Below are 71,020 nucleotides of genomic sequence, written 5' to 3'. Positions count from 1 at the left end.
GAAACAAGTTAAATAGGTTAAAGGGTTTAGCATTGCCACCCTAATATTCACTGAAAAATATCAAGAGTCTCTTTGCATGTTTGCCTTGTAAATTTATATACTTCTTCCAGCTTTTTAATTCCTTTTACTCTCATGTTTATCTAGGCGACCTTCAAAAAGGAAGTTTGGATTCCAGTGTCTTCTTCGGTTCATCATCCTAGGGGAAGAGATGTGGTCCTGACAACCACCATGTCGCCTTTTATCTTGCACGTCACCCTAAAATATTTTCTAAAAGCAAAATATTTGCACGTCAGCGCTAGCAATTGTCTCCTTTTATCTTGCGTGTAAATATGCATGCCATCTTTCTTTGTTTCTATCTTTTGATGAAAACATGCATGATATCTTTTTGTTATTAGGATTGCACAGAATAGTTTTTTTTTTTTTTTAATGTAAAGGCAGGCAAAAGGAGCCACCCGGATTGCACAGAATAGTAATGCAATGACAGCCACCACAAAATCCTTATTTCTTCACGCCGGAAAAAAAAAAAACATAGTACTTTCTGCCTACAAGATGTGTAATAAAATTATCTTTCCAAGAGGATAAATTACTGGTCGGAGAGTGCTAAAACAATGAAAATTTCGCATAAAAATGCAGAAGAATCAAGGCTTAGCTCATAAGTAATTGCGATATGGTGAAGGGCCACATCTAAGGTGGCAGGCCTCCTCATATGTAAGTTTAGCAGACGCTAAACCCTAGTTCTTCGGCGCAGAACCCCTAATTCTATGGCAAACATAGAATTCTTATAATTCTATGGACAGCTACAATTGTTCCTTTATTCTCTTGCATGAATGAGTTTTGGAATCCATAGACTGAATTCTAGGTAATTCTTACAACCCAGATACAAGGAGCTCATATCAGACTCAATTATGGATGTCACTAATCAAGTCATCTTAAATTAGACTATCAAAAGTTGCCATGTAGCCGAGTTGCAAGAAATTTGATTGTAAGAATTCTTACAGCATAGCATAGACACATGGAGAGAGCTCTTTTGGAGGGTGTTATCTGTTTCAGTCATGGAAATCAGTAATGATATCACCTTGGATTAGACTACCAAAAGTTGTCATGCACTCAAGTTGCAAGAAATTCCTACGTCATGGATTAAAGAGCACTGCTGCCAACGTAGTCGCTCGCACTAGTTGCCCACTTGTATTTGGTGATTCCTACTTCCTCCAAGCACTCTATTAATGGCCAATTGCATGCAACTCTTCCCTCTCAGCAGGGCTGATGCCCTGCAAGTATTGGGGGAAGACAAAGCCATAAATTTAACCTTATTCCAATCATTTTATCCTTGGTGCATGACTGACCTGTTCCTAAACCATTATTATCCCATTTTGAAACTCTGTAGCTTTAGCTTTATAAGCTACCAGTCTCAGATCTATTACATGCTACCCCATCCACCAAAGGAAAAAAAGGTAAAAACAAAGAAGGCAAAGAAAATCCTCACAAGCCTTACACTTTAGCCAGTTCCACTGCTTTCTTTGACAAGGTGTCAATCAAAGAAAAGACCTTGTGTATGAGAGTGAAACCCTACTTATCGTCACATGCAATCGCCTTGACCTTTGCAAACTCCAAAATAGATTGCTTTATCTTCAAGTATTCAGCAAGTCCATGAACTCGCTAGGTACCATTTACACATGGTCCTCTCTCTCCCTCACACACACACACACACTAAAAAAAAAAAAAAGAAGCACAAACATCTCCTATCCACATGGAAGGGTATGTAGTGCCAAGTTACCAATAAAATAATGATACAACAACTAATCATGCACTCATATTAAGACAGTGGAATAATCCCATCTTTATGCACTTTAAACATGGCTGATGGTTGATACCCAATCTTTTCCCAAGTCCTACTAGAATAAATCCCGTCCCCCTGCTTTCATCTATTCATTCTCCTTGCATCTATCCCTGTAACATTGCTCAACTTCCATGTGGCTAACCTGGAGTTGGCCAGAATATAGACCGGCAGAAAAAGAGGTGACAAACAAAAGCAACTGCCTAAAGCAAAAGTTTCCTAACCACTAGAATTTTGGAGGTCAAATATAAAAAGAAGAGGCTCCTATAAAAGTTAGTGATTTCAGTCTACACCAAATCTTTTATGTTGATATCGTGCCATCCACTGTCCATAGAATCTTTTCTTATTTTGTGTTGTATTCTCTTTAGTTTTTTTTGGTGGGAATTGGACTCTCCTTGGTTAGAAGAGGGAGTTCTCTCTCTGAATTGCCCTGTCCATCTGTTTATTTAGGATAAGGATAGTAAGAATGCTTTCCAGAGGCTGCGCTCTCACAGTCCACCAAAATAGACCTTGTGGAATTTATGGGCACAAGATTTGGATGATTTGTCCCTTTGGTTTCCTTTTTGTGAGATATACTATATGGCTTTGCAGTTTGTCCACTTCCAAGTGCGAAGGTAACTGCTGCTTCAAGTTATCTCATGATAGTGTCTTTTATTCTGCCGGTCAGTGCTGATTGAGGTCTGATTTCACTTTTTGGTTGATTACGTGCACTTACTGTATCTTTTTCTTGCTCTATGATGTGCTTTGATGTTTATAGATATCTTACTTGGATTGTGACTTATATGAGTGAAAACAATTTGCTGGCATTTATACGTAAGACCTGACCGCTGAAGAACTGGTTATATGCAAATAATGATCAGATTGATGGCTCAGTCATTGGCGTTTGTGATAAGATGACGAGTACAGAATTGACATTAGTTGTTGCTGGACAAGAAGAAAGGTGTTCTGATGTTTGGCATTGTTGGAGTAAATTCTATGTTAACATGCCATACTGTTTTCTTCCTAATGTATTGATGGAGGACTCATAATTCCAGGCTTTCCAGCATTATTTTTATCAAAAATGATAATAACGATGACGATGACGACACTAACAACAAAGATGACAATGAGAGCTCATGCATATTCCATTGGAATTAATGCTAGGATTAAATATGAGAGGATCCATATTCTTTTTTGTGCAGGCCCATGTAGGCGTATATTTAATCTCACATCAGTTATTCGCTGGATAGAGGTTCTGGATCAAGAAACCTAAATAATACATTCTGATTAGCTTTTTTGGATGAGATCTTGGATTGTGATAAAATATCAGGACAAACAATATAGCTTGTAACATCAAGCCTTAATAAGTATCTCACATTGAATTTATTTCAAATCTTTCTGAGAAGAAATCTATATTATGCAACCTTAAGCTTAACAGAAGGCTGCTTGGGACAAATTGGTATTAGCAATTTGCTAGACTCAGCAGAGAGAAAGAGATAACATAATATTTTTTGCACAAAGAAAGATCACCTGATGCTTTTTTGGGTGAGGTCCAGGGTTATGACAAAATATCAGGGCAAACAATATACCTTGTAACATCAAGCCTTAATAAGTTTCTCGCATTGAATTTATTTCAAATCTTTCTGAGAAAAAATTTATATGCAACCTTAACACAAGGCTGCTCGAGACAAATTGGTAATACCAATTTGTGGGAGACAGCAGAGAGAAAGAGATAACATAATTTTTTTTTTTTGCGCAAAGAAAGATCAGTTGATGCTATGTTTATTACAGCTGCGCATCTGTACAAAGATTGGTGTTGATTGGCTTTGAGTATAGCTTTTGAGCTTGAATTTGTATATTTTTTTAGGAGAAATCAAATTCAAATTTGGCAAGGCTAGCTTTGAGGTTATAGACTAACCCTTGGCTTTTGAAACAATTACTGTCAACGAGCCTTTGGATAAAAAATTACTAAACCTATGCCCTACTTGCATTGGGGTTTTGCAACAGGTGACAAAGAAAACCTTATTTATTACCAAGAGCAAAACTTTAATCAACGTAAATGGATGGAGAAATTAGATAAGCATTTCTATATCATTTTTTTTCATAAAATAATTAGACATGAAACATAACTACATTAAAATCTGTAGTCATGGAATTGGTTAAACCTCACCATGTATACAATCTACATACATATATAGTATTTATCTATGTTTAAATATTAGTATACACCAAGCAAGTCTGGAATGTGGAACTTTTGCTCCTTACGCAGAGATATTTGACCACTAAGACAACACTCGGTCATGCAAATCATGAATTAAATTATTTTAAACTCAACCATTATTTTTTTAAAGGAAAAAAAAAACTCAATCATTAGTTAACTAAGCGCTTTCTTTCAGAACCAGAAATTTCTAATGCCTTTTTTATCATGAGCCTTGTCCTCTTGAAGCTATCTCCTTGACTAACAATTTACATGGCTAGAACAAAATGTGTTAGAAGCCACCAAAAATGCAGCAAACCAAGAGCTCTTGGGGAAACTCCCATGCATGTATTGAGAAGAAGACTACAAACCCAGCCAGGGGTAAAGGAATAGTTTCTCGTTTGTCACATGAAGAAGAGTGAAAGTATGGTTAACAAAAAAATAAAAGAATAAATTTAGTTGAAGTTTTTAAATAAAAAGAATGAAAAAAAATACTTTCCTATGAAAATAAATTTTTCATATTTTACGAATATGAAAAATTAATGTAGAATATGGAAAAGTCTTATTTTCACTGGCAGGGAATTTGCGTTTTTTTTTTTTTTATGGCTAAAAGCAACCTTAAGCTTTTAGATAAAATAAAAAATATTTTTTATTAAAAAATAATAAATATTTTAAATATTTTTTTCGAAAAAGTAGATGCTCAATCGAAAATATTTTGGAATTGCCGTTTTCATAGTCAATCAAAAATACAAAAATAACCTTTCAGGCATCATATATTTAGAAATTAAATTTTTTTTAAAAAAATATTTTAATAAAAAAATTCTGCAAATCAAATAAGTCCTAATTGATATCTAAATTGAGCACGCAAAGAATGTCGTCAAGATACTTGAAAGGACCACAAGCTCAAGTGACGTCCACCATCTAGTAGCTGCAGCAAGCAGTCCCTTTCCCTGGCGGGACCCACGCCTCCCGTCTCGGTGCGCGCCACGCGACCACGTGGGCGAACCAATCGGATCCACAGTCTCACACGTGCAACCAATCACAGCTCGACACGCATCCCTTCAGTTCCTCCCTCCGTTCCTTGGCGATTAAGCGAACTCCTCCGCCGGCTCCCTCCTCCAAATCTCTCGCATACAAACCTCCCAACCACATAAAATTCCCTTCATGAAAAATTGAAACACAATATCTGATGGTTATAGATGGAGAGGTAAGTAGCAGAGGCGGCTCAATACATTTGGAGGCCTAAGGCAAATCCAATGAATGAGGCCTCTTTTTTTTAATAATAATTTTTTTTAATAAATATAAAATATTTAAAAAAATGATATAGAAATAGATAGCTATCAAGTATACTATTTTAATAAAAATATATAAATTTAATAAAAATAGGTAAAAAACTTTTTTAATTTAATATAATTTTTAAATAAAAGTAAATAAAAATAATTGCTCGAAAAGAAGGGCCATGAAACTGATTAATTAACTAAGATAATGCTTGACAATAGTGTTTACCAATGTCAAACAAAAGCCAAATAGGAAATGGTTATCTCATGCCACTTCATTGTCAAGGTAATAAAAAGGTTGCACCTCTCTATAAGAGAAAGTAGGGGCATTATGGGAAATTCACTCCATCCAATAAATAAAAGTCCCATCCCACCGTCTCCCCTTCAAGTGAGTACCCAAGCAGCAACTGCAACATCACAGCACAGCAACCACTCAACTCCCTCTAGCTCCTTTTCTCTCTCTACCACCCAAGAGGAGAGAAGAAACCGAGAGGAGAAAATTAAAAGAATCTCCACCCTCCAAGAAGTCCATCTCCGATCCCCCTATCTTTCTTCCCGATGGCCCAGCTGGATCAGGAGTAATGTGAGGGAAGGAAAACCAAGACCAAAACCAAAAAAGAGAAGGGATGAAAGATAAGAGTGGAAGACGAAGGGGAAAGACGAGAATGGAAGGAATGAGTATTTGTATAGCTGCAGCATCTTCCGGTGGGGGCCTTCCCTGGGCCGGGGGCCTTAGGCGACCGCCTCAGTCGCCTAAGGCTCGAGCCGGCACTGGTAAGTAGATTAGTGAAGCTAAAACAAGCCGGAACTATCAATCTGTTCATTTTGTTACTAAGCAAAGTTTATTTAACACCAAAATTAAAATGTTCAAAAATGAATTAACACTATCCATCAAATTTAAAAATTTCATAACTATATAATTGAAATATAATTTTTAAGTACAATATTTTGTAATAAAAACTGTAGTTTGTTATAGTTTATTATATGATTCATTTATATGCAATAGTCACAAATTGAGCTAAGTTCTGGGGAGCCGAGTCTAAATCCATCTCAATTTATTTGCAGCTGGAATAAGCTCACTTCAAACACGAGGTATTCAGGATCATTTTGATCGATCAAAAGTTCTGATTAATAGTCCTCAAAATAGGCACACAGAAATTTACATGAGCGGGTTAGTCGCCGCCTAGTGCTTCTCGACGCACTTTACGGTGAAGGCGGCCGTATTCCTCTTTAGGCCGCCGAATGGATACGACCACGCCTTCTCCTGCCGCCACGTCACCACGACGTCCCTCCAGTGGGACCCACCGACCTCCTCCCCGCCGTCAATAAATACCCCTCCCCTCCTCCTCGCTTCTTCCCTTTTCTCCCGCTTCCCTCCTCCCCTCCCCTACCTTAATTCTTATTTACAAATAGGTCCTCCACGATGTCCTTGGATGAATTTTTTTCAATCCCTTTCCCGGCCCTCGAAGGCGAGTTCGGCTTCACCCCCTGGCCGGCCCCGGCCCCGGCCCCGACCCCGACTCCGACCGCCAGTCTAGAAGAACCACTTGATGTTCTCAACTGGACCTCTGAATCTCCTCTGGTTTCACCAATCAGTGAGCTTTGCGAGAACCAGGCCGCCCTTTCGCCGTCCGAGAAGCGCCGGCTGAAGCGCAGGATCTCGAACCGCTTGTCAGCCCGCCGCTCCCGCATGCGAAAGCAGCACGAACTCGAGGAGCTCCGGAGCCAGGTAGCCCGGCTCCGCTCCGAGAACCAAGACCTCGTCGACCGGCTCATCGACGTCTCCAACCTCTGCCTCCTCTTCCGCCACGACAACGACCGGCTCCGCGCCTATTCCGCCGCCCTCCACCGCCGTCTCTTCGAGCTCCGCCGCCACATCGTCCTCCAGTAGCTTCGCCTACTCCCTTCTCCCCCGCCGCCGGCGCCGGTCTGCGCCAGCAGCGGCTTTGCTTCCGCATACGAACAGACCCTCGCGTCGCTAATCGCTTAAAATATTTAAAACTTGGGAAATTTTTAAATTGGATAATGTGGAAAGAGATGGAAAAGAGTCAAAGAAAGCCAGCCACTGCTCTCTCTCTTCAACATAAATTTATGGCGGGAATTTGCCGGGCTTTGCTTTTGTTGGAAAAGCGGTTTGTGTAAATTATATAATTATTATTTTTTCCCACCTTTTATTTCCGTGTTTTTTTCTCAATAAATGGATAAAACGAAGACATCGAAACTGGCGATATATCGACGATATTTTCACGTTATATAGCGTGACGACGGAAGCGCTCTAAATCCAGTATAGAGTTCGGAGAAGACTCGTGAACTTTTTTTCTAATTTAATAAAATAATACAAGTGCAGCGAGGGCAGCTTAGATGTGCCCTTGACCGTTCTGATAGCGTTGAGATTCGCGTGCAACTGGATGGGCGGGGGAGATCATGACATGCCGAGGTGCCGTGGTTGTTACGTTGGAAACGGTGTGAGGAAATAGTTTGACATCTTATGGCATGATTGGGTTCCTTTTTTTTTTTGGATAATTTAATCAACATTTGGTAATATTTTATGGATTGCTTGTCAATCATATTAATTTTTCTGAACGGCTATCACGACTGCCACGTCAAAAAGGCCGGCGTGCCAATTTCCAGGTGGCGACTTTGGCGTTTTAAGTTTTTTTTTTTAGTGGATAGGGGTTGCATCTTTTGCTCTAAAGGAGGTCATCTTCCTTTTCCATGAATCTATCATTAGATTGCATGGTAATCACTTGGAGATCTATGCTGATAGTTACCGGATTACTTTGAGATTTGTATGGAATGCAATCCAAACAGATGATGTCATAAAAGAAAACTAATTATTTTTTTGCTCCAAAAATACAACCCAAACATCTATCTAGTGGGGATTGGAGTACTTGTAGCACCCAGCTCCAATGTAACCTTCTGAGCAGCCTGAAATTGGTAGCTCAATGCACGTAGTAGTTCCACTATCAACAGCTTCTCCATTTGGGATTCGAGCCTCATTGATCGTTTCCAAGTACTTTGAAAAATTAAAGTAAAGCAATCAGGTTGGGTTTTGCAAGGCCAGATTAAATTGGATTAATTTTGATCATGGATAAATGAAATTGATTTGGATTCAGTCATGTCACATTAGGTTGGGCTAAAGTTGGTCTCGGGCTCAGCTGATATTAGAAACTTGATCCAACCCTAGTCCAGCCCATACTCAGTGAACATTTGTGTCCCAAGCTCTACCTAATGAATTACTCCCTTGTATAATAGTAGAGTTGCTTCAATAATTTTACTATAACTTGTAAGTATATATCGTCCCTAAAATAACGAAAGATATGCTATATATGTGATATACAGTATCTAATATGTGTATAAATAATACAGATATAAGGTTGGACTGGATAAAACTATTCAGTTCACAAACCACTGGCCCAAGTCAGGCTAATTTTAGCTCGAGACAAAATTGAAATGCTATTTCAGATCAAGAATCATTGAGTCCTTGATTGGGCCTCAGTGATGAACACTTAAAGGTCATTCGATGCTAAATTCATCAACAAGAAGAAGGGATCTTTGAGATATGTAAACTTTTATTCTATCTTTTTCATTTATTTCTCTATTTTACATGTTGCTTTAAACCGTAAAAATGCGTTCCCCCTAGTTGAGCAAATCTTACTTCTGTTTTATTGGAAATAGTCTAACATTTGTAATTGTTTCTTTTCTAATGATCCCAACATGTCAATCAGATTGTTGTAGTTTCCAGTTAACTGCTGTTCAATAAATGTTTGCATCTGTCATAAAACTCGACCATCAATGATAAAAGAAAGTAGGAAAGAAGAAGTCAGAATGAGAGAAGAAAAGATAGTCGACCAGTGACCACTTTGAGGGAACATCTTAAGTGTATGACATGTAAGAAATTACAATATATGGACTCACTAGTTATTTGTTGTACAATAATTAGGAAAATAATGCAAAAAAAATGATCAGTAACTCTTAAATGTACTAGAAGAAACAGTTGCCTTGGAAATGCAACGCAGCGAATCCTCACTGCTTTGGAACCCTCCAAAATGTAAAGGGGACCATATTGAGAATCCAAGTCCAAAACAGCCTAATCAATCCTAACTCTAGTGTGAAGTTCTGTAATGGAATGGCTTTGTCCTCAATATTTGATTCCTGTTGAAGGTTTATGGAGATTATTTTTTACAAGCTCAAATGCCTCTTCTAGTGAAGTGTCAAGTTCTGCAGGCTCAATGACCATACTTCTTATTTATATATAACAATGTCCCTTGTGCCACTTTTCATCAGAATGCTATCAGATGCCTTTGGTGGTTCTTTCTTTAAGCTCGTCTTGCAAAAGCCAGGTATAAGCATGTTAGAGGCTGGGGTATGTGGTTGCTTCCTAAAACACTACAAATTGCTCACCATTTGCCTACGAACATCCACTATCTTCACATGGCCCACTGTCGACAACGTGAGATATTTATACATCTTCACCTTAAGACAAATATTTGAGCATTCTTCTTAGAAGAAGACATGTTTGAGAATTATCCTAGTAAAAATTTCCGTGAGTTGTCTCTCTGTCCAATAACAAGCTGCATTCAAAAGTTAGTAGAAATGGTTTTGATATACCCTAGATTGCCATCGACATTATCATATCTAAGGAGCCAAAACAAATGTTTTTTTCTGTTTGAAGGAAAAGCCAAAACAAATAACAAGTCCTCCAACTAAATTGTATGATTTAAACCAATCATGCCACTAAGTACCATTGTTTATGAAGTTGATACATACATTCTCAACCAAGGTATATCATACTGTACCTGTCACGCCCCCGCCTGCGTGGGGCACGTGAGGCACCCAGTGCCCACGTGGAGACCACACGAGGGGGGACCGCAGGGCTCCTCTGCCAGATATTGTCCGATTCCGGGGCTTCACGCAAGCATCCTTTACCCCTCTCCGATTTTGTTTTTCACCCAAAATGCGTCTGTAGGATTTGGAGACACCCACCTTATATGCCTAGGCTCTGAAACGAGTCTTTTCAATGTAGGACTATTGGGCCTTACATCCTTTCCACCATCGGACAAGAGTTGTCCTCGGCTCTGATATCAAATGTCACGCCCTCACCTGCGCGAGGCACATGAGACACCCAGTGCCCCTGCCAAATATTATCCGGTTCTGTGCCTTCACGCAAGCGTCCTTCACCCCTCTCCGATTTTGTTTTCCATCCAAAACGCATCTGCGGAATTTGGAGACACCCACCTCATATGCCCAGGCTCCGGAACGAGTCTTTCCGATGTGGGACTATTGGGCCTCACAGTACCGAACTAAACCATACGGAACGTACCGTACTGTACTGATTTGGTACTAGTATACGGTGTGGAGGGCATACCGACACTCAGTATTGCTGAATCAGACTTCTTATCGAGTATATCTACATAGTAATAGAATAGCACCAGTATGGAGCCTAGTACTGAGACAGCGTGCAAGGCCTCGCGCGGGCATGTGTTTAGTCCCATATTGGTTATTCGTTGGATAAATCTTGGGTACCTATACAAGATCGAGGAATCTAAATCATACTTTTCGGCTAGCCATTTTAAGTGAAGTCTTGAGTTGTTATAAATGGTATCAGAGCAGATCTAACCTATAATCTATGTGGGCTAAAGGACATTACAGCATGATTCTATTAGGGCTGACCATAAGCCGATGGTGGTATTTGTGATTGGATTTGAACTTTTAGTATAACGAAGACATCAGGGCTTAAACAAGGAGAGTATATGAGGACCCGCGTGGGCATATGTTTAGTTCCATATTGGTTATTCGTTGGGTAGATTTTGAGTACATATACAAAATCAAAAAAACTAAATCATACATTCTGGCTTGTCATTTTGTGTGAGATCCTCAATTGTTACACAGCGTACATTAGCCTCAATTTTTATACTACTAGAATATGACAAAAATGGAGTTCATTCTGTTTATGACATCCATTTTGATGTACCATGCCTGACTGTTGAGAGAAGCCTACCATCATGTGAAGGAGACTTAAATGTGAAGGGATATGAAGGAGGATAAGAAGGCCTTACAAATAGGAGAGACAGCTTGATGGAAAAGAGGATAGACGGAGAGGCTTGCCAAGAAAAAAAGATGAGTTTTTTGCATGGATGCCCTTCTAAATATCGGATTTTGTATAAATACCTTTCCAAATTGATATGTACATGTATACCCTCGTCAAACTCCATTATTGTACAAATGCTCATAATATAACGGTTGTTTTAATGGTGTTAAGAAAAATCATATTTATACTAATTAAAAATAAAATAAATTTTTAAAATTACGCTATTATCCCTGTCTTCTTTTCCTGCTATCACTTATCAGGATCGCGATCTATTTGCATGTCTACCCATTAAGGGTATTTTAGTCATTTTAATTTGAAACCGTTATTTTTTTAACGTCGTTAAATAGCATGGATACATATGCAAAAACAAAAATAAAAAAGAGGTAGAATAGCAAAACAAGTGTTTTACGAGGGTATACATGCAAATATCAATTTTGAAAGGATATTAATACAAAATCCGATATTTAGGAGAGTATTCATATAAAAAATTCAAAAAAAATATACCGAGAGTTTTTTTTTTTATGAACAATTTTTTTTGGTATGTGCTTTTTTTTTTGGGGGGGGGGGGGGGGGGGGGGGGGGGTTTGTTAAGTTAAGGCACTAAAGGACTCCCTTGGTAAAAAGAGTTCTATTTCTTTCCTTCTTTTGGATTTACTCTCTAAAAAAATAGCAGTCTATGATCGCTGTTCCTATGTCACTGTCTCCCACTCGTTATATTAATCCACCTATGCCGCGTGGAGCAAGAAACTTTTTTTGTCGTCACACAAGAGGCAGGCTACAGTACTACTCTCAACGCATTGGTTGACCTTGACCTTTTGATGTGTAAGCATTCTTTAACAGAATTCATAATTTCACTCGCAGTAAAAATAAAAAGTCACGCACTAATGTCATTAATCATTGGCTTATATCACTGTTGTTTTCATCTGCCGTACATTTAAAATCATGGCTCACGTGCTTGTGACTCAAAGGTACTGCAAACAAAAATCGCATAATGGCTAGCCCATTGAGAATTTGAAGCAGAGTTTTAATTTCTTTTCTTTTCTTTTCTTTTCTTTTTAGTTTTAAATGCCTTTTTCTTTCCAGAAATGAGGTAAAAGAAAGTTATTCACTTTATTTAGACTAGTAATGGCAGTGAAAAAGATGGGAACAAGCCCTGAAAAGTGCAATTGAGTAGTCCAATGCTCAACAATTTCGCCGACACATGGAAATTTTCTCTGCTGCTTTTGGACGGAAAGCACAGGTGAATTTTTTTTTTTTCACTTTTCTAGACAATAATTGTACAATCCTTTGGTTTTGCCTATGCATACACGGCTGGAACTCATAAATGAGTTTCTGAGAGTTTGTGGATGATCCACTTCGGAAGTTGGTATTGGAAACACACTTGCAGGAGTGTGCTGAGGAGTAAAGATGACTCTGCTCTAAAATCTTCTGCTGCTGTAGGCGAGGAAGCTGATTTTTTTTTTGAGTTTTTTTTTATGAATACTCTTTTAAATATTAAATTTTACATAAATATTCTTCAAAAATTGATATTTGCATTAATACTCTCGTAAAATTTTGTTATTGTACAAATGTCTGTAATATAACAGTTGTTCTAACGGTGTTAAAAAAAATTATATTTATATTAATTAAAAATAAAATAAAATTTTAAAATTACGCTATTGTTCCTATCTTCTTCTCCTATCGGGATCACAATCTATTTGTATATTTACTCATTTAGGGTATTTTAGTTATTTTAATTTGAAACCGTTAATTTTTTAACGTCGTTAGATAGCATGGGTACACATGCAAAACAAAAAATAATAAAAAAAGAATGACAAAACAAGTGTTTTAGGAGGGTATACATGCAAATATCAATTTTGGAAGGGTATTTATGCAAAATCCGATATTTAGAAGGATATTCGTGCAAAAAACTCTTTATTTTTAATTATTTTTTTATATGTCGAAGGGTCTGATTTATAGAGTCCTAGAATATATACAACCAGTAGCATCCGTCGCAAGAAAATAATTGAACTACTGGAGAACCGAGGCTTTGATTTGGATTTTCATGGAGGTATGTGAAGCAAGAGCTAACACAATCTTTTCGATCATCTTCAATAAAAAAATAGAAAATCTTTTCAATTATCATCGGAAAGTTTATATACGCAATTAGGAATAAAAATTTAGGTTGATGTTTCGATACTGGCTGGAGCCTCTCTTCCTTTGTGCTAATATATTATCTCGATAGAAGATTTTTTTTTTTTTGTTAGGATGGGTGATTCATATCTAACGAGTACGATTACATCCAATAAAATCAGAGAATAAAATATCTCGGAGTGCCCGAGGAAGCTTTCCATCTTCAACCCATACGGTACTATCCATATGGCTGGGCACATGGATAGAAAGGCTTTTACATGGTTGTGTTTTTACTAGAGATCAAGGTAGATTTGGTTCTGGGAGAAGTATTATGGGGTGGGGAATCCTAACTCTGCTTGGTGGATATGGGAACTCTCTTGTCTGGCAGTTCAAAATCAAGTTAACATTCAATGATAAGGACATGCTCAATTTTGGATAGCTCATTCCATAATTTATAAAGTGGAGGATAATGCATTCTTTTTTTTTTCACCATCAAGAGGACGACGCTTGTTAGGCAAAGCCTCGGGGAAATATTGGATGTGACAAGTCATGGTTAACAAAAAAGATTCAAGAAAATTTAAGTGAACCAAGCCATATCAGGAAATTTTTCAAACATGATCATATAATGTATTCGGCCATACAGGGCACGTTTTCAAGTATAATGGGTCAACATACTTTCAAACGTGCCTGTGCATGCGTGCAACCAAAGTCCAAGAAAAGTTGATAAGAAAGGAGAGAAAAAGGCTTTCCATCAAATCACCATATCTTTTGAGAAAAGAAATTGGACATGAAAGCATGGAACTTGACAAATTTCCATCAGGGAATGGTAATAAGCTCTGGTAAATCCACATCAGAAACGAAAGGTCACATGCATGATGTTGGAGGAGCAATGGTCAGCACCATGGACACATTCACTTGAGTGCGAGTGGTAGCACTGAGAAATTTCTTCAGGAGATCTGATTGCCCTGCTTTGCGAAGTACAACCAATGGCCCATTTGGAATCAAATCAGCTGGCCACCATCCATCCATGAACAGGGTCTCTTTCCCTTAGTTTGGTCGAACGAAGTAGTTGTGCCGCAGCCTCTCCTAGCCAAAGCTCCTTCTTAAGGTGGGAGCCTGAAAGGCGAGCACATTCCACAAAGATGGAAATCCAAGAGGTGTGCAAGCTAATGGCTAGCCATCTTGCCATGACTTTGTTTCTTGTTCTCGGGCAGAGGAGCCAAAGCAAATTACATGGACTGGGGTTGGACTCCTCACTGCCCACTGCCCAGTGGAAAAGGAGCTGCGAAGAGTGACTTCTGGCCCTGAACCTGAAGACATACTCCCTCGGGCTCAGAGCAGAAGGGCCAAAAGGTGATATGGTTTTGAACTTTGAAGCATTCTCGGCTCTCGGCGTGGTACTACCACACCACCATGACCAAGGAGCAGCAGTACACTTTGGAGAGTAGCAGGCAAACCACTATTCGGTTCGCCCCCAGAATCCCAACGACAAATCAGTTCAATCCTCTCTCTCTCTCTCGCTTGTCACGGACTCATGCCTCCATCCACTACCCAACAACACTGTAGGGACCATTGGGTACTTAGCAACCACATTTTCTTTTGGCTACTCGGATCATTTTGATGACATTTCAACCGTGCAGTTCGTTCCCGCCTCTAGTCTTCACTGCATGACTAACTTGTCTGGATAAAGGTGACGATGTTCGCAAGTACACCCTCAAGATTCAAATTCACCTTTACAATATAATTAAGAAGCATTCGCCACAAGGTAATACCTCATGAGTATTTTCTAAACATGACTTTGTTTTCAAGTATTTTATATCAAGATTCACCATACCTATGAGTACTATTCTCTATTAGATGAACTGTACTGTACCAATATCGAAACAAGACTTGATTTATTGGGAGAGTACTGAGTCTCAGTATGCCGAACTGATTGTTGTACAAAGTGTGCTGATACTGTAACAAGATAATACTAGTACGGGATTCGGTATGGAGATGTGAAACCTGCTTCATATATTTGCAAGGTTTTGAGTCAGAATATAGCATGTTCAATGTATTTCACAAAAAAGTAGAGAGAAGAAATAAAAAATCCTAGCACTTTATATGATCATTTTATCCACTGAAATGCTGATGCAAAGGAAGAAGACTGGATGAAGGATGACCGGAGAAGGACCAAACAGGAAAGATGAATGATACTAGAAATGGACCTCAACCTCACTTAAGTACGGCCAACTAGAGGTCAAATAAGTCATCCGGCCCTTAGGTTAAACCTTGAACAATATACCCTAACATTTATTTTGTTGTTCAGCAGTTCTTCAGGGGTTGGCATACAAATATCAGCAGTTCTTTTGGGGTTGGCATACAAATAGTGGCTTTTCAGGGGGTTGTATGTGATAGATTCCTAGAGTGTATATAGAAATTCAAATGGTTTTGTTTCAGCGGACAATGCAGACCATGTTTATAAGAAAGGACATAATGCTAGGTTTATCTATTCCACCTGATGACAGGCATTGTCCCAGGTTCAGAAAGGCTACCAGGTCTTTCCCCACAAATAGCCCAAAAGTAATTCCAAACAACCCTCAGATTCTTTACCGTGTCTAACTAGACTCAAGGGTTACTTGCAAATCAGGAAATATATATTTGATTCTTTTCTCCTTCCTCTCCTTCTCCCATCCCTCTTTCACTCATATCCAAGCCACCTCCAAGTCTTTTCCTCCTCTTTCTACAGTCCAAATCATCTTATCAAATCTCCTACAAAGCCTTCAAGGTGGAGGTCTAATGGCCTCTCCGCCCAGACAAGTGCAGCACCAGAGGAGGCTCTTTGAGCTGCTGGAAGAAGAGCAAGAGCCTTTCTTGCTGGACGTCTACCTCTTGGAGAATGGGTATTCGGACAGGGCATTGAGGTCTCAGGCCACGGTCTCGTGCTGGCCTGGGGGCGCTTGCACAAGGCTGCCAAAGCTCGGCAGCCATGGCTTCAAGAGGAAGAGAGGTGGCCTACTAAGTTGTATACTAAACAAATTTTTGTGTCGGAAGGCCATCAGGAAGGCTTTGAGCTGCGAAGGCCTAGCTCTTGAGAATGGAAGATGGGGTGTCTTTGGTTGTTTCCTTGAGCTGGGAAGAGAGAGCCATGTCGCAGAATTCCGCAGGTTGTCGAGTTCCAGTGCTGTTAATCAAAGAGAATCAAATGGACAGATGCAATGGAGATCTTTGGAGGACGCCAACCAGCTGAGTCCTATTTCAGTGCTTGAACTGCACTCCAATGAAGCCTCCCCCATTCACAACCATTGTAAGTTTAAGCTTTCTATAAAGTATAGCAACATTTCTTTAACCCCTAACATCAATATAAATTGTAATGAATTCTTTCTTTGTTCCTTTTTTTTTTTCTGGTTCTCCCTCAGCGTCAAGTTTTAGTTCAGGAATGGAAACAAAAGCTGCTTCTTGGTTTGGTTTTGAAGAGCTTCTCGGGTCTGCTTCTTTTCTTTCTCAGTATGCCAACACCAAGAAGGAGTTAGATCGATCATACCAACTTCTGTTGGACTGTGTGAGGGAGGTGGAGAAAAGAATTTGGGACTCCTATGAATGTTTGAGCCCAGAGAGAGCTAAAAGCATCATTAAGGAGCGTATCTTTACATGGGAAAAGAAGAGAGGAGATGTCGCTGACATAGCCCAGTTGGTAGATTCAGAAGTCTCGGAGTCTAGAGAAGAATGGAGGCATTTCCAATCTGAGATTAGAGAGATTGGAATCGAGATAGAAACTGTAATCTTTGAAGAGATCAGAGAAGAGACTCTGTTGGACATGCTAGGCTTCCCATGCACATCAAAAAGACTGTAAGTCTAATTATCAATATCCATCACCATCTTTTTGTTCTCAAGAAACCCCCCAAAAAGGTCTAATTATTAGCATATCATCAAAGTTAGTTTTTTTACTCTTAGTTAAAGTATTTCTGTTTTGCTCGGATGGTAGCTGAGGGAATCTCCACGATAATACCAGAGGAAAAGACAAAGTGTCCCTTCGATGTTTCTTTCTTTTTTTATTGGTCTGCTTGGGAGTCTGGAGTCAATGGTATATTGATTAGTTATGGCTCTAAGCAACGACAATAGGTGGTTATCGTACATGTAAAAACCAAATCTCCATTAATGACACAGAGAGAGAGACCCAGAGAGAGAGAGAGAGAGAGAGAGAGAGAGAGTTCTACTTGGGTTTCCCTACAATTTCTTTCCATGGGATATAAAAATGAAGAAAAGATACAGGATGTTATCTTAAGAGAAACAAAGGCAACGAAATTTATCAATATGAGTTAGATTGCTTAGAAGAGGAATAGAACTCCAATCTTTCTAGCAGTTTGGGATAACCATGATCAGTTCTTTGAATGATTTGTTCTATGAGTTGCACAAAGTACAAGCTAGAACATGAGGCCATCATCTTTTGATCAAGTCGTCAGCAATTAAAATCCTGTCTCTAGAGGCAAGCCAACAAGATTGACCTTCTCAGAAGCACAAGCTTTCCAAATGTTCGTACGCCCTGGAATAGTAATTCCTCCAAAATTAAGAAGCTGATAAAATGACTTGCAGAGAAATTCTCATTGGCAGTCCATCTCCATATAATACTGTTAAAGCTCTCGGATAAAGACAAGTTATTAATGGGGTCTAATAAATCCCAGTATTCTATAGCAATTAGAGGTCTGATACTAGAACTGAACAATTGAGCAATAGAAAGTAGTCTTTTAAAGGTGAACTCCTTAATCCATCTGTTTTCCCAAAAACAAATCTGATCTCCCTTTCCCAGAACATAAGAAATTCCAAATTGGAGATCAGGAAACAATGCTATAGTTATTAGTAATAGCTCTTGTGAGGATTCATGATAGCGTGTATTTAGTCCCACATTGACTATGTACTCGATAGATAGTGGATACTTATATATGGTGAAGAAGTCCAATTAATACCTTCTGCCTAGTTATTTTTAGTCAGGCTCTGAGTTGTTACAACTCTCATCCGTTACAACTCTAAGCCGCCATATTGCATTGTACTATATTAATGCGTATGCCAAAATTGAGACTTTAAGTTCCTCTAATTAAAAACTCCTAATCCTAACAAAGATCCATACCGATAAAGATCCTAACTGAGGTCCTCTAATTCAACACTCAAAATCCTAACAAAAACCCATGCCGATAGACTAAATATCGGGATTAATAGCTTGAAAATCAAGTAGCAAATAGTTATAAATCAAAATTCTGACTCTAATTTTAGAAATGCAATCTCAGTTTTAAGATTGACATGTGACAAGAGCCTTTATTTTACAATGATTCGCATAGTTTTTCCTTCGCTGTGTTTTTCTCATTTTCTTTTTTGAAAGGGGGAAATATTCACCAATCTCTGACCTCAACAACCTTAAAAGTAACATAGGCAAAAAGCAGAATAGCCTCGTCCCAATGCGACCATGCAACTTTCATCGCTGTGATTGCTTCACTTTGGGGGGAAAAAAATTGAGACTTTAAGTTCCTCTAATTAAAAACTCCTAATCCTAACAAAGATCCATACCGATAAAGATCCTAACTGAGGTCCTCTAATTCAACACTCAAAATCCTAACAAAAACCCATGCCGATAGACTAAATATCGGGATTAATAGCTTGAAAATCAAGTAGCAAATAGTTATAAATCAAAATTCTGACTCTAATTTTAGAAATGCAATCTCAGTTTTAAGATTGACATGTGACAAGAGCCTTTATTTTACAATGATTCGCATAGTTTTTCCTTCGCTGTGTTTTTCTCATTTTCTTTTTTGAAAGGGGGAAATATTCACCAATCTCTGACCTCAACAACCTTAAAAGTAACATAGGCAAAAAGCAGAATAGCCTCGTCCCAATGCGACCATGCAACTTTCATCGCTGTGATTGCTTCACTTTGGGGGGAAAAAAATAGCTAACCAAATCACGGGCAGAAGCAACAGCAGAGGGGACAATGGAGTTCATGTGCGTATGTCTTGTATGTGAATAGCGAGCAGGTGGAACCGAGAAATTTGGACCTGTCACGATCCACCGTTACATCAAACCATGTGCATATTAATTTCTGAGATGAGAATTGATGTTGATATTTTAGCCCACCTCCATGGAATAGGAGATTTTTTTGCGTTCTTTGAAAGGTTATGGGCATCGGCTGAATCCATTAGGTAATTACAGAAGGGGATGTTAGAGGAACCTTATAAGTGAGCAGTGACCAGCTGACGGCATGCAAAAGTTCTTTTCATGCTAGATTTGCCGACCAAATGCAATTACCAGCTGATCCCATGTCTCTCTGATACATGAGTGGCGTCTATAGAAAGAAGAATTTGGAGACCGTGTTTATGGGTTACAATCAGGTCGGATCGGATTGGGTCGAATATGCGAGGACTCGTGCGAGCATATTTTTAGTCTCACATTAATTATTCACTGGATAGATCTTAGGTACTTATATAAAATCAAAAAACTCAAATAATACCTTCCGACTAGCCATTTTGGGTAAGGTCATGGGTTGTTACAAATGGTATTAGAGCAAACCCAGCCCATAATCTATGTGGACTAGGGGACACTGCAGCACGAATCCATTGGAGTTGATCACGGGCCAATCATGGTGCTTGTGATTAGATTTGAATCCTTAGCTTGACGAGGACGTCAGGGCTTGAATGAGAGAGTATGTGAGAACCTGTGTGAGATCAAAATCTTCTGGCTAGCCTTTTTGGATGAGATCGTGGATTGCTACAGAATATATGATAGATCAAAATCTATCAACCCGAAACTGATTTATTTATTAAACAAGTCAAAATTCAGATTTGAACCTGATCTAACTCAATGTACAATAGGTTAAATAAGTTGAACGAATTACACAGTTAAATTCGTATTGCCATTGTTTTGCCACGAAGAAGCTAGTTGTCTTTATTTCCACTTACTATTGAAAGCACCATGTGACTATTGGTGTCATGACAAAATCTTTGCACCCGCTACTGAGGACCCTACAAAACAAACCTCTAATTGGGCTCACCACCTCCTCTCCCACATATGAACAATGAGGACCAACTTGGACCACACTTTGGCAGTATGGTGACTAGTGGTTTGGCTTGTGCCAAGATAATGATGGATGGTTGAAATCACGTTAACTAAAACCTTTTTTATGTTTAATACTACTTGATTGCTTATAAACTGCATGCCATAAATAAGACATAAGCCCCAAACATAACAATCAATTTATTTGAAATCCTAATTTTGTAACAGTGTGAGCATGATGATTGCAAAAAACTAATAATGCCAAAGTTTCATTGGGGATTCATTGTCTGATTTGATTGTTACCGCAGTTCCTATCTGGGGATGAACAGAGAATAATTGACATCTGATGCAGCACAGCAATACAGGCTTAAGAGAAGAACCGGTAACTAGCAAGCCATCACCCATCCCTAACAACTTTTTTTCTCTTCTTTTGCTTGCATAGTCTACTAAGGGAGGCTTGTCGCAAAATCATTGCTTCGAAATCAACACCTGGGAATCTTTGTAAAATTGCTTGGAGCTTTCAGGCAATTAATGCTCCTGCTTGTTGGTCTGGATGAGGTTCTTTCCTCCACAGCTTCTTCTTATGAGTATCAACATTTTCTGTCCTGATTTATCAGACACTTAATTTAGAGTCAGTTTATTTTTCTTGCATCCGTTCCTCTCCTTCCTTGATAATATAACTCATCTCTGTCCCTCATCTCTGTTGTAAATACGATTAATCTTCTATAAAAGTCGGATGGCCCCTTTTGCCTCCCTTTACATCATCAAAATGAAATCAATACCTAACTACTAATTATGGAGTCCCTTTCACAGCTCCATTGGGATATCTCAACTCTTAAAAAAATGTGATCCAATATAACACCTGCCACTTGTTTAGGAGATTGCAAAATGGTGTTGGTAAACTGGTTACATCATGACTGGGAACAGCCATGTGCCTTTAGAGAGAGAACATTAGAATGATCGAAGCGTCGCACCAAGTAGCTTCTTTATTTAGTAGAGGGAAGCTGACTTTTGAAGTCTTCGCATTTGTCTGTCTTTCCATGCATGTTTTCTAGGCATTAAGCATGAGTTCTTAGTCATAAAAAAGGCAATGGTCCAACATGAACTAAAAGCTGTATCAAGTTATTCGTGCCTTACAATAAATTTAAGACGTTAGTTATGATGCTACTAAAAGATTCAAATCAACTTTGCCTGCAAACCGGAGAAATGAAAGAGAGGAGACTAAATTAGCTAGCAAAATAAAGTTGGTGACAAAATGCTTTATTACAACTTTTTTTTGATAAATCCATATAAATCTGGAGCAAATTTTGCTATAGAGAAAATTAAGATTTTTTTTATTTTATTTTATTTTATTTTATTTTATTTTTTTTGTGCAGAAGAAGATGTCATCTTGCTCGGTGCATTTGAAAGCTTTGACAAGCTTCCAAAATTGGTTTAATCTATGCTTGAGAGGAGAAAAATGGGACACGACATAGTAGCTAGGAAGGTTGACCTAATTCTAAGACATTAGATTTATCAAAGTCCTTGTTGTTAATTTTCTGTTTTGTATCTTTTGGTCAATCTCTGTACTCTCTGGACTTGTTTGGCTCGCGAAATTTTTTTTCCTCACTAGAATATTTGTTTTGGAAAGATAATTTTTTAAAATATGATGCTTGGAAAAATATTTTTAGCATTTTTAGTTGATCATAAAAAAGTGGGCTTATGTTTGATTAACATCTACTTTTTAATATATGAAATACCTATTATACCCTTAATAAAGAAAACAACCTTATCCATGGATTTTGATGGCTTAAGGATACTTTTGGAAAAAAATGGACCACAATTTTCAACCGATAAAAAAGTAGCTTTTCCATATCTCTCATGAATTTTTTTATAAAAATAAGAATTTTATTTCCATAGAAATGCTAGTTTTTCATCTTTCTTCTTTGAAATTTTCAACCAAACAAGAAGTATTTCTTTGCTTTTCTATTGACCATACTTTTTTTTTCGTAAACCAAAAAAGTTTTTACTCTCGGAGAAGGATTCCTTCCTCCATCCACATCAGCAGAAAAAAAAAAAAACCATATTAATTTTTGTTTGTGTACCAATCACCTCCCATTTTTATCTCTCATCTCGGTTGTCTATCCTCTTTAAGAGATTTTTTTTTTTTATGATAAAGGAGGCCATAAGCCAGCCAATTTTATTAAACAGAGGAAAAAAATGAATTATATACATTAAGAGAACAGCTCTCATGATAAGCTGAGTACAGAATAGAATTTTAAAATCCTTTCATCACCAAGCTAGAACACCCAACCTGATCACATCTCTGTTTTTTTCCCACAAATGGAGGATGACACCACAAGTAGACAAGAAGTCTAAGACAGCAACTTCAAATGCCTTCAAGAAAATTGCTTTCAGCTGAGTGATAAAAATTCGAGAAGCGACAGAGGAGCTGCAGCCTGTCAACAGAAAGAGTTTCTTTCTTCTCAAATGGCAGCACAGAACAAATGGAAATACCAAGAGCAGTCCAAACAGGTGAGCAGTATTTTCTTCCATCTCGTCGACATTCAGAATTATTCCCTCCTCTGCAACTACATATCCACCAACATGCTGTGGGAAATGTTGAGAAATATACCATCTGGATCTGGCTCTTCAGACATCAACAAGCTTTGAAGTATTTTTTATTAACACTGTCGGTTGGTAATCCGGTTTTTCATTTTCTTTTTAATACTCCAAGAGTTTTTGTCCTGTAGCCTCGCACTCGCGCCATGAGAGATAAAACAAAGGTTTGGAAAGGGAAACCTGGATTGTTTTTATTGAAGTAGACAAACTTCCCTTCTTGTGGTTGAGGATTTTCTCCTCTGCACATGGAGGATTAGGTAATGTGATTTGTTGAACAAACTCTTTCTATATGAAACATTCTTCTCATGCTTATGTTTTATCATGAATATAAAAGTATCAAATTGCTAAGAAGTTCATTTGCAGACCGTTTCCTAAGAAGTTCATATGATCTAAGAGCACAAAATATTGCATGGGGACAAGCTATGCATCCTTAAGATTTCAATATATAAGAGTCACCAAACTTGATGTGAATCATTTTGGCTGCTACGAATAAGGTTAAATAGGGTCCAGGAGCGAGATCTACTATATTGAAAAGTAGAATCGTACGTCAAACTTCTGAATGTCATAATTTGATAATATGACACCTAATTGAGATGATCATTTTTTTTTTACAAAAAAGAAGAATTAAATAATTTTTTGAGATCTACATCATAGTGCCACCCTTTAATCAGACTAGTCAACTGAAAATTTCTTTTTGGAAAAAGACTTTGACATATCTTCCAATATGAGAAGAATTAAATGGAGCAATAAAAGGCAAAATTGATATAGGAGTCGAGATTAATCTTCAGTAGAATTTTAGCTTTTCGTATTAATTTCTACTGGCTATGTCTATTTTTTGAAAGTTAGTCTAAGTTGAATTAGGAAATAAATTCAACCGCGGTGTTATACAAGAGCGGATCTTATTATTATAAAAAGAGGCTATACAATTTTTTATTTTTTTTAAAAAAAATTGAGAGATTCAAGTTGAGAAGGTTGAAAAAATTCTTTATCAAACTCGCTTTCATCTACCCAAAGCTTCAATCCCATAATCCCATAGAGAAAATGAGTACAAAAGAACACTTCATAAATTCATGTCTTCCATAAACTGCAAAACAAGACGGCAATAGCAAATAGAGAAGGAAAAAAAGATCGCCTTGATATTTTCCACATAACAAATTCAAGTTTGCCTCAGCCTCCCTCTATCAATTTACCATTCAAAGAGGGATTAAGTGCGTCCTTGCTAAGTCCCTCTGGAGAATGTTTGAGCCACTTAAAGTTCCTCCTTTAACTTTGTCTCAAATATATGTTAAAATGCAAGAGATAACCTTGGGAAGAAACAAAAGCATGGGCGGGTGCGTATTCTGCAATGCGGCTGAGGAATCGCTTGACCATTTCTTCTTATCCAGTTCCTTGGTAATTTGGGAGGCTATATGCTTGGCCTTCGATGCCTCTCCTCCACCATACAGATTTCAGTCTCTTAATGTCAACTGGGTGACACAATTCTTCCCCAAAAATCACCAGCCAATCATCTATATGGTTGTAGCAGCTTTCACTTGGGCTTACTGGAAAGAAAGAAACACTAGAATCTTTCTCCACAGATCTAGTCAGCTCTCAGCCTACACTTCGATCTGGACAAAGAAGGGTACAAATCTATTCAAATCTAATTACAAGTATCATGATCAGCCCGTGGTCAGCCCTAATGAATCGTGCTGCAGTGTCTCTAGTTCACATATATAGATTATGGACCACATCCCCTCTGATACTATTTGTAACAACTCAAAACCTCACCCAAAAAATCTAGCGGAAAGATATTATTTGAATTTCTTGATCCTGTATAAGTACTCAAGATCTATCCAGCGAATAACCGATATGGAACTAAACACGCGCTCGCTTGAGTCCTCATACCTTGCTAAAAATCCAATCTTGTTTGAAGATTCCTGCTCCTTTGTAGAGCTACCTTCATCGCGCTCTTTGTACATAACAGTCGTAAATAGCTTTCATTTCTCTAGTAAAAGCTGGGGTCATATTTTTTACCTCCCTTGTCAGCAAAAAAAAAATAAATCCAGGTTTGCTGCTGCCTCAAAGACATCAAACGTGATCACCCTTCCCTATATAAAAAAAAGGAAGACAAAGCAGCACCAAGCAGCCTTCTTTCTCCGAATTCATATGAAAGAATTGGATGCCTTAATAGGCTCTACATTGGATTTCACAGCCCATAGATGGTTCAGGGGAATTAGAAAGCAAGGAAGAGATCTTTATGAAGAAATCACAAGGACATGGCAAAAAATGCTAATTGAGAGCTCGGAATTACCGCAGCGACGTGCGATTCTATGCTAGAAGGAGATGAAGGGGCTTCTCCGGCATAGATGGCCTCCGCCCGAGAGGGAAGGAACGGCCATGATATGGCATCATATAAGTTATCCGACTTTGGCAATATCTTCATCTTAGCCCTATATCTGGCCACATATTAAGGATCGATTCTAGAAATTTGGAATTTAAAATTTAAAATTTTTAGAATTATGGATTTTTGATATGGGGCTGAGTTGAAAATACTGTCAATAAATAGAAAAGGAGGAGAATGTACAAAAGAGAGAAATAAAAAAGAAGGGGCACTGTGAGTTACAGAAGTTGAAGGAATCCTAGAAGTTTCTGCGACATCAAGCTAAAGACCCTTGAAGTGGATGACACTTCAGGGAAGGAAATAAAGCACAAAAAAGAGTCCCAAACAAGCCCCAAAGATTAAACATCACCTGTGACAAGAGCCTAATTGAGAAAGTTTGAAGAAAGCAACAGAATGATCTTCCAGGGCAGAGTAGACACAAAAGCAAAACAAGGCGCCCAATTGAGACCTCAATTCTCCGAAAAGCCTGCAAGCTGCATTCGAGTTTTGCAACCATAGAACTCAAGCCAGCCAGATCGGAATCCTTACATAAGATAGGCCAATCTGATCAAAATGTGTGCATTCACTTTATAAGATATTTACATCTGATTTAGCTTAAAAATATGGTTGGAGTTTATTTGCTAAGATCAAGAGCAAAAGCATCCAAAAATTTTAAAACTAGATCATTTTAGAGAAAAAAAAGAAAGGGCAAAACAAACAAGGCTGTTTTTATAAAATCTCCACTCTTAGAACTATGCCCGATATCCTTAGAAGACATTCCACATGATTTAAATCTACTTACAACAATGCAAAGTAACTATGAAAACTAAATGAAATGTATTTTCCTCTGCTCCATGCCCATCTTTCTTCTCAAAAAAAAAAAAAAAAAAATGCAAGGTGAATTTTTAGTAATCAGAGAGGCAGGCCATAATGATTATGAAGCAAAATCCAGTGAGCCTTGAATCTCGATGTCCACATGGCATCCATCTCTAGGACCTATGGATAAGGGTGCCAATTCTCGTTAATCCGACTCACGAACGATCAGTTTTAAGTATGTTTGTATTTGACATAAATGGGTTTGGGTGGTAAATGAGTCAACCCGTCTAAACCTATTTATTAAATGGATTAGGTTCAGGTTTAAACTTTGATCTGTTTTGACCTATTTAATAATTGAGTTGGGACCCGACATGTTTAATCTGTTTAAAATATATTTAACCTGTTTGAAACATACTTAACCTGTTTTTGACCTGTTTAATCCGACCTGCTTAACTTGTTTAAATTTATTTAATCAGTTAAAAATCTGTCTAATTTCATTTAACCTATTTAATAGATGGGTTATGTAGGTTAGATCAGGTTATCTATTTAATAAACATGTCGGATTTAGATTTGAAATTTCAACCTATTTACTAAATATGTCGGGTTTGGGTTGATGAATTTTTGACTGGACCCACATCCAACCTGATCTGTATCTAATCAGACTCAACCCGACCTGATTGCCACCCTTATATGTGGTCCATGTGGGCAGGTGAGGAAAAAAGTAGATGCCTGCCAGATAGGAGGATGAACTTCTAGCCACCCCTCTTCAGTGGCGAGTTGTTTGATGAGATAGCCTTGTCAATATGCAGCCATTTTTACGAGTATAGCTTTGTGAAGCTGCCCCAGGGCATCAACTTCGGTAGCTGGCTCCGGTCTATAAGTCTGTTGTCTTGCTTATAACTAGCAGTAAGCTGTTCACCTTGTAGCTATCTTCCAAATAGAAAGGATGAAAAAAAATGAAGTCACATGTTTCTTTCTTTTTGTTTGCAGTCATTTACCCAACTAGATTAATACCTCATGACATGCTATAAGGATAACTCTTATCCTCCGAAACAGATTAAATAAGACAGTAGTTCAGCCTTTTCTTCCCACAGGAGTACAATATATATATATTTCAAACAGCTGCCTCATCACGGCTAACTTATGAGCAGCCTCCATGTTATGAGCATTGTAAGGTTCTAATTTCCCCAGATATAATTACATGTTCGTGGAATCTCGCAACACCTCAATGGTACAAGTGGTGATATGTATAGTTTGAACACCATCAACAAATATACCTTCACATTGTCCTATTTATAATACATAAAATTATATTTAAAGATTACATAAATACACAAAAAATATAAATAACATATATATAAATGAAATTAAAAATAAATCAATTATATTGGTTCATTTTTTATTGATTCTATTCATGATATGTCTTAAATTTTGAACTCACTACATCAAAAAAATAAAAAATAAAAATCTTGACCTCATTGTCATCGAGTCTTGACAACGACAAGTCAATGCTTATCTTCTTTCCTTCTACCTTCTATTTACTGGTAGAGTCCTTTTGCACATCGATTTTGGAATTTTAATTCCATCAACAGCTGAACTTTTAATATTTAGATCTGCACTAAACATGATATGATATGATTTTTAAATCAAGAACAAGAACTCTTATTGAGAAAAAAAAATATGGTGGAGTAACATGAAATTAAAGAAGTGTTTTTATTTATCAAAATCTCTTCAGAACTTGAGGCAAATTAACAAAACCAAAACGAAAAGAATTAATAACCTCTGCCCTTGAGACTGTTGATCCCCATCCTTCCTTCTCCTCTCCCCACTCTCTCCCCTTTAAGATGGATTCCAGGAAGTTGCGACAGCCTCACCATACCATCCTCCCTAACTCCACATGTATGCTTGCAAGAAAACACAAGCCTAGCCTTCTGCAGGCCGGCCTTACATTTAGAGGCCTTCTTTTGCTTATTAACACTCTTGGTGCACTCCAAGTAGGCGGCGAGGAAGGGATCCTGCTCCCTTCGTGACATCCCTTTCTTCGACAAGATAACTCGAGTAGGCTGGAAGGGGCATGGAGGGAGAGGGACGTACAGGCCATGCGCTGCGAGCTTCGGGCTATCGGTCGAGAACGGTGGCGGTGGCAGCTTGAGTGGCTCGTGGGGTGGCCCGGCGCCCTTTGGCCTCTCCTCGGTGCTTGGTGCGACCTTGGACACCCCTGGCTGGTTCTCCCATGAGAAGGGCATGTTCCCTAAAGAGTGGGTCCTGTGGTGACTCATATCTCTTCTTCTTCTTTGTGTGGATTGGACGGATTGAAACCTAAAATGAAGTGGTTGGTTGGAAAGGAAGCTTTCATGCGTGCAGTCATGCACTCCTTAATTTCCCTCCAACGTTTGATAGTATTGGAAAGTGAGCAAGCAAAGCGTGAGGCGAGAGAATAGGGGTTTTGTTAGGAATTTGAGAGAGAAGGGGAGAGAGAGAGAGAACTGTTATCAGTCTATGAATAGAGATAGCTTGGACTTCTTGGACTTAGTCTAGTTAGAGAAGCGGAGGAAACTAGGTGGAATGATGAAACTGAGGGTTGACGGGGTCATTTGAGAATGAAAAGGTTGTCCTTTTTTGACCAAAAAAAAAAAAGGTTGTCCTTTTGGGGAGGGATATGATTGAGAGGCCATGTATGTTATCTTCCACACATGGATTTCATATGGAGATATCTTGGTTTGGCTAGAATCTTATCAGATCCCAATTGCAAAGAAATTGCTATAATTAAGGAGGCAAAGGCAACTATATGCATTTGTTGCTTGTTTACGGATTTCTTTCCTAAGACTAAGATATGTTAATAATTATAATCACTAATTAAAGTTTGCTTTTTGAACAAATCAGTTATAATTTGTGGACTATGTGACAAAATATGCCTCAAGCACTTGAGTAGCTTGCTGAAATCCGGTTTCTTTATAGATTTTGCATGGAAATCTCTCTTCATTTTTCTCAAAAAAGTCCATCGGACGCAATTTGCTACTAATCAAGAACATGAAGAAGTGGCATGAGATTCATTTTGTGGATTAGAATAGTTTTGGTGGTACCAGGAGCCATGAGTTCAACTTTTCATTCTGGAATTGTAGGACAGTTTGAGAATTAAATGTTGCCACACAACTAATTATAATTGGCAACCAATATCGAAAATGCAGGTTAAAAATTAGGCATGCCATCATGGTTTGGCTAGATGGTGTGATGTTCATTTCCAATGTTATATTTTTGTTTCTACTTATCATTAAAAATAAAAAGAGTAAATTATAAAAATTCTTTTAAGATTAGGAGTAAATTACACTTATACCCAATAGTTTGAAAAATCTACAAACCTAATAATTTGAAAAATCTACACTTACCCTCCTGAGGTTTATTTTTATCCAATACTTTAATCCATAACTTAAGAGAATGTTAGTTAAACCATTAACATTAAAAAAATAACCAAAATAACCTTAAGTAATATAATAGCCATCCAAGAATATAAGAAAATATGTGCATCCTTCTTCCTACCTAAGAGCAATTTTGACTTATACATAATGTAAACAATTTTACTAATGTTGTTAATTTAACTGGATGTAAGTGTAGATTTTATAAATTATTAAAAATAAGTGAAATAAATATAATCTCAAGCGAATTTTTGTAATTTACTTAAATTAAAAAAATCTAAAAAATGAAGCTGTTTGGATGCCATAGCCATCCATTATTGAACGGTTACAAAATTTTGTAATCCCTTATGAAATCTAGTGCACGTAGTGGACTTCCAAAGTGTGGAGGGAACCATCAATTGCTACAAAATATGGCTAGAACCAATCTTTGAAGCCTAACCCAACATCTAAATTCTAAACGACAGTGGAAAACGTACTTGACAGATAAATTAGTATCCATTATGTTCTCCAGCATTTAGATTGCATGTTGTAGTCATTGTCGCAAATTCTTATTGATCAACAGTGGAAAGCCTACTCATTCAGACCAAAACAACACAAAGTCGTCAACCGGCGCTCTGGTTTGAGTTTCCAAAAGATCATTACCAAAATGACAATCAGGATTTCTCTCAAAAGAAAAAGACAAATATTCACTAAACAAAAGATAAAAAGATATATATAAACAAACACAAACCTTTGTTGAAAATGGTAAAGGTGGCTGCTTTAGTTTCTTCTAAGAAATCACTAGTAAAGGATGATTGAATGCTAATTTAACTTGTAGGAATTAATAAACGGATTGACAAGGATGTCCCATCAAAATTAGATATAAATACACATATTGCATTTATTTTTGAATTTTTAGATTATAACAATTCAGGATCTTATTCAAAAGGTATGAGGATCCGTGCAGGCATGTGTTTAGTCCCACATCGGTTATTCGTTTGATAGATCTTGGGTACTTATACAGGATCAAGGGACTCAAATAATACTTTTTAGCTAGCCATTTTAGGTGAGGTCCTGGGTTATTACAAATGGTATCATAGCGAATCCGCTCCATAGCTTATGTGGACTAGAGGATACTGCAACACTGATCCATTAAGGCTGGCCACGGGCCGATCGCAGTGTTTGTATTTAGATTTGAAAGAATTCAAATCCTTAGCCTGACAAGGACGTCAGGGCTTGAATGGGGGAAATATATATATGAGGACTCGTGCGGGCATATATTTAGTCCCACATCGGTTATTCGCTAGGTATATCTTGGATACTTATATAAGATTAAAGAGCCCAAATAATACATTTTAGCTAGCCAGTTTGGGTGAGGTCTAGGTTATTACAAAAGGACTAGTCAAAAAAGTATTATTTGAATTTTTCGGCCTTATATAAGTACTCAAAATTTATCCATGCATAATTAATATGGAACTAAATATATGCTCGCATGGGTTCTCACATACTCCTTCCATTTTAAGCCATGCATTCTTACGAAGTTAATGGTCTAAAGTCATTCATATCCAATCACAAATATCACGATTGGTTCATGGTCAGTCCAAATGGGCCCATGCTATAGTGTTTACTAGTTCACATCAGTCATGGGTTAGGTTTGCACTAATACCATTTGTAACAATCCAAAATCTCATCAAAAAAACTATTTAGAAGATATTATTTGAATTTTATGGTCTTATATAAAAATTCAGAATTTATTCAGTACAGATTGCCACTGGCAAAACTAATACCTGCTGAATTTTATCCAACCAAGCTGACACCAATCCTAGGTTTCACTCTACAGTGGACCCAGCCTGTCCATCGATCCACCTCTTGCTTTTCTCCTTCAAATTGGCCATTCGCATTACAAAGGTCTTTTGGTATAACCAAGAGTGACTATACCAACTTCGAGACCTGACACCTAGATCCCATCTTATATCGCGATGGGAAGACCAAAAGGTACTTCTGGAAGGACTAAAAGTTTTTTTTGGGATGATTTTAGATGTTCAATAAAAATTATGAAAGAGCTTGCTGCGCTTTTCAAAAGCTGAAAAAATCTGCTAGAGGAAAGCTCTGATTTAAATTTTTTGGACAAAAGATTGATTTGAGAAAATAGGAAAGTTAATTTTATTTTACCGAAAATTCTGCCCCAAAAAAAGACCTATATTAATCCTTTGTAATATAATATAATGCCACATAATATAATATAATTATATTATTTATAATAAAAAATATTATTATATTCATCTATCTTCAAGATAGATGATGTGGCAGCAATCTAGACATGCACATCTCTCTGTAATGCAAAAGATACACAGCAAAAGATCTGAACTCTTAGAACTTAGAAATAACTGAGGATCGTGAAGCGTAAATTAAAACAACATGCAAATTTAACCATCACCTTTCTATCGATCTAACCATGTACCGGTATTGCCTAAACTTGTTTTTGGAGGTAATCAAGGAAATGGCAGGGATCCATCCAGGTGGATCATGCTAGCCTTCAAAAACAAAAGCTACGATTCATATTTCCTTGCATCTCTTTTGTGCTTAACTTCTGCCAAATATGAGACATGCAGCGGACGTTGGGACTTTCGAGTGCAACAGCTCAAATAGACAAATGATCATGGGTTCAACACGAATCGCAGGGACGCCTCCATATTGCACTTGTTCATGAAATGGCCATAAAGTTTCCATTGTACAGTGAAACTAGGCCATGCCAATATCACACTTAAGCAAGGATTTTTTAAGATTAGACAGCATACACGTCAGCATAGCCTTGAGGTCTACGTATCCTTTGTCAGGAAAGAAACTTATCCACAACAGAATTTAGAAATGTCTACCTTAATTTATAGGGCTCAGGCTGTAACTTTCGTGCAAAAGAATGATTTATCTTTTTTTACAACATCACTTATTAGATGGCGCAATAGCCGCTTTGAGATTTATACAGATAGATGGAAGAAAGAGGTTAGAGTGCTTTGAGAGGTGTGCAAAGTGCAATCCAATAGTCGATAGATCATTATTTTTTCATGCAAAAGATATAACCTGAACCCGATATATAGCCATTTGGTCCAGCAGGTTATTCTTACTAAAGGAATTCCCGCTTGATTTGCCCTCATCCTTTTCAATTTGCCAAATGCTATGGTATTGTGGTTAATTAAATCATTGACAATGGCTGCTTTTAAATCCGGCTTGATTTCGAACTAGCCCGAGCAAAGATGACAGGGCCTTAAACCGAGCTTCGGCTGGGGATACCAAATAACTCGAGCCAGGTTAGGCCCCATGGTGCTTGTCTTGCATCCAAGTGCTACGGAGAATGTCATGAGTAGCTCAAGTGTAAGTCTGTTGATTCAGAGCCCTTTAATTACCTTCAGGTCAAACTTGAGCCCATCATTGTTCTCCCTTAAGGCCAAATCCCAGTCATGAGACAATATAATCTTTTCCTCTCTCTCTCTCTCTCTCTCTCTCTCTCTCTCTCTCTCTCACACACACACACACACACACACTGCTACTTTTAGGCCCTATTTGTATGCTGGTTTCCTCACACACGCACACACTGCTACTCGGTGTCTCGCAAAGTGGCTTAACCAGCTTAAGTTTATTTGTGTGGGTAGATGAAATACAAGTAAGCACTGCTACTATCTTTGGATATGCATTCATAATTGGAGACACACCAAGGATTTCCCCAGTGCAACCGGAGGATGGCTAGAAAACTTTAGAAGATTGCGGGCCTCTCTCAAGAAATGGGCAAAAAAACATATTTTTTTGGAGAGGGAGACTATTTCACCAATCGAGTCACGGGTATCTGACATATTCATACCCAAGGATTTTTCACAAAGTGGTAACGAAACGTGTAGCTCGTACAAATCTTTCCATTTTCGATCCGATCCATTCGTTCGTAGAGCTATTTACTCGATCGCAGATATTTCTGCAACACCTCAAACAGAGGAACAAATAGTCAATTTGCCTTCGCGCTTGGTAAGTGCTTCGCTGTAGCCAAGCTTACTGCTAGGTGGCTCAGACAAAGGTGCCAGCTGCTAAAGAAAGCCTCTTCTTACACGAAGAAAGAATTCTAGTCTCTCTTCAGAGCTATATACAGATGCAACAGGAACTCTCTCTATCCCTTTTTAATTCAGGAATTTGCAATGCCTGGTGGTGTGCCAGTCTTGTCAATCAACCACCTCCCCTCTCCTGATCAGAAAGCGGATCTGATCTCAAAAGCCAGAGACACGGTGCCTTTTTGCATTATCATCCACCGCCCTTTCTTTTTTTTTGCTAAAACAGGTGATTCATATTAGTCGGGTACGAATACACCCAGAAGCGTCTGCAAACAAAATGTCCCGGAAAGCACCGGGTAAATCACCCTCACCAACCCATAGGGTATCTCCCGAGTGGCGAGCCACATATGCCGCCACCCAGTCCGCGGCCCCGTTGGCCTCCCGATATATATGCATAGCCCGAAAGGTGATCCCCTCCCCTACTATCGACCCTATATCACGAAGCAGAGGATGCACCCCTCCTCCGTCCCTGTGAGGGCCCTGCTGGGCCCATCTGATCACCGTGGACGAGTCGCCCTCCAGAAGGATAGCGCTCGCCCGAAGCACACGCCGCGCATGTCGCAATCCCAGCCAAGCCGCTCGCAGCTCTGCCCCTGGGACCGAGGTATCAAAGATCTGACACCCCCCTGCTGCCACCATGGTAGAGCTCGGTCCTCTGATAACATAACCTGCCCCTCCTCTCCTGCCTCCATCCAGGACCGAACCGTCAAAGTTGACCTTGAGGAAATTCGGGGGTGGGGGCTCCCAGGTGAAAAACACCGTGTGAGAAGCTGCCGTAGCAGTATGGGGGCCCCAGATGTCCCGAGCTATCAAAGGTCTATCATTCAACCCTGCAGAGAGAAGCTCTGCTACCTGTGTCCGAGCCCGCTCCATCACGAATCATGGGGACGGGCGGAGCTCGCCAAATACTCGAGCGTTCCTGGCCAGCCAGATCTGGTACGCTGTGCAGGACGCTCGAATAGCCACAAGGCGCATCTGAGGGGAGCTAGACCACTGCCGAACCTCCTCCAAAAAACAATCCCTCCGGCTCCAGGCACTCTCCGGGATCTCGGACAGCCTCCAAGTCTGCCTCGCCCAAACGCACTGGAATAGAGCATGATCCACTGACTCGTCCACCTCACAAGATAGGCACACAGGTGGAATGCTGACCCCACATCGGCTCAAAATCCAGCTCGTCGGCAGACGATCCCAGGCCACCTTCCAGAGAAAAAGTGCAACTATCTGGTGTAGCCCAAATCTCCAGACCCAGCCACAGTCCCTGCCCAGCTCTGATCTCTGCTGAAGGACCCAAGCAACATCGCCCACCCTGACTCTGACACTGCCGGTGGTGCTCCATACCCTGACATCTGGCCCTGCTGATCTCGGAACAGGAAGGGCCTGTACTCGCTCGGCTAGGTGCTCCCCAAATAACTGGCCCAGCCTGTCCACATCCCACTCTGCCTCCCCCGGCATCATAAGGTCGCAGACCCGTAGTCCCTCCGCCCCCTCACCGCTGATCATCGTCGGCCACAAACTCAACAGAAGTGCATCCACCCATGGCTCCTCCATCACGTCAATGCTCCGACCGTCACCAATCAGCCATCTAGTGTGCGCCAGGGCCATAGGCAGGTACCTCCCAACCTCCCGCCACATAACAGAGGTCCTACGTCTCCCCACCGCCGGGCCAGCAGGGCCTGCCCGGCCATATCTCGCTATCATAACCTGACTCCACAGTCCCTGGGGCTCCAAAACAATCTGCACTGCCCGCCGCGCCAGGAGCGCCTCCCGCCTCACCAGCAGTGACTGCACCCCCAAGCCACCCTCGCCCAGAGGCGAACAAACTCTCCCCCAGGCCACCAAATGTACCCCGTGGCCTCTCCCAAAGGAGCCCCACAGGAAGCCACGCATAAGTCGCTCTATCCCCATCAAAATCGTCTTCGGCACAACAGTATGGGCCATAAGGTAAATAGGCATGGAAGAGAGAACAGACCTGACCAGCGTCAGCCTACCCACCATAGAAAGTGATGAGGCCCTCCAGCCCTCAAGTCTGCTCTGCATCCTCTGCACCAAAGTAGAGCACTCCGCCACTCGCAATCTCCTCCCAGTGATGGGAACCCCAAGGTAGTCCAGAGCTCCCTCCTGCTCCTGCATCCCCAATATCACCCTGATCTCTCGGCGCACCCTCCGCTCCGTGCATGGGCTGAAATGTATAGATGACTTCCGGAGATTGATCCTCTGTCCGGAAGCCCCACAGTACTCAGTCAACACTCTCTGGAGAGCTCGTGCATCCCTCACCCTCGCCCTGGCAAGTAGCAGGCAATCATCTGCAAAAAGCAAGTGAGAAATGGGGCGAGCAGCCGGGGCTGGACTATAGGCATCCAACTCCCGGTTCTCGCAAGCTACACGTAGTGCACGGGAAAGGGCATCAGAGCATAGGATAAAAAGATATGGGGACAAAGGGCATCCCTGGCGGAGCCCCATAGTGGCTCGAAAAAAAGGCGAAGGCGTACCATTGACCAATATGGAGAAACTAGGTCCCTGCACAATGCCAGAAACCCAGTCAATCCAGGTCGGGTGGAAGCCAAAACTCTCCAGTGCCCATCTAAGGAAGGCCCAGCGGATCCGGTCATAGGCACGCTCCATGTCCACTTTCACTGCCATCAAACCCCTCCTCCTCGGGGCTCTCTGTAGGTCACCCATCATCTCCTGCGCTAACAAGATGTTATCTGATATGCTTCTCCCTCCCACAAACACTCCCTGCTCCTGACTAATAATGCTAGGCAGCACAGTCTTCATTCTCCCAACCATAAGCCTCATCACTATCTTATACAAAGTGGTGCACAAGCTAATGGGCCTGTAGTGGCCCGGTTCCGATGCATCCTGACGCTTCGGTATCAGAGTGATAAAAGTCGCCTGCCAGTCATCTGTCATCACCGCCCGACTGAAAAATAGCTGCACTGCCTCTACCACCGACCTCCGTATAATACTCCAATATCTCCGAAAAAAGAAGGGTGGAAACCCGTCCGGACCTGGGGCCTTGTCCTCTGCTAGAGCCCATACCACCTCTTGTACTTCTTTATCAGACACAGGTCGAATAAATGCTTCATTTTCTGCCTCCTCAACTCTGACCGCCGGCCTGGGAAGCCGGCCAAGCTCCAAGGGCTCCTCTACCTCCGTCCATCTAGTCCTGAAGAAATCAAACAACAATCGTCTCACTGCAGAATCCTCCTCCACCCGCTGTCCCACTCCCACTCTCAGTGATCGTATCATATTCCTTTGCCTCCTGATGACCGTCGATCGGTGGAAAAAGCTGGTGTTTCGATCTCCCTCCTTGACCCACTGAACTCTCGACTTCTGCCTCCAAAAAATCTCCTGCTGATGCAACAATGAGTGATGGGAGGACAGATGTCGTCGTAAGTCTGCCATCTCCTCCTCCTCCAGCTCCCCCTCACGGTCCTCCCTTCCTTGGAGATTCACAATCAACCCCTCCACCTCCTCCAATCTCCGGAACACATTACCCACAACATCCCGATTCCATCTGCGAAGGCGACGCTTAGTAAGCTCCAGACTACGCGACACCCTCTGCATAGCATTTCCCTGTACTGGCACTCCCCAAGCCCCCCTGACCACTTCCCAAGATTGTGGGTATGACAACCACAGCTTCTCAAAGCGGAAAGGGCTATAATGACTGGAGGTCGAAGCTGTAGAAATCAAAAGAGGGCAGTGATCTGAGGCAATACGAGCAAGATGACTAACCTGGTAAGATGGGAAACGCTGAATCCAATCCGGGGATGCAATAGCTCTGTCAAGCCGCTCCCACACTCTCCCTCCTCCAGACTGATTGTTGCACCAAGTGAACCGCGATCCGGTGAAGCCGAGGTCCACCAATCCATTTACATCCAGAAACTCCCGAAACTCCCTCCTATCCACTGAGTCAGAGTAGGTCCTCCCACCTCATTTTTCATTAGGGCCTAGTACACAGTTAAAATCACCCACTACCATTATCGGCACCCCCTGAGTCAGTAAACATGACAACTCACCCCAAAGGACTCTCCTAGTCCGGTAATCAGTGCTGGCATAGACCCCACACAAGACCTACGGGGGTTCATTTGGTTCCGAAATGACCATCACCACCTGCTGAGTACAATGGCGGAAAACATCGATAGAGGCAACACCTCGCTTCCACAACATCAAAATTCCTCCAGACAAGCCCTGGGATTCAACTTCAAATGAATCCCAATCAGCTGCTAAACGTCGCTGCACCCGACGTAGACCATCTCCGGACACCCGTGTCTCACATAGGAAACAAATATCGGGGCAATGAAGCTGAGCTAGTCTTTTGAAGGACGGCAAAAAAGAAGGCTTGGCCGCCCCCCTGCAATTCCATGCTATTATCTTCATTTAACACTATCAGTTAAAGGCCCAGGCATCGTGGGCTGCTCGCTAGCCACTTTCCCTAGCTTCTCCACCCCTTCCTGAATCACAGCCCGCAACAGACTCACAACCTGCCCATGATCCTGAATAGGGGAATTAGGACCCTGTCCCGAGCCCCCATGAACTCCTCTCATCACCACAGGGGAGTTTCTGGTAGTCGCTGGCAGGGAACCTTCCCCCATTTCCGATTTCCCCAACCTTCTCAGGCCTGATAAGGGGTCCTCCACATGTGCCAAAGCCACCTCCCGCGGTTGAGAGGTAGCCGTCTGCGCCTCCTTCGGTCCCTTTCCCTTGGCCAGAGCCGGCTCGCCGCCAGTGGCCACGGCCACCCCCGACCGCTGGGTCACGCCCTCCGTCACCAGCCTGCACGGCCTGTCTGCACCGCCCTCAGCAAGCGGAACCCCGGCCGTCCGGTCAGCAGCATGAGCACGGCCTGCCCCGAGCCGAGTGGGGGCTCTCGCCGGCGGCAAGGAGGCACTCCAGAAGTGCCGTCGTCCCTCCTCTCGCCGGCGTAGGTGCGAATCCTCGAGTGAAGCCGACGACGCCGAACGGGGGAGCTGAGTCGGCTCAGTCACCCCCGAGCCCCGTCTCGCCTTGGCCGGGCTTCTGGCCCTCTTCATCGGGCTAGATCCCAGTCCGTGGGCCGGCCCCTTGGCCCCAGTCAGGCCCGTTCCCTCTTGGCCCGGCCCTCCTTGGGATATAAGGTTCGGGCTTGGGCCCGGATCCATTCCCACCATCTTGGCCCGCCCTGGCACGGCCCAACCCAGCTGGCCCACCTGCGCTGTCTGGCCCATTCCCTCAGCAGACACCAAGTCCGACCCGGCGTCTGCTCCGAGTTGAGCCTTCCCGGCGTTCACCGCCGTTGAAGCTTGCTCCGGTGACCGCCTCCTTGCCAACTTGGTTGGCTTCTGCCATCCATCCGTGTCTGACGGCGACACGGAAGGATTCGGTGAAGCCTTGGGGGATCGCAGCCCCGACCCGCCAGGCTCCCGCACCGGCGTGTGATCCGCCTTCAGCTCGACCGGCTTCTTCACCGGTTTGTTGACCTTGGGAGGCCGAAGCTTGGTAGTCGACAGCCATGGACCAAAAGGGAGTCGGCACCCCGACTCATTCCCCTCCTCCGACTCAGAGATCGGTGCCTGGGAAGACGCATCCCCTTCGGTCCGCTGGACTTCGGGCATCGCCGGAGTCGTGGGATAGGGACAGGTCCCCTCCCCGTGCCCCAGCCGAGCACATTTGAAGCAAAACCCAGGTAGGTTTTCGTAGCGGAATATTTGCCAGTGGAGTTCAGAACTTACTTGGATGAAGGTCCCAGGTCTGATCGGGCTGCCGGCATCCAGCTCCACCTTGACGCGAGCAAATCCCAGCTTCCGGCCCTGGTTGGTGACCCTGTCCAGAACCAGAGGTCGCCCGGCTTTTGCTGCTATCTCCCAAATTAGTTCCTTTGTCCAGTATTCCGTCGGAAGATTGGGCAGCCTTAACCACACAACAGCTCGGCGTAGTTGGTTAGTCCCCGGAACAAAATTCGGCCGCCAGCGCTCCATGGCTAGGAGCTGGCCAGCCACCAGCCACGGACCAGCCTCCATTACAGCCTCCTGATCCCTCTCACTCTGGAATCGAAACACAACCGTCTCCTCTGCCATCAGGAAATCCTCAGCATCGTATTCAAGTTTCCCGGCCACCCGCAGCTCCTTCTTGATCCAGTCCACCGGCACGCGGCGGCCCAAACTACGCATGATAACTGCCGTATCTCGCCACGCCGCCCTGGCCACTTCCATCTTCTCCGGCGAGAACTCCACCACGTCCGTGAACCGCCGCTTCAGGGCATCGAGCTCCGCCGCCGAGATCTGGTGATTTGTCCAGGACGGCACCCTCGACGGGCCCTTTGCCACATCCGCCCATGTCCGGACCTTCTCGGCCACCTTCAGGTGAGGTTGCGTCCCTTTCTCCCCCATCCCCGCCTCCGTCTTCTCCGATTCAGCAGGGCCCCGTGCCGCCATACTCCACTGTCACCAAGGTTAACCAGTAACAAAACCTCCCTCCTCACCACCCCAGGTGTTTGGGGAAAAGCCCCACCCACCGCACGAGATTTGGCGCACCTAGGCACCCATCCCGAGCCACTCTCTCTCTCTCCTCTCTCTCTCCTCCCCACGGCCCTCTTACCGCCCTTTCTTTCCTCCTATCCCTTCACGCCTATAAACGATAAACAAGGCTTGAATTCCTTACTAAAGCTCTTTCGTTGCTAAAAAGAGATAAACTACTTCCTTCATGGAGCTCGGCGGGTTTCATTAGTCAAGCCAAGCTAGGAAGGCAAAGGGGACAAGTGGGTGTCGTTCGAAAGGAAAGGAAGTAAGCCTGCGGCGGTTGATCAAAACTATCACTTTCGGGAGCACCAAGTCAAATGAAAGACAAACTTCTTCATGATAATGATATTCTTGACAGGAAAGAGGAGACTGCCCATCAGAAATTCTTTACCACAATCCCTTCATGACATTTATTTAAAAGAAGAAATGCATTGGCGTCAGAGATTCAAAATTACTGTTGCTTAAAGAAGGAGACAGAAATACTTCTTTCTTTCACAAGGTGGCTTCCGGCAAAAAGAGGAGAAATACAATTACTACCCTATTGGTAGACAGTGTAGAACTCTCAGATCAAGAGGACATTTGCAAGACTTCTTCATGATTACTTTGCTCATTTATTTGGCTTCTCTGGGGGATCCAATTGTAAACACTGACTGGAACCTGCTATATGGGAATGAAGTTATAGATATCAATGCTCTTGTTGATCCCTTGTCTTTGGATGAGATACACAAAGCTTTTTTCTCTCTTGGTGGCGCTAAATCCCCAGGACCAGATGGCTTTCCCTTCATGTTCTTTCAAAGATATTGGAATTTGATCAAGAAGGACCTCTTGGCTCTATTGGATGACTTTTATAACGGTCGGTTGGATCTTTTTTGTCCGAATTTTGTATTCATTGCTCTTATCCCTAAGGAGGGAATGCTTGCCAAGTTCCTCCCACTGGTGGTAGATGAAACAGAGTCAGCATTTGTGAAGGAGAGATCTATTATTGAGAATTTTCTCTGCGCAAATGAAATGATTGCATACTGTAAAAGAACTGGTCACAAAGGTGTATTCTGCAAGCTTGATTTTGAACAAGCATTTGACAAGGTCAATTGGAAATTTCTTTCTCCCAAAATGGATAAAGTGGATTGACTCCTTGCTATCTTCTGCATCATTAGTAGTTAACCCCAAGAAAATGGATCAAAAAAAAAAAAAAAAGAAGAAGAAGAAATGTGTGAATTCGTACACGTAATGTATAAATTACATATTTTAGCAAAAATAAAAAATAAAAAATCAAATGTAAACAGGGGCTACGATAAGGTGATCCTCTCTCTCTCCAGCCTTATTTATTTTGGTGACTGATGTGCTATCCAAAAAATTCTCAAGCAAGCTCGTCTAAATGACATCATTGTGTAAGTGGGTCCAGCCCACTTGAGGTTGAGGAGGCCGAATAGTCCCTTAGTGCTTGATCTTTGTTTTTTTTGTAGGACCGCATGGAGAGCGCGTGAAGAAAAGAAGGGACGCGTGGACCTGGGAGGAGCTTGCGGCTGAAAAACAAAACAAAGATGGCAGAGAAGAAAAAGAAAAAGGTGGAGGGGAGCGCGAGTGGAAAATTCAAAATTTTGCGCGTGCCGTATGGAAAAAGAAATAGATTTTTTTTGTTGTCTCTTTTTTTTGGTGTGATTTTCACACGACAATTTAATAAATTGGATTTCTATCTAAGAGTTATATTGGATGTTATAGGGAATTATATTCATTATTAGGGATCTCATTACATTCTTTGTTTCATCACACTGTGGTGGTTTGGGTGAGATCATTGTTACTCTTAGGAAAATGATATTAGAGCTTTCTCAATTTATTGTGAACTCAAGTTTTGGGCATAAACTTGAAGATTGTAAACTCTATATTTATTATGGTGGATTGATTGGATTTGCCCCGTGATTTTTTTCCTCTACACTGGAGGATTTTTCACGTAAATTGTAGTGTGTTCTTCTTTTGCTCTCAAGGTGTTTGATATATTGCCTATGTGAATATTGCTTCTAGTTGATTTTGGTTTTGGCTTAGTTTATTCCACGATATCCCTGTTTTGGACCTAACACATTGAAGGTATTGGGTCCAAGCCTAGCTTTTCAAATCTAAGAAATCTTCATTTTGGAGATGATACCCTTCTATTTTGTGCCAAAAAGAAAGAGAGTATTTTAGCCATCAAAGCAGTACTGCTTGGGTTTGAACAAGCTTTAGTGCTTGCACTCAACTTTCATAAAAGCTCCATTATTTGTAATATGGACAATGATGAAGCTAAACACCTGGCCACCCATCTGAATTGCAAAAGAGGTGTTTCTTCCTTTCATTTACCTCGGTCTCCCACTTAATGATCACAGGAAGCCCCCAAAGCATTGTTGGTTGTCGTTAATTGAAAGAGTTGCTTCATGCATGGCTTGCATGATGGAAAGGAAAACTTATCAGCTTTGGGGGCAGGATCACCTTGATCAATTCAGTTTTACAAGCCCTCCCGTCCTACTTTATATCAGTCTTCAAGCTTCCCCGGTGGGTGATAAACAGATTTGACGAGCTAAAAAGGGCATTCTTATGGAAAGATACCAATTCCATCTCTGGGTTTAACCGCCTTGTTAACTGGGACTGTGTATGTACGGACAAAAAGGATGCATCAAAACCATTTGTGACCTCAACTCATCCTTGTTGGCTAAATGGGCTTAGAAGTTTGTCAAAGGACCAAAAGCGCTGTGGAGTAGCCAAATAAAGAATGCGTATTATTCTCGAAGAAGGTTTGGCTTTAGAGTGCAGAAAACTTTTATGAAAACGTCACCGATATGGGTAGACATTAGCAAAAACTTGAAGGCTTTCTGGAACTGCACTTCCTTTAAATTAGGGAATGGAGAGAATATCAGAGTTCGGAAGACTCTTGGGTTGGCGTTGGCATCCCTTTTTGTGGAGCTACACGATAGAGTGGTGCAAACCAACTCTTCTGTAGCATCATATTGGAGTTGGAAAAAACAAAGATGGTGCATTAAGCTCTACGGTCCCTTATCATTTTTGGATCTAAGTAGCATGAAGTTCTTCTCCAACTTCAGTCAAATATGATTGGAGCATATTATGTCCTGCTTACCATTCAACGGTCATGCAGTTCTCAAAAGAAAAGACACTGCAGAACATATCAGTTCCGCCTTCGACCTATGCCTAAGCTGTAATCAGCCTCTTTAATGACTGAAGGATTACAACTTTGTTTCCTTCAGCTACAACTTTTGTTCGTCATCTTATGCCTTCCGACATATTGTATTATGCTTCAGAGGAGGTACCAAATGTGGCAATGAATGCTCCTGCTTATTGGTCTGGATGAGGTTCTTTCCTCCACTACTTCTTCTTACGAGCATCAACATTCCCTGTCTTGATTATCAGACGCTTGGTTTGGAACCATTTAGCTTCTTTTTCTCGCATCTGTTCCTCTCCTCTCTTGACAATGTAACTTATTTCTGCGATCATTTCTATTATAAATATGATTAATCTTCAATAAAAGCCGAGTGGCTCCTTTTGCCTCCCCTTTACATCAAAGAAACAAACATCCTATCAAACCCTCTAGAGTAGCTGAGTAGCAGATGTGCCGGTATGGAAACTCACCACCAATGGTAGTTATTCGGTCAATTTCTTCTATAAATTTCTGAATTGTGCTGGTGTTCTCTGGCCTTTTCACAAGGCGATATGGCGCATAGCAGCTCCCAAAAAAACGGTTGTCACTCAATAACCTGTTACATACGGGTGAAGTGATGGCAAAAAAAGGATAGGGAAGAGGTATGGGATGTCCTTTATGCGGAGCTAACTCAGAAACCATCTCACATCTTCTTGTCAAATGTTTTTTACAAAAAGCCTGTGGTTTACTATCAAGACACAGGTCAAAATTAATGGTTGGCCAAAGGATATTCGAGATCTATGGGTTTCATGGAGAAGAAAGAGGGTTAAAGGAATTTTCAAAAAGGTTGGGACCAGCTCTCTTTGGCCGTTTGTTGGCACATCTATTTGGAAAGAAATTCGAGAGTTTTCATTCAGAAAGCTTGCTCCATCAATACAATCCTCCACAAAGCTCTCAAGAACTTAATGCAATGGGGAAGTTTGTGTATAGGAAAAAGCAGTGACAACCACAAAGTATTGCTGAATCTTCTTGGTCCTCTTTTGCCAAAATAGATTATCTGTTGATTTGAAGTTTTGGCCATTAATATGTAACTTTTCACAGTCAACACCTGTTCTTCTGAAACTACGTAAATTTTATACTTTTAATGAAATTGGGGGAAGCAATTCGCTTCCTCCATTACTCTTCAAAAAAACCATGTCATCCTTGTGTCGGAGAGTCGCCAAATAAAGAAAATAGTATTATAGATGGATAACTACATGTGGTTCACAGATCAAAATTTTTTCCTACCAAAAAATTTGGCATTTCATTTTTCAGTGTCTTGATACAACACATGGCTTTCCATAGCAGATGTTGAGGTCCAAGGAGTAGATAAAGTGAGATGAGAGAATTCCTCACCATTTTGTGCTTGAATTGTAGAGATCCAACCTGTAGATCACACTCCCTATAACTTGTGGGGTAATCCATCATAGCATAAGCCCTGAACATATTGGGGTCCTATATACCATATGGGGCCTATGTCTAGGCCTTCGAGTTTAAATACAAATTAGACTGGATACTTATTGAACATGAGAGATGAGATCATATGATATAATAGTAATGACAACTTGTTAGTAGTTTTGCTCCTTATCAACTCTGCTGCATTCTTCTGGTTTTTCTTTCTTTTTTCTTTTTGTTTTTTATGCCCTCAAGAAACCTTGGTTGAGAATCCATTTTTCATTTAGAAATGTAGTCTCTCAATCTTTTGCAAGTTTTTGAGTTGTATGCTTACTCTTCTTTTGTTTTCGGCCCTATTTTCTAAGAGCAAAAGGCCTAATGTCACCTATGCACTATTCGCAAATCAGCATGGAATACAGTAAGTTATACTTGTTTTGTTAGGATGGATATTCCAAGTCTTTCTTGAAATAAACTTATGCCTGCTCTTTTTGCTAATTTTGTATATTCTTTTACATCCCATCTCTCATTCTAATTATATAGTTCCAACAATATTATATAAATATTATGATATAAGATGATATTTAACATTATAATTAATATTATAATTATTATATAGTTATACATATAACTACTAACATATCAAAGATATCTTAATATATTATCTATGTGTTTATAAAAAAAAATCCCCCGTATGTTCTTTCAAAATAATAATTATCATATTACCCAAAATAATAATAATTATCGTAATAATAAAACATCATTATGATGTCTATATATCTATAATCTATTTTATCTTATGAATGGAGGTAGGTTTTTTGAACGAAAAAAATGAGGATATGATGTACTCTTGCTCATGTCCTCCAAACCTGTCCGGCCTACCTTGAACCAATCGCAACTTAACACGTGTTCGATAGATCCAGCAGTCCCGGCCTCCGACCGTTCGCTTCGTTATTCCGCGGCGTGATCTAGGGTTGGGATGCCCTTTATAAGCGACCGAAATCTCTTTATACTCCCTCTTAGGGTTTCTCTCCGCCTCTCCTTCGTTGTTCTCTCTTCCTTTCTCCCAAAATTTCTCTTGATTTTTTCCTTTTTGATTTATCTTTTCCGTTTAGAGATTGGTGGCTTAATTCTTCTCTATTTTTTGTTTGGATTGGTTCGCCGGGAGTTGGACTTGTATCCGTCCGCTCCTCGCTTGTTCGGTCGGCGGTGAGGGCTCTTCGACCACTCCCGATACTTGTGAGAGGCGCTTAGGGCCCTGGTCTCTTCGAGAAATTGGGCTTAGGGTTACGATCGCCTCTCTGTTGTAAACGATTCTTTCAGTCTATTTATTTGTTGTTATTTTTGTTTGGATTTTAGTTTTAATTATTGGAATCCTGGCTGTGATGACTGATTACATTTCTCGATCCTGATACATTTGACTAAGTTAAGGACCAAATTGATGACTTTTTATGCGTGTCTGAGCCAATTTCCGATAGTTAATTCGAAAGTTTCTGCTTTTTGTTTTGTTTTGTTTTGTTTTTTTGAGATGTAAAGTTGTTGCCTTTTGATCTTCAGGTTAAGATCAGAGTGTGATTTTTTTCCTGTTGTTATTGCTTTCTCAAAGCGGCTGGTGCGATGATTATAAAAAAAAGAAATTCCTCGTTCTGAATGCTGTGGAAATTGGCATGATAGACTCGTTCTACACCCATAGAATATGAGCGCCACTTCCTTTTATCTCCAATATATTCATACTTCGAGTATTTTGATTTTGATTATCAACTGAACTCGTGACCACCTTTGGTCTTCTTTAATGTAGTTAAAAAAGAGGCTATGTTTCTTTTCCCAGATTTGATTAGTGCGAAAGGAAAATAAGGTGAATAAAATTAATAAAATTACATATAATGGAAACTTCATGTTATTTTAAGGCGTTTGTTATTCCTCTTCTTTGCTTTTTCTGATAAAGATTGTGTTTCCTTTCCATTCAATAGTTTGTATTTCTACTTGAAAGAAATAGATCACCGGTAAATATCATGAGCAGTTTCTTTTGTAGAATTGGTTCTTGATATATTTAAAACTCAGAATGTGTTTTGATTTAGGATTGTTGTTTATTGTTCTGTTTTTTGGGTTATAGGTTGAGGTTTAATAAGCTACCGTGTTGATATTTTTTTTGGTAATTACTGTTCGTCGGAGCTTTAATAGTTGATATTTCTGTCTAATAATGTTATAATGTTTTCTGTGTTTAAGAGATGTTTAAGCATGGGAGATTTGTAGATTTTTGTTTATTTTCCTGGTGCCATGATTATTACAAAAAAAAATCCTTGTTTTGCGAGCTCTAGCTGTGAGCATGACAGAGCCGTTTTAGCTGCTGGATAGTATACGAGCAACAACAATTTTCAATTTTTTATTTACTTTGAAGCTATGCATATTTTTCTTAACGAACAGATTAACTTTACTGTTTAGTCTGTTGATGCAATAGCTCTTTATACAACTGCAGAACAATGCTATTTAAATGGAGAGGCAGACCATAATGATTATGGAGCAAAATCTAGTGAGCCCCTGAATCTTGATGTCCATGTGGCATCCATCTCTAGTACCTTGGATAAAGATGCCAATTTATGATCTGACACCCATATCTGGGTTTGACATAAAGAAATTTGGATTGTAAATGAGTCAACCTGTCTAAACCTATTTAGTAAATGGGTTGGGTTTAGATTTAAACTTCGATCCATTTAACTCGTTTTGACCTTTTTAATAATTGAGTTGGGTTATGACCCGACTTGGTTAACCTGTTTGAAACTTGCTTAACCTATTTAATACGACATGTTTAACTTGTTTAAATCCATTTAATCCATTAAAAATCTGTCGAACTCATTCAACCTAGTTAATAAATGGGTTATGTGGGTCAGGTCAGGTTACCTATTTAAAAAATAGATCAGATTCAAATTTGAAATTTTGACCTATTTACTAAACATGTCGGGTTTGGGTTGATGAATTTTTGATCCGACCTACATCCAAGTCGATTCGTATCTGATCCGATCTGATGCGATTGCCACCCTTACCTGTGGACAGGTGAGGCAAAAGTAGTTGCCTTCCAAATAGGAGGATGAACTTCTACGCACCCCTTTTCAATGTCCATTTTTATTAGTATAGCTTTGTGAAGCTGTCCTGGGCATCAACTTCGGTAGCTGGCTCTTGTTTTTCTCATAAAACATGAGAATCTTATTCTCTTATGAATGCTGCTTTTTCATCTCTTTTTTTTTTAAAACTCCAACCAAATAAGAGGTCTTTTTTTGAAATGGTTTGTGAAAGTTTGTTTGTTCAAGACTGTTTGATAGGCTATGTGCTGCACAGCATCTTCTTGAGTATTTGGAAGCCCCTTTTGGGTCTCCAAAAGACCAGAAAAAATGAAAGTTGGTGGCAATGGTGAACTTCAGATTTGGTTCATTTCATATTCATACTTGCTCAACTTTCATCATCATAAGGATGTGATAGAGTTGGGTTGAAGATCCGGACAGTAAAGTAGAAAGAGACAATATACTCAACCAAATTCTTATTACATCAACCTAAGTTTCAGTGGACCTAACGTGCACTGCAATATTTGTTGATGATTATTTTTTGGTCTTTCTCTGAATCATGGTAGTCCATCTTCTTTAATTTCTTATATTAAACCATGATACAAGCATATATTGCTGCTTCTCTAGTATTTAGCATCATTTTATGGAGGTTCTTCCTAGCCTTCTCACTTTTTGAAATATCATGGGGAAGCTACCTCCTCACTTGCTAGCTAGAATCCAACACCTTGCTTATTCTTTTGTTTGTCTATAAGGTCTCAAAGGCAGTGCTGCATGGTTACAGGCATAAGAATCAGATGCAGATAGTGTCCAAGTTTCTGACTCATCAATAAGCTACATAGCTTTAACTAAAACATAGGTGAAGTTCAAGTTACACATGTTGGAACTCTATAATTGGATAATGGGTGCTCTATGTTGATGATCCGAGCTGTTACATACCATAAATCATGTGATTTGAAGATCTTTAATCTATGCATCAAGTGGTCAAAAATTGAAAAGTTTAAATAGTATTAAAAAGTGAAAAGTTTAAATAATATTAAAAAAATTGACCGTTTGAAGAGTAAGCTAATGGTCTCCAAATTACATGTTTTTTGGCAAGAAGTTTAGTGGTAGTAGATTGCATTCAACTGCTCGGATCACCCCCATCGTTCACTTTAAAAAAGGTAGGTATATCTTGATCCTGACCCATATGTTTGTTTGTCAAGAATTTTGGGAAAGTGAAAATTTGTGTTATCATTTCAATGTGTACATTCTTAATCAATCTCTAAAGTGAACACAATCTTACTTTAAGCATTATTATAGTGGATCGACCTAGTTGTTGGAGTCTACTCTCTTTCAGTTTGTTATTAAACTTTTATAATTATTTAAGTGTTTGACATGTATCTGACATGTATTCTAAGAGCCGATAAACTTCAAGGATTTTGGGAAAAATGAGTATTTGTGAAATTATTCAAATATGTACGTGCTTATTCAATCTCTAAAAAAGAACAAATCTCACTTTAAGCATTATTATTAGGGAATCAAACTAGTTGTTGGTTTCAACTCTACTATTCTCTAAAAACTGAAATTAATGAACTTTTATAAGCATTGAAGTGTCCGACATGTATCAAACATGGATTCTAGGGGCTGGTAAATTTCAAAGATATAGGGAAAATGAGAATTTGTGAAATTATTTTAATATGTGCAATCTTAATCAATCTCTAGAGAAGAGGAGCTGGATGCTAATGTCCAGGTAAGTAGCCAAAAAGGCACCTGAATGAAGTGTGGGATATGTGAACCTATGAGATTCTGTCAGGTAAGTGCTTGGCCTCATCTCGTTTGGCATAGGTTTTGGAACCATTCAGTGCCTTCTAATATCTGATAATATGGCTTGACCTCTATTTTTACAAGATTTTAAATTTCAATGACCTTCGAAAGATGTTCATTCATCTTTTATCAGAAAAAATTGAGTCTTGTGGTTATACAGGTTTAAGAGTTAAGAAGAGGATGGGAGGCTAAAAGATATTTTAAGGGAATTATTGCCACTAGGTTTTCAAGATACTTTCTTTGGAGGGCTTGACTTTGGACAGGATCAGATGGTCTTATAGAATCAACAAAGGCAAGTCTCAGCTTTTATATGCTTGTTTGTTGGTTTATATTTTTTTTATTTGTTTTCCTCTTGGTTACTTCGTGTAAAATATGCTGGAGTAGCTCAGTTGGTTAGAGCGTGTGGCTGTTAACCACAAGGTCGAAGGTTCAAACCCTTCCTCTAGCGAAAATAGTTTTTTTTCATGGCTTATATATTTTATATTGTCGCAGTTTGGTTGAAAGATTTGAGTTTGTCTACAATCACATTTTTCTTCAGCATAGTGTGTTAGTTTGCTTCTCTTTAAAATAGGTTTCTTTTGTAGTTTAGTTTAGTTAAATACCCGGTTTGCATATGTAACCTTGTTAACTCTATGTTTTAGCATTATTTTCATTGCTTATGATATTGTTTCCTTTCTGATTGCACCGTTGATTGCTTTGGGCTGCAACTGTTGGTCTGTTCTTCAAGCTACTGTTTAAACTTTAAGTATATTCTTATTTTATCCAGTTAATATGGAACTGGTTTTTCTAGCACGGGGCTCTTTGATTGTTACAGAAAGTCATTGGAGTTTGTCTTCCTGTACTGCTCGGTGCCCCAGACTTCTATGAATATGCTAAACAAAAAAGTTAATTTTCTTTAGCTTGCAGTGTCTTACCTGGGATGATCTGTTTTAATGTCATGACAATAGGAATCGATCATTGATGCACTTGTGCTCCTGTAGTTAGCTGGATCATTTTGAAATATTCCCATGTATCCGAGGTAAAATATGACCGCTGAGGTTTGTAATGGCATATCATATTAAATCTTTGATTCATGTTCTACTCAGCTATTCCAAGTTTACTGAATGCAAAATGGACCTTAAGCTCTTACCGATGGATCTTGATTCTGTCAGCTGAGTTAGTGCTATCAAATTTGAGCCGCCTAAGATTTTCGATAATGCAACTCTCTGTTGACATGAAGTCACTGCCTTGGAACATAACTTGATGCAGTTCTAGATAAGTTTTAAACTACTAGCTGATGCAAAATTGTCTGAATGAACTCATATTATTAGATGGAGAAGCATTGTGTTATCGAGTTATCACTGTCTGCTCTGCCCTTCACCCTAGTGAGGCACCATACTGAACCTGCCATGGTTCATTTTGAAGGTACAAGAAATTGTAGTTTTTTAGCAACTATTATCAAGGGTGCTTGACCTTGCCTTGCAATTCATATCTACATAATATCGACTACATTCGCTCCATCACATAAAACTGTTTGTTGCCATAGAAGGGAAAGAATAAGAGATTGCTCTTAATTAGTTGAATTAATTTTAGGAAATAGACTAAATCGTTGTTGGGTGCCCTAGTTTCCTACATGTTTTTCTATATAACCGGGTATGTATTCATATGGTACCATTTATTGCTAGAAATGTAGGATTAGTATAAGTTATGATGCACCCTATAGCAGAGGCAGAGTAACAGGCTTTAACTGCTTAAAACATGTCAAAACTGATGCTCTTTTTTGCAGCATGGTTCTTGAGTTCTTGACTCCTTGTTCCCCATCGAGCCATGCATACCATGATTTTAAACAAAGGTAGTATAACCATTATAATACTATTATTTTTTATCATTTTCTACTTTTTTTTATTATAATGGATCACTGTTACTTTCACTTGTACTTTTCAGGTCAAATAAGTTTTTTCAAATCTCAATTCTTTCCCCAAAATTCTATCCAAAACTGATTACACGGTCGAGAAAAAATATTGTTTTATCTAATAAAAATAAAAGAAAAAAAAAGATAACTCTGTTATTTTTCTGTTATTAACCATTACTTTCTGCTATAATACCATTATAAAAGCCATTATTCCAGGATTACCAAAAAAATTGAAAAATGTTTTTTTCAGACAAATAATGGCCATTATAAGCATTCCATGGTTAATAACGTTCTCATTTTTCTTTTCCCCGGATAACGCATCATTTAAAACCTTAAAGACACTAATAAAAATCACACTACGAGACATGCAGTCTAAAACAGGGCCTGATTGCACCATTTTCTGCAAGTTCTTCAAAATAACAATACTTGATATTAGCTCAACACTAAAGAGTACAATAAGCAGCGCACGCTTGAACAACTCACTGGAGACTTCTGTAGAAGTAATCATCACAGACCTGTGAGTGCAGGTTGGCAGCTTGACCTTACACAGTAGAGGAATTTGTGAAGGAGGTACTGAAACTCTCTTTGCAGGTTCAAAATTGTAGAGATGGAAAGATAGAAAAGATTGTTATGATAGCCTTGGCAGTTGCAGTCTGGGATGATACCATTGCTTTGTGCTGCATGTACTTCTTTCAAGCTCTTCCTTTTTAACATTTGAGAACCATGTTATGGAATGACCCATGCTCAAAATAGTTAAGAGAACTTTTTAAAGTAGGCAAGGCAGGAGCATCTTTGGATTCGGCTGTGGGGGGGAGGAAACTGGTGCAATTGTAACAACGGAATGATTGCTTTCATTGTGGCACTGTTCCATCCTCTTATACATTATCATACTCTCGTCTGCATCTTCTAATACGTGCGCGTACTATATCAATTGTGAGGCCCAATAGTCCCACATCGGAAAAACTCGTTCCAGAGCCTGGGCATATGAGGCGGGTGTCTCCTAATCCTGCAGACGCGTTTTGGGTGGAAAACAAAACCGGGAAGGATGAAGGACGCTTGCGTGAAGCTTCAGAACCGGACAATATCTGGCAGAGAAGCTCCGTGTTCCCCCCTCATATGGCCCCCACGTGGGCACTAGGTGCCTCGCAGAGGCGGGGGCGTGACATTTGGTATCAGAGCCGAGGACGGCTCTTGTCCGATGGTGGGAAGGGTGTGAGGCCCAATAGTCCCACATCGGAAAGACTCGTTCCAGAGCCTGGGCATATGAGACGGGTGTCTCCAAATCCTGCAGACGCATTTTGGGAGGAAAACAAAACCGGAGAGGGGCGAAGGACGCTTGTGTGAAGCTCCGAAACCGGACAATATCTGGCAGGGGAGCTCCGCGGTCCCTCCTCATGTGGCCCCCACGTGGGCACTGGGTGCCTCACGTGCTCCGCAAAAGCGGGGGCGTGACATTTGGTATCAGAGCCGAGGACGGCTCTTGTCCGATGGTGGAAAAAGTGTGAGGTCCAATAGTCCCACATCGGAAAGACTCGTTCCAGAGCCTGGGCATATGAGGCGGGTGTCCTCTAATCCTGCAGACGCGTTTTGGGTGGAAAACAAAACCGGAGAGGGGTGAAGGACGCTTGCGTGAAGCCCCAGAACCGGACAATATCTGGCAGGGGAGTCCCGTGTTCCCCCCTCATGTGGCCCCCACGTGGGCACTAGGTGCCTCACGTGCCTCGCAGAGGCGGGGGCGTGACATCAATCAAGTTCTTATTGATAAATAGATAACTCATCAATCAGTTATAGCCTAGCTGTTTTGAGTTTATGTTTTTGGTAAAAGGATGTGTGAATTTATTTAAGAAATACTCCAACGGAAGCTTTATGCAGAAAATTACTCCTGCAGTTATTACAGTAAAGTGCAGAAGTATAATCTTAGTAAACAAGTGTGTCTCTCCAAAATCTTCCTACAGTCGAGAATAGAATCGTCAGAGTGCATAAGCAATGCAAAAGCTGGAGAAATGATCAAACAGTATATCCTGCCCATGCCCCAGGCTTTTGAGATATCAAAAGATAAACTAATGATGTACCAAAAAAAAAAAAAGATAAACTAATTAATCGGCAGCCACATATCAAAACCAAGCCAAAACTGCAGTTTACTCAATGCTCCACAAATCAACATGGCAAATGATAAAAAAACAAATAAAGAACGAAAATGACATAGCACACGTAATACAATAACACAATCTTGGAGAACCTCTCAAACTTCTTGCTCTGCAGCTTTTCTTATTGCTGCTTCACTTAGTAGAACGTTTATGATGAGGTGATGGTTGAGGGATCTACAAGGTCTGTGCCAAGGAGGTTCTCATGTAGGCTGCTGATGTTGTCCTGGACATTATGATTATGATTCTCAGCAATTGGACTACTTCTAGTGCTGCTAGACAGCGAGCCGAAGTTAGTTTTATGTAGGACACCAGTTGGGGATGACCTTAACCAAGGGCTAAAGTCGTCACCATTTGGCATGAGGTTTAAAGATGAACAGTTCTTATTATGGTCCATTAAAGTGATGCATGTGTTGTTTAAGACCTCTCCCAGAGGCCCACCCATGGAAGACTCCCAAGAGGATGGTACCCAACTTGCCTGCCGTTGGTTCCCATAATTTGGGAGGTTCCCTACACCTAGATTCGTACTATCAGGACCAGAATCCAGAGACAACTTGAGTGGTGAAGGAGTATACTTGTCATGGGTTGGAGATGAAGATGATGAGAAGTCTGAAGAAGCCACAGGGATTGAAATGGAGAGCTGAGTTTGGTCGGAAGTCATCTCTCTTTCAGGCCAGGTGATGGTTGAGCTGTTGGAGCATTTTCTGTGCCATTCATCAATGAAATGTCTAAGGGGGTTGGTTGGGGGATCTAGATCATTGAATTCAGTAGAAGACACAAAGTTATCATTCCCTAAGTAGGAGTTACTTGGGGGCTTAAATGGTGAATCAGACGAGACGAGTACATACTTTGCTCGTGAAGGCGATTCCTCGAAAGGGTTATGTTGTTCTGGAATGGGCAATAAGGTCTCTGTGGGCTCTGAGTTTACTGAATTTAGCATGGAGAGGTCATGTGAGTTATCCAATTCTTTGTTCGCTAGCACCCTGCAGAAGAACATAGATCATCATCACAAATATGAAAGAGGGAAGGTTTATATGCTGTGAAGAAGCTATACAATATTCTTCTAAGATTTCTTGTTTCAATATGATATAATTGACAGTTAAAAAACCAGTTAAAGTAGTTATTCAAAAATCACAGAATTCCAGATACCAAGTTTCAGTTAGCTGATTAATTACTTGTAGGTATGGAAGGAGTTCACTAGGAAACCTGATATTCTTCTAAGAAACAGTCTAGCTTAATAGGTCCAAATGGCTAATATTTACATCATTACAAAGATATAAAGAGACAACTACATCTTAAAGTAAAGAAAGAGGAAACCTGTAAGTCATCAGGGCCGCTGATTAACGTAATTGTGGGGGAAAACAAGCCCAACCTGGGCGACCAAAACTGAATCTTATTCTTCATAACCAAATTGAAAGGTACAGGCATTTTGCCCATTCTAATGGTATCTATCAATTCTTTTTGCTATAGTGTCTAGGAAATAACTTATACAATTCTTACATTACCTCAGATGATGCCCCCAAAAAAGCATCATTTCAGAATATGATAATAATAAACCAATATAACATTGTTATGACAATCATATGGGTTTTTGCTATGCAGTCATGCAAAATAAAATATTATGTAACACCATTGGATCCAATATAAAGAAAAGAAGTTGATCACTGCAGTGATTATTATTTTGCATAATTTCATTGTAATGAATAAATGATTTAACAAATGTAGCATGAAAAATCATTTTTACCTGATATTCTGAATGTTTTTTTTTGGTGATTTTGCTGAATGTTTTTTTTTGGTGATTTTGTTTCGATTTAGCTCTTTATTTTAGAATTTTTTTCTCAAAGATAAAATGTCATACCCTTAATCATATCAGCATTTTATATTTATTTTTAGTTTTCATCTAGACTCTCTTCTAGTCTATGGAAAGCTCAAAGTGTTGCTTAATGGTTGAATGAGCTTTAACTATGTAACATATAAGGGTGTCTCCATACTTGATAGTTGGTAAGAACAACTAGTCAATGTCTGGGAAAACTTCTAAAGAGTTGCCCTACTATGTGAGGTATACCATTTAACATCTACCTTCAACTATTCTTTTTTAGTTATTTAAGATTTTAGGCATATGACCATTTGCTTCATCTTTTATATCAATACTAGTTTAATAAGAATATATTTCCAAGAGCGCCATCCACCAACATGATAAGACTCATCGACATGCTGACTGAGCATATTTGGATGAACTCATGGGCATGTGTAATACTTGTCAGCTGTCAGAATAATGTCTTTGAATCTCCAGAAGATTCAAATGAAACCACCCTTTGGTATGTAGCAAATGTTAAGTGGTTATAACGGTTAATAACTATTACAAACGTAATTTGTTCAAATTGGTTCTTCTCTTGTTCTGATGGCTTTCTTAGTTTTTTTTTCTGTAAACTCTACCAAAAAAAATGGACTACAACAGCCACGAAATCTAGTTCTTGAGGAGGCAAACAAAAACCAATTTGAGGAATATACAGAAGGAAAGAAGTCATGAAGTATACATAATTATCAGTCTTACCATTATAAATCAAAATAAAAGCAATGGAACTTGAAATGAAGTAAAACATATCAATGGATATATAAATATATACCTGTCAAACTGTGTGGAGGAAGAACAAGTGATGCTAGGCTTCCCATTATTTATCTGCTGCTGAGCCACAGTGAAGCTATTAGATGATCCACTGCAAGAAACAGCTGGAGCTGTTGGTGTAGGGGCGATGACGGGCATCGCCTTTGCGGCATGGCCATTTTGGCCTTCCACAGGCTTTCTTGAACGATGGCGGCCCCGATTCATGTGTCGCTCGCAGTACTTTTGATCAGCAACTGCATCTCTTGAGCACCGCCATTTCTTGCCATCGGTCCTACGGCATCTTCCAGGCTCTGCATCAGCATTCCCAGATAAACCGAGATGGAGAGATCCCCATCTAACTGCAACATATACAAAAAAAGTGATGCAAGGATTAGGACAATGTTACCAACAGTAATAAGCAACTTAATGTGCACTCTGCCAAACATTAGAGAACAAATGTAAACCATGTTAATCAATTCTTCCCATAAAAATGACATCTCTATATAGAAAACATCATCATGCAACATATGTTCAAGGATTTCATAGCTTCTTCTTTATTTTAGAATAATGTCAGAACTAAAATCCCTTGAGATTGAAATCAAAAAGCTATGTAGCCCACTTGTATATAAACCTAGTGCTAGAACAGAAATGCCAACATTTTCTCAACTCGGATTACTAAACAGATATTTGGTTATCAGTTAACAAAATTTTAATCTAGCAAAAGGTTGTTATTTTCATCGAACAAGAGGCCTACTAGTAAAAGGTCCGATAATCAACAGAAATTTAAAAGGAGCACAGCTTACATGTATTCGGCCCAAGAGATCCAGCTGAGAAAGAAGTGAACCTAGATGAACTAAGACTTCTTCTGATGGAGATGAGAAGACTGGCTGGTATAGGAGCATTTGCATTCATATATTTGTAGATCAAGGCCTGCTGTTCCAGCTCCAGCCACTGAGAGGGAGTGAAGGGCCCCCTAGCCCCTGCCAAAACCCCATGCATGCTCCCAACTAAACTTCCAGAAATCAAGCCTAAGAACAGAGGGGAAAAAAATGTTGGGAAGTAAGAAATAACAGGATAAGGCCAAATCTCACATATATTATGGAACACAAGCTGAAGTAAACTGAGATGGAGACAGGAGGAAAAAATAACATGAAACAATAACAAACAGCAGAGCCTTGAAAGGGGAGGCTAGGAGACTAATCACCAAGACTTGTCTGTGACATTCATCAAAGCTCATCAAGTTGCATGAGCATGCAATGATTTCCTTTGCTGTGAAACAACCCAAAAAATAGAAACAAAAAGAAGAAAAAAAATATTTTTTGCTATTCCATTGTTCTTCGTTGCTCCTGTCTTTCTATTTGTCCCATTTATTTGTTCTTGTTGAGAAGAGGCGGACTCGTTTCCATAAATTACAACTTCGATTACAGAAAAAAAAGAGATCAACTTTTTTCTTGACAAGACTCAAACTAAAGATGACTCAATAGAATGACCAAAAAAAAAAGATGACTTCAAATACTACCCCAGGACAAATCCCTTCTTGCACAGAGGCCTAACACCAACCCAAAAAGTAACAGCATTATCCCAATGCTAGCCCAAAACCTTCAAAGAAGCATTTTGACAATGCTTTACCTGCATTCCCGACGTAGGAGGATGCTGAAGGGGTTGATGCAAAGCGTGGTTCGCTGCTGAATAAAAAAGCATCCGGCTTGGATGAGGAGAAGCTGAGCATTTGCTCTCCATCAGGGGACAGGGAAGGGACCTCAGTCCTGGCTACCTTGAGGTATCTCCAATCATGCTCCTCAGGTCCACAAGGCCTCCCCTGTTTCTGGAGACCAGACCTAAAGAACCCATTTTTCTTATTGGTTTCATGGTCTGAGCAAGCCTGGGGAGAAGAGAAGACACCACCACAGAGGGAAGAGGCACCCACCAAGCCATCCATGCCCACAACCACACCAAGGTCCTTTTCAACCACCACCACCGTAGAGTACTATAAGAAGGCCAGAGAAGGAAGGAATGCAGAGGTGGTCTCATGAGTTGGAGGAGGGAGCGAGGAGTAGAAGAAAAGGGGTAGCATTTTCAAGAAGTGTGTGTGTGTGTGTGTGTGTGTGTGTGTGTGTGTGTGTGTGAGAGAGAGAGAGAGAGAGAGAGAGAGAGAGGTGGGAAGGTTTTGGTGGGGTTTTGAGCCCAGAAAATGGCTTTCCTAGGGACAAGTTGGACAGAAAAGAAATAAAATATACGAGAGAGAGAGAGAGAGAGAGAGAGAGAGAGAGATTGGGTGTCTTTTTGGTTGGTCGGTCCTTGGATGTGAAAAAGCTCCAGCCCAAAAATTTTGAGGAACAAAATATACTAATAATTGGGTCCTTTTTTTTTCTTTCTGATTTTGATTCGATCTTTGTGAGTACAGTTTTTGATTAGTAACATTCCCAGTGTTTATTTGTCTTTGGAAAAAAAAATTCAGAAATGATAGAAGATAGGAGCAAGTGAGCCTGTTTCTAGTAATAAATGAGCCTAACACATCACTTCTGTACAGTATATGTAACATGGCAAGAAAGAAGAAAATTTGATGGAGAAAGTTGGCTATACAACCATTATGTTGTCAAAAACCGTAAAAGGCCAGAGAACATAATTAGAAAGAATAGCCATTGGCTACCTTGGGAAAAAAGGTGACAATGAGGCAGGTCTGGTCTGTTACAAATTTAGACACTGGTGGTCAATGAATGATCTTTGATGGACACCAAGTTGGATAACCAGGTAGTCAAATAAGCATCAAACCTAAGCCCTTTATTAGCGATTAGAGTTATGGCCTTAGTATGGAAGGAATCTCACCTATACCAAATAACTGAAGTTATTAAAGCTGTGTAGCTAGCTAAATTTCAGAATTCTTTAGCACCTCTTCATCTTCTCCTCCTTGGTCTTTCTAGTGAAGTCTTTTTGCACAGAAATATATGTTTTAAAAAGAGATCATATTATTATTTTGTACTTCATTTTTCGTTTATTGTTTGCAATCTAGAATATCTTGTCTCATTCACTCTCTCTCTCTCTCGCCCCCCCTCACGCACACACACACATACATAATAGATTCATATGATGGTTGTAGGTGGGCATGCATGGATTGAGTTAAATTGTCATACCCCATCGCACGTATCCACCCTATGCCTATAATGAACATCTTGTTCTTCCTTGAATATGCCTGCAGTTACTAAAATGGAGCAGGCTAATACATCTAAAAGGAAAAAGTAAATGAAAGATTGGGATATAGAGGTCCGGAGAGTCGTTGGGATCGATACACGGAAGAGAGCCATTTAGTCTCTTGATATTGTTGAGGAAGATGAGATTTGTATTTTGAAAACGAACATCATATCCAATGTTTAATTAACCTTTTTCGTTAAGCTGCTTCTTAGTACGTATTCGTCAATTTGATATCATCAGATGTTGATGAGATTTTCAGTTTTCTCATCTCGCATTACGAAAATGCCCACCTTATGAAGACACCTCTTAATCAGATTTCTTTTGTTATAGTAGAAATTCTAGGGTGCATCTCACCTTCATGAGAGGCACAGCACATTCAAAACACTAGCATACTAAATGCTATTTCCTTACCTACCAAAAAAAATGTTACTCCCTTGACCATTCTACTGAGTGAAGAATGCTCATCAAATCTTTATATTCATGGTACCTGTAATGTCCGGGCCCACAACCTACTAGGCCCAATAGAAAAATAGGCCCAGTTAAGGGTTGGGCCCAAATTTTACTGTAGCCAGTATAATGATTATTATAAAAAAAAAAAAAAAAATCATACTGTAGCCAGTACGAAGGGATAAGACCGACAGGGAAGGGTGACCCCCACCCCTGCTGGCAGCCGATGCCGGCGCACCGGAGACAGGGGGGACGGCGGCCATTCCCGGAGAGGGGAGGCATGGAACGGATGGGACCTCTCAGAGGGGGGGGGTCTCGTCTTCTAAACCACTATTTAAGTCCCTGCCGGCAACCCTAAGTCGGAGGCCCCCAAGAACACTGAAAGAGAGAGAGTCGAAGCCCTGGAGCCTAAGGCGGAAGAGCCCTGAAGCTCCAAGAGGAAGGAGGGACTACGAGGGGGAGGAACGGCCCAACGGTAACCAGCAAAAATCCAGGTAAGTGGCCCTTAGGTTAAATAATAAAATTTTAGGAGTGGAGATACCCCTCTGTAGGGTATTCTCCCCTCTGTTTCACTGATGAAACAGAGGGGAGGAGACTGGCACAGAGAGAGAGAAGGAGACCGGCACGGGAGAGAAGAACAGGAGGAGGGCCGTGGGCCGGACCCACAGGCTGCGGGCCGGACCAACAGGCCGCGGGCCGGCCTGAGAACGGCCCAAGCCGAGCCCACGCCACCCGGGCCGAGCCCAGCCGGACTCGGCCTGCGGGTGACAGGCCCCGGCCGTGGCTGCCCTAGGGCTGAGGGGCAGCCAAGGGCCGCCGGGTCTGCCGTGCCGGCGACCAACGCGGCCTCAAGGCCGCCAGCCTCAGCCGAGCCCCACCTCTCCGCCGGCCGAGAGGTGGTGGCGAGACTCCCACAAAAAAAAAAAAAAAAAAAAAGAAGAAAACGGAAGAGGAAGAAGAACAAAGTAAAGAAAAAAAAAGAGGGGGCACTTACCGCGGACCACGGCCTTACCTCGCCGTGGTCGGAGCCGGAGAAGTTCTCCCGGAGGAGATCGGCCTCGATCCCACCTCCCGGCTCTTCTCCTCTCCTCCGGCATCACTTCGAAGGAGAGGGAAAGGGCCGGCCTCCCACCGTCGCCGCCCCGAAGGGGAAGCACCACTCCGGGCTGGTAGATCTGGCCGGGGAGGGTTCGGTGAGGGTCGGGAAGGTGAAGAGGCGGAAGCCTCTGGAAGGGGGGAGAAAGAACCCAATAACGGGTTCGCGGGTCGGATCCGAATCCGAACCCGCAACCCGTTAAGCCCAAAGAAAAAAAAAAAAAAGAAAAAAAAAAGAAAAAGAAAAAAAAAAAAAAGGAGGGAAAGGGTTTAGCCAAATTTGACTAAACCCGAGCCCAAGCAAATTGGGCTAAGTCTGGACAAGCCAGACTATAAATTAAACCAAAATTAAACCCAATTAAGCTGGGAATTAAGCTTAGTGGCCAATCGGAAGGCCAATTAAGACTTATGAGCCCAGCCAAGACCCCAATACAGAGGAATTAGTCTTGGGCTAAATTTCAGGTAGAAAAGAAAATAATATATTGTTATTATGACAAAAATCCAGGTGACTTAGGACTCGTCACCAGGACGCAGGAGACCTAGGAGAAAGGCGAATCACTGTAAGTAACCTGTCCTAATCCTGTTATGGATCATATTATGTTATTAATGTTTCCTAAGCATTTATTTTAAGTATATATGTTTCATGCCTGATATGTTACAATGCATAAGTAACTTGCATGATCCCAGAAGCTATGGCTATGTATGCGACATGATGATACTGATATTTTAATCATGCATGTAAGTTTATAAAGTCTTAGTTAGCCAAGAGGCACTGTAACGGGCTCAAAGATGCTACTGATCGAATGCAACTGAGCTGGCCTTGCTAGTGGCCGAGAATAACTTCGCTGGCCTTGCTAGTGGCCGAGAATGACTAGCTGGCCCCGCCAGTGGCCGAATGGACTTCGTAGTAGCATCCGAGAGAAAAAGGACCACGGCATGCTGGGGGCACGGTTTCATATGCATATTTTATGAAAAATTTTGTGATTTGCACTACTGCTTTGTTTAAATTGCATACTTATTATGCCAGGATGATTTTTAGATAAACATGCATGTCAGCTTCTCAAAACCCTGATTTACATGTTTAGTCTACTGGTTGATCCGGTAGGATTATGCAGGATTACTTACTGAGCCGTGTAGCTCACATCTGTTTATGTTTCGCTTTCTTTCAGATCCTCACCAGTGATCGCCATCAGACATGTTTTTATTTTGTTACAGAGCTTCGTATTTTTGGAGAAGCTTATATACTTCTGTACATATGAATAGCCTAGAAGTTCTGTATTTTTGGTTTTCAAACTTGAAGGTTGTACTGCAAACTTTTAATATATATATATATAAGGATAAATCCTTTTGGCTACCTGTTACCCTGTATGAGGCTGCGTGCTACTGTGGGCGATAGTCGGCAATAGCACGGCCGTGTCACGGAACCGGATCCGGGGCGTGACATCTAGTGGTATCAGAGCCTTAGGTTAAACAATAGAATAACCATAAAATGCCTAAGGAAAAGGATAGTTAAGAATGTCACCGTTATAGAAAATGTTATAATATGCTAGTTTATCATAACCTCACTTTAAATTTTTTTTTTTTTTTTTTTTTTTGACTGCTAGGTGATTATTAGGAAGATATGGATGACGACCGGAGACCACCCTCCCCGGAGCCCAGCGAGCGGTCAGTTTCCCCGGATACTCCACGGTCTGCAGCAGGTCAGGCAGGCCTAGCCGGAGTGTATCAACTTATGGCGCAAGTGCTGCAACAGCAGCAGATGATGCAGTTGGCCGCTATGCCATCAGCAGATTCCTGCTATGAGAGGTTCCGCCGACTGAACCCCCCGACCTTTGAGGGTGGGTCTGACCCTATGGCGGCTGAAACATGGATCCGGGAGATAGAAAAGATGTTCCGAGCCCTCCACTTTCCTGATGAGGTGACAGTCCGGCTGGCGACCTCTATGCTGACAGGAAACGCCGAATACTGGTGGACGGCCATGGAGACGGCTTATGCCGTTGACAGACTCACCTGGAGGGACTTTAAGAGGATGTTTTACAATCAATACTTTCCGGACTCAGTGCACCTGGCGAAGCAGAATGAGTTTTTGACACTAACCCAGACTGACCAGATGTCCGTTCTGGAGTACGCCAATAAATTTAACGAACTGGGACGATTTTGCCCCCAGTTCATGGAGGATGAGAGAAGTAAGGTGAACCGGTTTGAGCAGGGATTGAGGTACGGGATTCGGTCCCGAATATCCTCCCATTTATTCTCAAGCTACAAAGATGTACTGGACCGAGCCTTGAAGGTTGAGGCTGACCTGATACGGTCCGGGAGAGAGAGGGAGGACCTGAAGAGGACCCGGTCATCAGGAGCACTGAGTAGTGGGGCTGGAGGCAGCAAGGGGACTGTGCCCAAGAAGAGACAGAGCAGAAGCTGCCCCACCTGTGGCAAAAACCACAGCGGTACCTGCCCGAGGAAGACCGGAGCTTGTTATTCTTGCGGGCAGACAGGACACATCGCCCGCAACTGCCCTAGCCGAAAGAAGGACGAGCCCCGACATACTGCACCAGAGGACCAGAGATCGAGGGGTAACCCTCGGGTTTTCGCACTGACTCGACAGGATGCCAGTGCTAGCGATCAAGTGGTGACAGGTACACTTCTGGTCAACTCGGTTCCTGCCCTCATTCTATTTGATTCTGGTTCTACGCATTCTTTCGTGTCGGTTAGCTTTTCCAGACAATTACATAGCACATCTGAGAAATTAGTGGAACCATGGCATGTTGCTACACCCCTTCAGAAAACCGCAATTGTTGACACGAAATATAAAGATTGCATAATTCAGATAGGGGAAAAAGAATTAGAGACAAATCTTTTACAGCTTGACATGCAAGACTTTGATATTATCTTGGGCATGGACTGGATGTCACGGTATCACGCCCACATTGATTGTTACCACAAGAGGGTGGTATTTCGGATACCTGGGGAGCAAGAATTTTTCTTTCAGGGCGATATACCCCTTCAAGATGCTCCTACACTACACTTTATTTCCGCCTTGAAAGCTGGAAAGGCTGTGAGAAAAGGGTGTAAGGCCTATCTGGCCTGTGTAATGGATACCCAGAAAGAGACCAAACTGGAAGATATTCCAGTAGTCAGAGAATATCCGGATGTCTTTCCGGAGGAATTACCAGGATTACCCCCAGACCGAGAGATCGAATTCACAATCGACCTCGCACCAGAAGAGGGGCCAGTCTCCAAGGCTCCTTACCGGATGGCCCCTGCTGAGTTAAGGGAATTGAAGGTACAACTACAAGAACTCCTGGATAAAAAGTTCATCCAGCCCAGTGCGTCGCCATGGGGAGCTCCTGTCCTATTTGTGAAAAAGAAAGACGGGAGTATGCGGCTATGCATCGATTACCGGGAATTGAACAAGATAACCATAAAGAACAAATATCCCCTACCTCGGATCGATGACCTGTTTGATCAGCTGCAAGGCGCCCAAGTCTTCTCCAAGATAGATTTGAGGTCAGGCTACCATCAGCTGAAGATCAAATCTGAGGATGTGCCAAAAACTGCATTTCGAACCAGGTATGGGCATTATGAATTTCTGGTTATGCCTTTTGGACTGACCAATGCCCCGGCTGCATTTATGGACTTGATGAACAGAGTCTTTAAACAATATTTGGATCAGTTCGTGATAGTTTTTATCGATGACATTTTGATATACTCAAAGAGCCGGAAGGAACATGAAGACCATTTGAGGATAGTGCTACAAATCCTTCGAGAGAAGAGGCTGTACGCCAAGCTGAACAAATGTGAGTTCTGGCTGGACAGTGTGGCGTTCCTCGGCCATATAATCTCCAAGGAAGGAGTGTCAGTGGACCCCAAGAAGATAGAAGCGGTGGTGGATTGGCCTCGTCCCACCAACGCCAAGGAAATAAGAAGCTTTTTGGGATTAGCCGGGTATTACCGGCGATTTGTGGAAGGGTTCTCCAAAATAGCTACCCCCTTGACCCAGTTGACTAAGAAACGGGCCAAGTTTATCTGGGACGGCAAGTGTGAGAGGAGCTTCCAGGAGCTTAAACAAAGGTTAGTTTCTGCCCCAATTTTGACATTACCGTCCTTAACTGGAGAATTTACCATCTACAGTGATGCTTCCAAGAACGGGCTAGGCTGTGTGCTGATGCAAGATGGCAAGGTGGTAGCCTATGCCTCGAGACAGCTGAAACCCTATGAACAGAATTACCCGACACACGACCTAGAGTTGGCCGCAGTAGTGTTCGCCTTGAAACTTTGGAGACATTATTTGTATGGCGAACACTGTGATGTGTACACCGACCACAAGAGCCTGAAGTATATATTCACCCAGAAGGAATTGAATATGAGGCAAAGAAGGTGGTTGGAACTCTTGAAGGATTATGACCTGAGTATTAAATACCACCCAGGAAAGGCCAACGTGGTGGCGGATGCCCTAAGTAGAAAGTCAGTTATAAGCTCCGCCGCTTTACTCACCACTCAACCACAGATTCAGAAGGATCTCGATAAAATGCAGGTTGAGGTGGTTACCCAAACTACAAAAATTTTGCTGGCCGCCTTGAGTATACAACCAACCTTGATCGATAGAATAAAGGTTGCCCAGCAGTCTGATGAGCACATTTGCCAGCTCAAGGATGAAGTGGAGAAAGGGTTGCGACCCGAACTCCAAATGCACCCAGATGGCACTCTAAGGTTTGGCCACCGACTGTGTGTACCGGCAAATGTTGACCTAAAAAGGGAAATCATGGAAGAAGCCCACCAATCCCGTTTCTCTATTCACCCAGGCAGTACTAAAATGTACTGGGACCTTCGGGAACATTACTGGTGGAAGGGGATGAAGAGAGAAATAGCTGAGTTTGTGGCCCGATGCTTGACCTGTCAGCTAGTAAAAGCAGAGCACCAGAGGCCAGCAGGGTTGCTGGAACCAATAGAAATTCCGGAATGGAAGTGGGAGCACATCACGATGGATTTTGTTACAGGACTCCCCAAAACGGTGAGAAAGAATGATGCAGTGTGGGTGATTGTTGATCGCCTTACAAAATCAGCTCATTTTCTGCCATTCAGAATTGGTACTCCTTTAGATAAGCTGGCCCAATTATACATCGATGAGATTGTACGCCTGCACGGAGTACCAGTGAGTATCATTTCTGATCGTGACCCCCGATTCGTGTCCAGATTCTGGAAAAGCTTTCAGAAGGCCATGGGTACCGGACTGAGGCTCAGTACAGCATACCACCCCCAGACTGACGGCCAGTCAGAGCGGACAATCCAAACTCTGGAAGACATGCTGAGGGCTTGCACTGTGGACCTAGATGGAAACTGGGATAGTCACATACCACTGGTGGAATTTGCTTATAACAATAGCTACCATTCCAGTATCCAGATGGCCCCATACGAAGCTCTCTATGGGAGAAGATGCCGATCCCCCTTACACTGGGATGATGTCGGGGAGCGGAAAATGCTAGGACCTGAACTGGTCCAGCACACCAGAGACAAGGTACTACTAATTAAGCAAAGGCTTCAGGCTGCCCAGGATAGACAGAAAAGATGGGCTGACAGAGGAAGAAGGGCCTTGGAATTTTTGGAGGGGAACTTTGTCTTCCTAAAAATTTCACCATCAAAGGGTATTACCCGATTCGGAAGACACGGCAAATTAAGTCCTCGCTACATTGGCCCATTTGAGGTTCTTGCTAGAATAGGCAAAGTTGCCTACAAATTGGCCCTACCTTCAGAGCTATCAGGCGTACACAACGTCTTTCACGTCTCCTTGTTACGGAGGTACGTTCCGGATCCCAGCCATGTGGTGCCACCTGAGCCTCTGCAATTAAATAAAGATTTAACCTATGAGGAGGCTCCCCTGTGCATCATAGACAGAAAAGAGCAAATCCTCCGAAGGCGCACCATTCCCTACGTTAAAGTCCAGTGGACCAACCACACTGAAAGGGAAGCTACCTGGGAATTGGAGGAAGAGATGCGACAACGCTACCCTCAGCTCTTCGAGAACCAAGGTATGTTTAATTTCGAGGACGAAATTTATTTAAGGGGGGAAGAATGTAATGTCCGGGCCCACAACCTACTAGGCCCAATAGAAAAATAGGCCCAGTTAAGGGTTGGGCCCAAATTTTACTGTAGCCAGTATAATGATTATTATAAAAAAAAAAAAAATCATACTGTAGCCAGTACGAAGGGATAAGACCGACAGGGAAGGGTGACCCCCACCCCTGCTGGCAGCCGATGCCGGCGCACCGGAGACAGGGGGGACGGCGGCCATTCCCGGAGAGGGGAGGCATGGAACGGATGGGACCTCTCAGAGGGGGGGGTCTCGTCTTCTAAACCACTATTTAAGTCCCTGCCGGCAACCCTAAGTCGGAGGCCCCCAAGAACACTGAAAGAGAGAGAGTCGAAGCCCTGGAGCCTAAGGCGGAAGAGCCCTGAAGCTCCAAGAGGAAGGAGGGACTACGAGGGGGAGGAACGGCCCAACGGTAACCAGCAAAAATCCAGGTAAGTGGCCCTTAGGTTAAATAATAAAATTTTAGGAGTGGAGATACCCCTCTGTAGGGTATTCTCCCCTCTGTTTCACTGATGAAACAGAGGGGAGGAGACTGGCACAGAGAGAGAGAAGGAGACCGGCACGGGAGAGAAGAACAGGAGGAGGGCCGTGGGCCGGACCCACAGGCTGCGGGCCGGACCAACAGGCCGCGGGCCGGCCTGAGAACGGCCCAAGCCGAGCCCACGCCACCCGGGCCGAGCCCAGCCGGACTCGGCCTGCGGGTGACAGGCCCCGGCCGTGGCTGCCCTAGGGCTGAGGGGCAGCCAAGGGCCGCCGGGTCTGCCGTGCCGGCGACCAACGCGGCCTCAAGGCCGCCAGCCTCAGCCGAGCCCCACCTCTCCGCCGGCCGAGAGGTGGTGGCGAGACTCCCACAAAAAAAAAAAAAAAAAAAAAAGAAGAAAACGGAAGAGGAAGAAGAACAAAGTAAAGAAAAAAAAAAGAGGGGGCACTTACCGCGGACCACGGCCTTACCTCGCCGTGGTCGGAGCCGGAGAAGTTCTCCCGGAGGAGATCGGCCTCGATCCCACCTCCCGGCTCTTCTCCTCTCCTCCGGCATCACTTCGAAGGAGAGGGAAAGGGCCGGCCTCCCACCGTCGCCGCCCCGAAGGGGAAGCACCACTCCGGGCTGGTAGATCTGGCCGGGGAGGGTTCGGTGAGGGTCGGGAAGGTGAAGAGGCGGAAGCCTCTGGAAGGGGGGAGAAAGAACCCAATAACGGGTTCGCGGGTCGGATCCGAATCCGAACCCGCAACCCGTTAAGCCCAAAGAAAAAAAAAAAGAAAAAAAAAAGAAAAAGAAAAAAAAAAAAAAAGAGGGAAAGGGTTTAGCCAAATTTGACTAAACCCGAGCCCAAGCAAATTGGGCTAAGTCTGGACAAGCCAGACTATAAATTAAACCAAAATTAAACCCAATTAAGCTGGGAATTAAGCTTAGTGGCCAATCGGAAGGCCAATTAAGACTTATGAGCCCAGCCAAGACCCCAATACAGAGGAATTAGTCTTGGGCTAAATTTCAGGTAGAAAAGAAAATAATATATTGTTATTATGACAAAAATCCAGGTGACTTAGGACTCGTCACCAGGACGCAGGAGACCTAGGAGAAAGGCGAATCACTGTAAGTAACCTGTCCTAATCCTGTTATGGATCATATTATGTTATTAATGTTTCCTAAGCATTTATTTTAAGTATATATGTTTCATGCCTGATATGTTACAATGCATAAGTAACTTGCATGATCCCAGAAGCTATGGCTATGTATGCGACATGATGATACTGATATTTTAATCATGCATGTAAGTTTATAAAGTCTTAGTTAGCCAAGAGGCACTGTAACGGGCTCAAAGATGCTACTGATCGAATGCAACTGAGCTGGCCTTGCTAGTGGCCGAGAATAACTTCGCTGGCCTTGCTAGTGGCCGAGAATGACTAGCTGGCCCCGCCAGTGGCCGAATGGACTTCGTAGTAGCATCCGAGAGAAAAAGGACCACGGCATGCTGGGGGCACGGTTTCATATGCATATTTTATGAAAAATTTTGTGATTTGCACTACTGCTTTGTTTAAATTGCATACTTATTATGCCAGGATGATTTTTAGATAAACATGCATGTCAGCTTCTCAAAACCCTGATTTACATGTTTAGTCTACTGGTTGATCCGGTAGGATTATGCAGGATTACTTACTGAGCCGTGTAGCTCACATCTGTTTATGTTTCGCTTTCTTTCAGATCCTCACCAGTGATCGCCATCAGACATGTTTTTATTTTGTTACAGAGCTTCGTATTTTTGGAGAAGCTTATATACTTCTGTACATATGAATAGCCTAGAAGTTCTGTATTTTTGGTTTTCAAACTTGAAGGTTGTACTGCAAACTTTTAATATATATATATAAGGATAAATCCTTTTGGCTACCTGTTACCCTGTATGAGGCTGCGTGCTACTGTGGGCGATAGTCGGCAATAGCACGGCCGTGTCACGGAACCGGATCCGGGGCGTGACAGTACCCATGTTTCCATGACCCATCTCTCTCTGCATGTATGTGTGTTTAATGAAGTAGCTGACAGAAAGTTAGCATATATAACTACTATTACTGTTTATGAATGTGTTGTGTATGTATAATTATTCTTTTTTTTGAGGAAATAATTATTCTAGACATTTTCTACCATAACTTTCATCATCTAGCACTATCGGCAGATGTAGATAATAATTCTTAGACTAGATCTTGAATTCCTAAAAAATAAAATATTATTTATAGGTAAATGATATAGCATGCATTGTGAAATTTGGAATAGTTTTATTTCTGCAACAAAGCTTGGCCACAGAGGTTGACAACATAAACTTGTAGTGTCCAATGTAAAAAATTTCAAGCTTAGATCTAATTAAGAAGCATAAACTAAAATTTTAGCATGTTGGATAAAAAGGCAAAAAAAATGATCGATCCAATAAACTCATTATAATTATATTTATGTTACATAAAATCTGATTTAATAGAACCATAGGGAAAAGCTGTTATTTGCACTGCAATCTAGATTTGAAGCAATTTCAGATGGAGGCTGAATTCAAAATAATCCTCGGTTTTCGTTACCATGAAGAAATTGGATTCAGACACTATAAATGTCTACAGAGCATCAGAAAAATCTAAAACTTATAAATGGCAGGATCATACGAATATTTCAGGTCTGAGAAATCCTTTGGTTATGGATGAGCTTTTAGTTACAAAAAATATTTATGGACTATGTTTGAGTACTAGTGTAGGTCACTAGGGATTAATTACATAACGAGATCAAAGGAAAGTCAGAGACTAGAGTTACTATCCAAATGGAGAGTGAGGGGGCGTTTAAAGCTTGGGCACGTCATAAATGGTTTGGTGGAGCCGCGGAGGCATCTTTAAGAATGTTGGAAGAACTACATGCATAAAATCAAACTTCCAACCCTTGAAGGCACTTGGTGACTTTATTCTCAATGGGGGAGAGAGAGAGAGATGCAAGGGTCAGTGGGGTAGGAAAGAGTGAATGTTTCTAAGTGGTGATGAAGGAGAGCACCAGAGTGTTCTCGGCTTTTGCTGAAAAACTGGGAACTAGGGACAGTGGTATCCTTATAAATGAGCATGGACATTTCTACGTATGTTTAAGGCTGCATTCAACTCTATCAAAAAAATGCTGCAATGAACGTGAGGTACAGTTGTGGAATCATAAATGAGGGATCAAATGTGTTTGAAACAGCAAAGCTTATAGCAGATCAGAAACCTGCATAGAGAATGCAATGCATATTTTTGAAATATAGCATTGCTAGTAAATAGAAGTTTGAAATATAGTTTTTCTAGTAAATAGTACGTAGTCCTTGCTATATATTTATAGATGCATAAGCGTTTCGGTATTGACATCTTTAACCAATGTCCATAAGGCTCTTAAACTC

The 71,020-nt window shown here is 41.2% G+C and overlaps 6 protein-coding genes and 3 non-coding genes across 11 annotated transcripts; 6 read left to right on the top strand and 3 right to left on the bottom strand.

Moving 5' to 3' along the window:
- Positions 1 to 6,363: 6,363 nt before the first annotated feature.
- LOC113463055 (basic leucine zipper 4-like) lies at positions 6,364 to 7,430 on the top strand. Its single transcript, XM_039115837.1, has one exon. It carries the CDS (start codon positions 6,711 to 6,713, stop codon positions 7,176 to 7,178), a length of 468 nt encoding a protein of 155 aa, XP_038971765.1. The 5' UTR covers positions 6,364 to 6,710; the 3' UTR covers positions 7,179 to 7,430.
- An 8,586-nt stretch (positions 7,431 to 16,016) lies between these two features.
- Positions 16,017 to 17,362, top strand: LOC103712310. The gene is made up of 2 exons (XM_008798797.4): positions 16,017 to 16,776; positions 16,889 to 17,362. Exons 1-2 carry the CDS (start codon positions 16,269 to 16,271, stop codon positions 17,320 to 17,322), a joined length of 942 nt encoding a protein of 313 aa, XP_008797019.2. The 5' UTR covers positions 16,017 to 16,268; the 3' UTR covers positions 17,323 to 17,362.
- Positions 17,363 to 27,972: 10,610 nt separating this feature from the next.
- On the bottom strand, positions 27,973 to 28,854 carry LOC113463050. Its single transcript, XM_026806642.2, has one exon. The coding sequence runs from the start codon at positions 28,560 to 28,562 to the stop codon at positions 28,056 to 28,058; it is 507 nt and encodes a 168-aa protein (XP_026662443.2). The 5' UTR covers positions 28,563 to 28,854; the 3' UTR covers positions 27,973 to 28,055.
- A 9,288-nt stretch (positions 28,855 to 38,142) lies between these two features.
- Positions 38,143 to 40,179, bottom strand: LOC120104542 (collagen alpha-1(I) chain-like). Its single transcript, XM_039115845.1, has one exon. It carries the CDS (start codon positions 40,177 to 40,179, stop codon positions 38,143 to 38,145), a length of 2,037 nt encoding a protein of 678 aa, XP_038971773.1.
- Positions 40,180 to 46,192: 6,013 nt separating this feature from the next.
- On the top strand, positions 46,193 to 46,283 carry LOC113463057. The gene has a single exon (XR_003386651.1). It is a non-coding gene; the product is annotated as a small nucleolar RNA snoR126 (small nucleolar RNA).
- A 140-nt stretch (positions 46,284 to 46,423) lies between these two features.
- LOC113463056 lies at positions 46,424 to 46,521 on the top strand. The gene has a single exon (XR_003386650.2). It is a non-coding gene; the product is annotated as a small nucleolar RNA snoR8a (small nucleolar RNA).
- Positions 46,522 to 50,048: 3,527 nt separating this feature from the next.
- TRNAN-GUU lies at positions 50,049 to 50,122 on the top strand. The gene has a single exon. It is a non-coding gene; the product is annotated as a tRNA-Asn (tRNA).
- A 3,557-nt stretch (positions 50,123 to 53,679) lies between these two features.
- Positions 53,680 to 58,453, bottom strand: LOC103712279 (growth-regulating factor 6-like). 3 transcript variants are annotated; one of them, XM_008798759.4, is made up of 5 exons: positions 57,944 to 58,452; positions 57,118 to 57,342; positions 56,337 to 56,673; positions 54,558 to 54,692; positions 53,680 to 54,413 (listed from the first exon to the last, which is right to left on the bottom strand). In XM_008798759.4, exons 1-5 carry the CDS (start codon positions 58,251 to 58,253, stop codon positions 53,861 to 53,863), a joined length of 1,560 nt encoding a protein of 519 aa, XP_008796981.2. In that variant the 5' UTR covers positions 58,254 to 58,452; the 3' UTR covers positions 53,680 to 53,860. The 3 variants fall into 3 exon arrangements, with proteins under 3 accessions (XP_008796981.2, XP_008796979.2, XP_038971648.1); XM_008798757.4 differs by having other exon boundaries at positions 53,680 to 54,692; XM_039115720.1 differs by lacking the exon at positions 57,118 to 57,342 and having other exon boundaries at positions 53,680 to 54,692; positions 57,944 to 58,453.
- Positions 58,454 to 62,666: 4,213 nt separating this feature from the next.
- Positions 62,667 to 63,876, top strand: LOC120104541. Its single transcript, XM_039115844.1, has 2 exons — positions 62,667 to 63,262; positions 63,873 to 63,876. The coding sequence occupies exons 1-2, from the start codon at positions 62,667 to 62,669 to the stop codon at positions 63,874 to 63,876; spliced, it is 600 nt and encodes a 199-aa protein (XP_038971772.1).
- The last annotated feature ends 7,144 nt before the right edge of the window (positions 63,877 to 71,020 follow it).

This window comes from Phoenix dactylifera, unplaced genomic scaffold, assembly GCF_009389715.1.
Source record: "Phoenix dactylifera cultivar Barhee BC4 unplaced genomic scaffold, palm_55x_up_171113_PBpolish2nd_filt_p 000007F, whole genome shotgun sequence".
Lineage (NCBI taxonomy): Eukaryota > Viridiplantae > Streptophyta > Magnoliopsida > Arecales > Arecaceae > Phoenix > Phoenix dactylifera.
This window is presented reverse-complemented; position numbering and strand designations above follow the sequence as displayed.

Bases quoted from the DNA above. Each gene is read 5' to 3' on its own strand.
- LOC113463055 (XM_039115837.1), top strand. From the start codon at position 6,711: ATGTCCTTGGATGAATTTTTTTCAATCCCTTTCCCGGCCCTCGAAGGC.
- LOC103712310 (XM_008798797.4), top strand. From the start codon at position 16,269: ATGGCCTCTCCGCCCAGACAAGTGCAGCACCAGAGGAGGCTCTTTGAG. The intron at 16,777-16,888 runs GTAAGTTTAAGC...GTTCTCCCTCAG, and splicing joins CTCCCCCATTCACAACCATT to CGTCAAGTTTTAGTTCAGGA.
- LOC113463050 (XM_026806642.2), bottom strand. From the start codon at position 28,562: ATGAGTCACCACAGGACCCACTCTTTAGGGAACATGCCCTTCTCATGG.
- LOC120104542 (XM_039115845.1), bottom strand. From the start codon at position 40,179: ATGGCGGCACGGGGCCCTGCTGAATCGGAGAAGACGGAGGCGGGGATG.
- LOC103712279 (XM_008798757.4), bottom strand. From the start codon at position 58,253: ATGGATGGCTTGGTGGGTGCCTCTTCCCTCTGTGGTGGTGTCTTCTCT. The intron at 56,674-57,117 runs GTAAGCTGTGCT...TATATGTTGCAG, and splicing joins ATCTCTTGGGCCGAATACAT to TTAGATGGGGATCTCTCCAT. The intron at 54,693-56,336 runs GTATATATTTAT...GTTCTTCTGCAG, and splicing joins TCCTCCACACAGTTTGACAG to GGTGCTAGCGAACAAAGAAT.
- LOC120104541 (XM_039115844.1), top strand. From the start codon at position 62,667: ATGGATGACGACCGGAGACCACCCTCCCCGGAGCCCAGCGAGCGGTCA.